At 44.5% G+C, this 72089-nt stretch overlaps 1 long non-coding RNA gene across 2 annotated transcripts; it reads left to right on the forward strand.

Annotated features, from left to right (window-relative positions):
• Positions 1 to 2116: 2116 nt before the first annotated feature.
• LOC309396172 lies at positions 2117 to 55828 on the forward strand. Of its 2 annotated transcripts, none has more exons than XR_014176055.1 (4): positions 2117 to 2207; positions 47152 to 47242; positions 53808 to 53937; positions 55595 to 55828. It is a non-coding gene; the product is annotated as an uncharacterized lncRNA (long non-coding RNA). The 2 variants fall into 2 exon arrangements; XR_014176056.1 differs by lacking the exon at positions 2117 to 2207 and adding an exon at positions 19373 to 19424.
• Positions 55829 to 72089: the final 16261 nt, after the last annotated feature.

Raw genomic sequence — 72089 nt, forward strand, 5'->3', positions numbered from 1 at the left:
TCCATTTCCACCCCACTCCAGGGGAAAGTTAGTGCAAAATCCCCATTCCCTCCCCACTCCAGGGGAAGGATACTGTAAAATCTCCATTCCCACCCCACTCCAGAGGAGGTTAGTGCAAAATCCCCATTCGCTCCCCACTCCAGGGGAAGGATATTGCAAAATCCCCATTTCCTCCTAATCAGCTGGGACTCAGGAGGCAGAGAATAGATTGGGCCAGGTGCAGCCAGAGGTGGTATTTATTGGTTCTCCGAACTACTCAAAATTTCCATAACCCATTCTCCAGAACTGGTCAGAACCTGTTGAATACCACCTCTGGAGTAGAGAAACGGAGGCTGACAGAGAGTAGAATTTCTCCCAGCTTTTATTGCTTTCTCCTGGCCTCTCAGGACTGGGGGACAGCTGGCCTCTCCTTTCATCCATCCTGCTGGCCCTGGTTGCAGGTCTCCAACAAGCTCCTTATACTTCTTCATGAAAACACAAGGGCATCCATAATCAATTCTTACATGTCTCAACCCTGAGATTTCTCCGTGCAAAGGAGGATCTCCAAGAATTGGGATTATAGAACCAAATAAAGCCATGGCTGCATCAACGTTCTCTTAGGAAGTTTCTATCATTCTGTGCAAGGTCTAAGGTGGCAGATTATCCTAGATGACCATGTCAATTAAGGTCAAGTTTGATCGATCATAATTCCTTCTTCTTCCCCCCCCCCCCTCTTCAAAGGTATGGTGGCATTGCCGTAATGGAAGGATGCAAAACAGTGGTAAATCCCGTGACATGTAAACTTGAATTCTATAGACTTGATGACCCATCAAAGCGCTGTGATGTCTGATCTCTTCACATGGAGGAGCTGGAATAAATCTCTCCTGTATAAATGAAACTCAATAAATCTCTCACATAAGCATCTTAAACTTTTTGCTTGTCTCTTCTTTTTATTAAATAATAAACTTGGGACTTGTGATGTAAGGCATGCATAGCTGGGAGGTATTGCCTGCATCAGTTTGGCATTGTGTAGCAAGCAAACACTGCTTCAGCATTAATGTGGCTTGCCAAAAAGCCCATCGAGAGCAGGAAAGAATGGGAAGCATTAGAAGTGAGAATTCATTGTCAACTTTTCACCTCGACATTCTTTGAAGTCTGTTCTCTGGTGATGAGGAGGCTAAGTTTAAAGAAGTTTTTAATTTGAATCTTAGGCAGGTGTTTCATGTTCCCTGGCCTATTGTGGCCTTCACTCTTTCCGTTCTGGCCTCATAGAATTGCTTTGCATTGGTGATGCAATGCTGAACTCAGAAGATTACGAATTGGGATTAAATAACTCCAGTGATGCAAACAGGAGAATGTCGGACCAGCCACAACTTAAACCTCTAAATACAAACAATCCTTGGCTCCATTCATTGATAAATATTTATTAGAGATCAAGTGTATTGCAGTAGGGCAAAGCCAGAACTGAAAGTCGTAGTTTTGGGTTTGCACTATCCAACCATTTATTTGGTTTTTGAGCTTTTGAAGAATACTGGGTCTAAAACATACTTTGGGGTGCCGCTCCACATACTTCCCTCCACGTAGATGATGTTCCACTGAGGACTATATATGGAGTACGGGTTGGTCAGGCAATTGTGAATCTATCTTGCAGAGGTTGTGGTCTACTTTGTCAAATGCCTTACGGAAAGTTGTAACAGACAGGCAAAATGCATGCATGGAAAGCCATATAAGCAGAAGACTCAGATAACATTTTTGTTGGTCTAATAAGCATGACTCTGAAATCCTTGGGGAATAGTGTAAGTCACACTTATGAGAGCCAATTGCTGGATGGTCTATAATCCTCAAAATGGGCAGGGGGCATCTTGGGGGAGGTGGGAAGTGGCTGCACACCTGGCTGATTGACCTTCTCTCATTCTGTTGGGAGACTTGATTTGGCCATTGTTTCATTTTTCCTTAACATCTTGTTCTGAAGCTGATTAAAACTTCCTCTTAACATCATCCATAAAATAAATAGGAACTATTTGTAAAGGAATAATTTTCCTTCTGGAAATGGCTATTTTGGCACAATTTTCACCCACAGACATTTTTTTTAAACATACGCAAAGGGCGGTCTGATTTTTTTTGCAAAAATTGGAGAAGCAGATTCCTTGCTCGCCTCAGAGAGAAGTGCTACTCCTTGTCCTTCTTCCCTACCAAGAGTTTCCTGGGGCTTCCCCAAAGCCAAGATGGTAAGCAAAATGGTTTATTTGCAAAAAGAACTCTAACTGGGTTAGATGTAAGAAGAAAATGGTTGAAGGAATGAGATGGCCCCTTTGGGACAGTCACTTTCTCACAGCTGAATCACCCCACACAGTCATGGCTGTAGGGAGAATCATAAGAGGATATGTCTGAACATAATTTAGATAACATAAAGGTGACATAGAGTAAGAAGCAGGGGTGAAATACTACTGGTTCAGACTGATTCAAACTGGTAGTAAAAAATGCTACCGATTCAGGTGAACTAATATTCCGGATATTCAGCTGGATGACAATTAGCTGTTTCCTGCTTTCTAGCTAATCTAAATTGTGTGGCACAGCAGATTCCCCCCCTGTTCTACTTACTGTATTTTTCGAAGTATAAGAGGCACCTTCCACCCCTAAAAGAGGGTGAAAATTTGGGTGAGTCTTATACACTGAATGTAGTCCCACCCACCTGCAGGCCCCCACCCTTTGGCCTTGCACCAAACAGGAAATGGTGCATCTTATACTCCCAAAAATACGGTACTTAGGAGAATGAACAAAAGGCTCAGATACTCAGGTATCCTGATTTGGGTGCAGCTGGCCCAGAGAAGGGAGGAAGATATTCCAGGTTGACCCAGCTGGGCAAGAGAGATCTCAACACACATTTTCACAAGATTGCAAACTTAATCTTAGAGGGCTTTTCATGAACATCATCATATTACTGAATTGGATATTATAAAGATTTTTGAAGAGCCCATTTCTGGAAGAACCACCAAGTCCTCTGTTGACTCATTTTTTTCTTTTCTTCCATTCTCAGAGAGTCTTCTTCTGCCTGAGCATCTTCTCTTTCATGTTGGATACATGTCAAGAAACATGTTTTTCGGATTCCCTGAAACCAGAGCTTAAAGATGGTAAGGAAGCCCCTTATTCATCTGAACAAACCCTCATTGTATGGCCTGCAAAGGTCTAGTAGTACCAGCGGAAAAGTTTCTGGTTTATATTCTACAATCCAGGTTTCTATTGTCATAAGAAAATTCGAATAGGAAAGAAAGGCAACAACCCAAGCAATAATTCTTACTTTAAGAGCACAGGTTCATTGTTTCTAATAATTTGGAACATTGGAAATGAACAGATATGAAAGATATAATAGCAGTAATATACTTGCAATAATAAGTCATTGCAATGGGCCAATGGTTCACAGCAGATCCTACATGGACTGCTATAAATCAAAGGTCCCTGAGCTGACCTTGAACCCTATCTTTTATACTGTTCCTCTAACCACCTACATGCTTCACAACTTCACTAAGTGTCACTTTACGTGAACACCTGCGTACATTACTTTCAATTCCTAATTTCTAGCACTTTCATTCTTCTTGTTTTTAATGAATCCATGCAAGTGCATATTTTGCACACACACAAAATTCACTGCTAGCAATGGCTCAGCAGGATTACAAATATTTCTTTTGAAATCATCCTAGCTGAAAACATTGGTTCATATCTCTTTCTTCTGGGGCTGCCTATTATCCATAGGACTTATTAAATCTAATAGACCCATAGGCTATATTTCTTGATTCTCACACTTTCTAAGGTCTCCTAACTGGGACAGAAAAACACCTTCTGTACCAATGTAGAAGTTGTTTGGTCACCAGGAGTCCTTATAAATCTAAGAGGTAAACGATAACAGCCTGCAGGAAAAGCAGAGAATTTATATACTTCTCACATTTGTCCAATAGTAGATTTATGGAAGTAGCCTCCAGCTCTGGAACGATTCTTGGTACAGCTTGATCTTTTGAGTATGACTGCAGACTCAACTGGATTCTTTCTTTTTAGGTAAAATGGTGAAACCAAAAACCTGCCTTAATCGATATGATGGAAAAAACCATCCCATTTGGTCCACCTGGAATACAGCTCATTGCTTCCATTGCAAGTGCAGTAGAAATAGAATGAGATGCCGTGAAAGGTAGGAAAAAATTATGGGCAAGCATTGTATGTGTTTATTTGTGCATGTTTTCTCCTAAATTAAGCCAGTAGGGTTTACTAATATAATACATATTCCTAGATACATACAGCTAGGTAAATAAACCTTCACGTAGGTCTACTACATTAGAGATGCCTAGAATCAGAGGTTTCCTACCGGTTTGGACTGGTTCAGCCGAATAGGTAGCAACTTGGTCAGCCACGTGCCCGAACTGGTTCTATCAGCGGTGCCAAAGGATCCACCATCTTGTTTTTTGCTTCTCCACATGTACCTGAAGCATGTCCCTGAGCAAACCGGCAGTAAAAGAAGCTGGAACCCACCCCTGCCTAGAATGTATTTGCAAGCAGAGAACTTGTAAGGTTGACTGAGGGCAGACAACGCCCTATATGTTGGGAAACCCCTAACCTGCAGGGAGGAAGGCTCATGCATGGAGCTAGTCTGGAATCACTACACAACCGTAAAAGGGCCAGAAGCATCCCTCTCTGAATTTCTAATTCTCCCCAGGGAAGAGCTCCCAGACTGGGGTGATTCCTGCAATCTAGGCAGAACATAATGCAGTAGCTCAGAATTGGGCTGTTTGCACCTGACACTGTCTGGACTTACTTAGTGGCTTTAAGTTGGCAAATTTTCAGCTAGCCAACTGTGCCCCTATTTTGGATGACCGGTCCCTTCTGGGTGAGGAGGAAGCATCACAATGAGAAATATTCCAGCTGTCAGATAAAATCACTCAGCTTTTTTCAGTGGGAGCCTTGTTGAGCTGAGCCTTGTCATCTGGGAGGAGTTTGAGCCCATTGCTAATGAGGAAGTGGACACGTTCTCTGTGGCTGTTATCTCGGCTAACAGGTTTCTTCACCCTGGTTAACCAACCATCAGGTTGGTTAAGGTCGTGATCCTTATTGCAATCAACAGGAGGCATCCCAAATGAATTCAGGGTGCCTGAAACCCGAGATTTCTCCTTTTAAAGGAGCATTTCCAAGAACTGGTTTTTTAGAATCAAGCAGAGCCTTGGTTGAATCAACCTTTCTCCAGGAAGTTCAATAGTTCTCCACAAGTTCTAATGTGGTTGATGATTTAAAAAGCCTTTGCCAATTGAAATCAACTTTGCCTGGCCCTAATCTTTCTTCTTCCTCTTCTTCACCCTCCCTTCTTTTTTCCCTTCAAAGAGAACGTTGTATCGTACTAGTTCCAAGATGCAAGGAAGAGGAAAATCCAGAATCATGTAAAGATGGACCCCCTTGGCTTGATGACAAATGTCAGCTTATTGTCCCCGTAGATAAAGATAATGGGATATATATATATATATATATATATATATATATATATATATATATATATATATATATATATATATATATATATATATATATATATATATATATATATATATATATATATATATATATATATATATATATATATATATATATATATATCATAAATAGAAAGAAGCTTGGACAAATCACTCACATTCCATTCAAAGACCCAACTCTACTGAAAATGGTGAAGAATGCAAAGTAGTGTTAAATCCAGAAATATGCAAACTTAAAAATGTAGACTAGATCATAATGTTGATTCTCATCCCCTCCCATGCAGTACTGGAATAAATGTCTTACCTGAGCATCTCCACCTTTTCTCTTGTCTTTTCGTTTTATTAAATAAGGACCATGTTAAGGATGTGATATCAGCCAGGCAGGGCTGGAAGATGCAAAGATGCCCCTTTGGTATTCCGGCATCAAATAAACGCTGCTTGAGCATTAATATTGCTTGGTGAAAATCCCATCGAGATCAAGAAGGAACTGAAAAGCATTGGAAGTGAGAATTCACTCTCCGTTTGTCATTTCAACTTTGAAGGTCATCCTTTGGTGCTCAGCAGGCTGAATGTGAAGAAGGAATTTCAGTCTCAGCCAGGAATGTAATGTTCCCTCATATTTTCTAGCCTTCATTCTCTCCATTCTGGTCTATGTCACTTGGCTTGCATTGGAGATGCAGTAGGGAATTTAGAAGGTTAAGAATTGGGATTAAATTCTTTGTTTCCCTTCTGCACGCCCTCTATCCCCCCCCTCCTCTCAGCCGCCCCACCCTCCAAAAGATCCAGTCTCTGTGACACCCAACAAATGAAAATAGAGTTTGCGAGAATGTCTTTTTATCTTAGGTTTCAAAATGTGATGGAGACAGATAATGAAAACATAAGGGACATCATGACAACCATTTTGGCTGAGTATATTCAGAAGGAAAAACAACAGATGGGGTGGGAAATAGACCTGGTCTACAGAGTGAACTCAGCGTATGCTAGAACACACAATGTCCCCAGGGAGGTACACATCAAATTTCTTAGGAAAAGCACAAGAGATGAAATCCTGAATGCACAAAGGGGGCAAGCTTTGACATACAAAGATAAGGAGATAACCATTCTGAAACAGATCCCCAAGAAAGTGAGGGAGAAAAGAAAACTTTATTCGCAATTGGCGAATAAACTATACCAGAAGGGGGTGTGGTTTCGATGATTACTGCCTGAAGGTATGTTAATATTCTGGGAGGAGACAAGAGTTAGAATTAATACACCCATAGAGGCGCAGGCCTTTATGGAAAAAAATAAATTACTCCTAGAAAAACCAGAAGACACTCCAGCAGATATACAAGACACGGGAGGGGCCGGAGCACTGCCAATGGGGGGAGATGGGGCGACAACAAGAAAGCTCAGATCGCACAAATGAGTAAGAAAATCCACGTGACATAAACTGACCGAAATTACCAATTGAATTTACCACACTGACTATATGTTATTATGTAATATTTGTACTTTATGCAAATCTATACTATGAGTCTGGAGGGGGGGGTGCATCTACCGCTTTTCGCGGCTGCCAAGATTTGTAACTTTTCCCATACCTTTTCTCTTTGTAAAATATCAAAAAACCAATAAAACTTTGTTTAAAAAAAAAAGAATTGGGATTAAAGAACTCCAGTGGAGCAGCATTAGGAGAAGGTCCCAGTTGCCATGTAATAATTGCAGGGAGTTGGTCACAAATAGCTTGATAGCTGTTGATTGGCCCACATGGACCTCAAAACTGTTATATCTAAGGAATAAGAAAATCTTAAAGCAACCAGAGTATCAGGGTTCCAACTGATACCCTAATTAAATCATGAACCTCAAGCCTCAAAAGAAATCCAGTTATTTAGTAGGAACTTCATGTCAGCATGGACCAAGTGAAGCCAACTCTGATCTCTCTTAATTCTCACCTTGGCTCTGACTCTCTTTCCCCCTCCCCAAAGGTGTGTCATCAGTCACACTCCACAATGAAGCAATTTCGTGGGTTGTAGAAGTCCCTCCCTCCGGCCGCTGTGGGTTTCCCTGGAGATGACCTTGACGTTTGCTGGCTGGAATATGCTTTGTTTTGACGGAAATGCAAGTTCTTTGATGCAGCTGCGAGGCTCAATTCCCTATCCCCCTGCCTATGACAACTTGAGAGCAGGTTAGGAATGCTTCACAAGTTGACACATAGCACTTTTATGCACCTTCCTGATGTTATAGTTACTAAAAGCCCCTTTGTCACTTGGTAACTGGCATTCCTTTTTATTATAAAAGTGAAATATTGAAAGTAGATATAGAGACCACTTTAGGGCACTGTTGTCTTGTCCACCTTGGGGAGGAATCTTCAATTATTCCATGACTTTGTAGGTTTCTCAGTTCAGATGAAAAAAATATCCCAGTGCAGATTTTGATGGGATGATATTTGGGATTCTGTTCCCAGTTAAATCCATGCTGACCAAAATAATAATCAAATCTCCAGATGACACCAAGCTGGTAGGAATAGCCAAAACTCCAGTAGACAGGCTTAAGAGACAGAAAGATCTTGATGAACATTTGGTGCTATCTAACAAAATGAAATTCAATGGTGAAAAATGAAAGGTTCTACATTTAGGCAAGAAAAAAAATGCACAGGTACAGGATAGATGGTACCTTGCTCAATAGTAGTAACTGTGAGAGGGATCTTGGAGTCCTAGTGGACAATCATTTAAATAGGAGCCAGCCGTGTGCAGCAGCAGCCAAAAAAGGCAACACAGTTCTAGGCTGCATCAACAGAGGGATAGAATCAAGATCACGTGAAGTGTTAATACCACTTTATAATGCCTTGGTAAGGCCACACTTGGAATACTGCATTCAGTTTTGGTCACCACAATGTAAAAAAAATGTGGAGACTCTAGAAAGAGTGCAGAGAAGAGCAACAAAGAGGATTAGGGAACTGGAGGCTAAAACATATGAAGAACAGTTGTAGGAATTGGGTATGTCTAGTTTAATGAAAAGAAGGACTAGGAGAGACATGATAGCAGTCTTCCAATATCTCAGGGGATGCCCCAAAGAAGAAGGAGTCAAACTATTCTCCAAAGCACCTGAGGGTAGAACAAGAAGCAATGGGTGGAAATTAATCAAGGAGAGAAGCAACTTAGAACTGAGGAGAAATTTCCTGACAGTGAGAACAATTAATCAGTGGAACAGCTTGCCTCCAGAAGTTGTGAATGCCCCAACACTGGAAGTTTTTAAGAAGATGTTGGATAGCCATTTGTCTATAGTGGTGTAGGGTTTCCTGCCTAAGCAGGGGGTTGAACTAGAAGACCTCCAAGGTCCCTTCCAACACTGCTATTCTACTCTAGTCTATCCTTCATTCCAATATTCTGTTCTATTCTATTCTATTCCATTCCATTCTATGTTCTATTCTATTCTATTCTATTCTATTCTATTCTTCTTTTTCTATTTGTTTGCTTTAAGAACCAGTACTGGTCCAGCACTCCTAAAATGCCCGCTTAGGGGACCTACACTCTGCTTAAACCTGAATCCTGATCTGCTCACACAGAAGAACGTGAGTTGTACAATAATACAATAGCAGAGTTCTAACTGTCAGAAAATTCCTCCTCAGTTCTAAATTGCTTCTCTCCTTGATTAGTTTCCACCCATTGCTTCTTGTTCTACCCTCAGGTGCTTTGGAGAATAGTTTGACTCCCCCTTCTTTGTGGCAAGCCCTGAGATACTGGAACACTGCTATCATGTCTCCCCTGGTCCTTCTTTTCATTCAACTAGACATACCCAGTTCCTGCAACCATTCTTCATATGTTTTAGCCTCCAGTCCCCTAACCCATTGCATGTAAATCCTCTTTTAATGACCCCATAATTCGTTGTGGGGTGGAGTGTGGGCAACTGAATGGAGTTGAGTATTTACTGGCTGGATGCCCTTCCTGTCACCAATGTGTTTCTTTGCAGCAGATATATTTTCATTGGGCGCAGAGAGAAAAATATCTGCCTTTAGAGCTCCGCCTCTAGGCCACTGCGCCATTCAAATCTCTTACTTGTAAATGCTGCTGAATAAGTCTTCCACATAAGCATCTTAGTCTCTTTCTTGCCTTTTATTAGCCTTCAACAATAACTTTTTCAATGTCATGGAAATGTTGGAAGATGACACAACAACATTCTTCAACACATATTTATGCATATGGAAAAATTCATCTGGGGACTGGAACAATGGATAAACTAAAGGACTAGTTAATTTATTTGTTCAAATTACAGAAGAAGTCTTTGCATGAAAAATGTCATAAGAAACCTTCATTTCCTGTACAATTCAATGGTGCTGATATAGCCACTGGAAAGTCTGATCACAAGTCTAAAAGTCACCCAACGTCCCTCTCTTGGGCCCAGGTGGATGGAAGGCCATCTAGTAAAGCTTTGAAAATTGCCAACATCCAAAGATCTACAGCACATAGGGATGGGCCTTTGAAACTAAACATTTTCCTTATTTTTGGTCTATTTTCTCTAGCCATTTGTACCACAAATTCCATACTAAGTAATACTCAGATTCTTCTTTGTCTTTTATTTCAGCACGTTCTAATATTTTTTTTTAAAATCACATTTTCTTCTGTTGGTGTATTTTTGTTTTTCCAGTCTTGTGCCTATATGATTCTTACTGCAGTTATTACATGTAATATGAAGTATTTAACTTTTTTTCCTCATAATTCCCTGTAGTTATCCCTAATAGAAATAGTTCTGGTTTTAGTTCTATTGATTGTGTGGTTATCTCTACCAGCCAGTTTTTTATTCTTATCCATTTTTTTTTTGCTGCTGCTGCTGCTGTATTAAGGGGAAAAAAAGATTAAGAAATTAGAAAGCAATCATAAAACCGCATCATTAACAAGATGGGGGGATGTAAGATAGATTGTAAATAAAATAGTACAGAATAAGAATTATAAGAAATATAGGTACATAGAATGATATAAGGTGTATTGTATAGAAATAGGTACATTGAAAGAGTAATATGTACAGAAGAGATATAAGTATAAATTACCATATGAGTAGATGAAAAATGTGTAGATAGATCGATAGATCAATAGTGTGTAGATAGATAAAAAAATGTGTAGATAGATCGATAGATCAATAGATCGATAGAAAGATGATAGACAGATAGATATAGATATAGATATAGATGTAGATGTAGAAGTAGAAGTAGATGTAGATGTAGAAGTAGAAGTAGATATAGATGTATGGATAAAAAGAGTATAATGGTAGCTTAACGATGAGGAAATATTGCAAAGTTGATATTTGTGTTCTTAAAAAATGAAAAAAAAATTAATAAAAACATTTTTTAAAAGAAACTAAACATTTACCAACCCATGTTTTCTTGGTCCTGAAATGCAGGGTAGCATTACAATCACCAAACCATCAAGGGGTTTGGGTCTGAGGATTCAACCCCTTAAGCCCCTCAGGATAGCTTAAGGCATCAAGAAGTCATCTACTGCCCAAATGAAAGCTATTGTCCACATCTCTGAAAGTAACAATTGGCTACCAGGGAAGGTGAGTGGTCAGGAGAAGGAGTGGACTTTTTCTTTCCTCCCAGGTTTAGCTCTTGAGAGCCATTGCTGATTGGCTCCTTGCCTTCCGCAGTGACATCACATTTCATCATCAGCTTCTACTCTGAAAGTTCTCTTGGCATCTCAGAATGTCCAGGGTTACCGTAGGGACAGGAGTAAACACTTTTAAATGATTCCACTTTTACTGACCACTCTTTACCGGATGCTGGCAGGTTAGAGGCAGCATCCACCTCTACCCTCGTTCAACATATACTCTTTTTCCCATGATGGCAGGTAGGAATTGGGCCATTTCACTTTTGGAAGGGATCCCTTCTTCCTCCAGAAATCTCACTGAGAGGCAAATATGGCATTACACACACAGTGCAGTTGGGGAAAGGAGAAGGATTGGGGATGGGCGATCCAAGGGAAGGAAATGGAAACCACGATAGGAAGCAAGTCAAAGAAAACCAATGGGGTGAGCCATCTCTCAACCCAATTTTGGGAAGTTCTTGACTTCTTTTCCTTGGATTGTGGCCATAAATTTGACCTTATATTCAGTGGAGTTTCACATCCACTTCCAATAAATATTTCCCAATGTAGCTTTTGATAGAAACAGGTTTTTAATCCCATTTCCTCATCACATCAAAAGTTTATCAGGGGGACTCATGGACCAGAGGGAGGAAAAGAAAGAGGAATCACAAAACAGAAAACCAAACATCTGGTTGAACTGCCTTGCGTTTTTTCTCTGGGGCCAAGAAGACAGTTTGGGATCCTTTTAAAGGTTCACAGGACATCTACTCATTGGGGGGTGGACCCATTTTTGAGTCCCCAAGTATGTTTCTTTGGAAGGACCCTAAGGTCAGCAGGGTGTAGGCAGGGCTACATCTCTAACACCTCTCAGGATGGGAATGAGGGTGAAACTACATGATGTCCTCAGCCACTGTATCTACTTCCAAGGATGATGTAAAAGGAAAGAAAATGCTGCTTTCTTACCCACCAATTCTTCTTTCCCTTTCATCCTGGGTCAGGTGGGGGGGGGGTGGCTCTTTGTGCCTGGGGGAGGAACAGGTGTTTAGCCCCTCCCTGGACATTATGAGGACCTAGATCAAGATCAAGATATACTACTTTATAATGCCTTGGTAAGGCCCCACTTGGAATACAGCATCCAGTTTTGGTTGCCACGATGTAGAAAAAGATTTTGAGATTCTAGAAAGAGTGTAGAGAAAATAACAAAGATGATTAGGGTGCTGGAGGCTAAAACATATGATAAACAGTTGCAGGAACTGGGCATGGCTAGTTTGCTGAAAAGAAGGACTAGGAGAGACATGATAGCAGTCTTCCAATATCTCAGGGGTTGCCACAAAGAAGAGGGAGTCAAACTATAATCCAAGGCACCTGAGCGTAGAACAAGAAGCAATGGGTGGAAACTAATCAAGGAGAGAAGCAACCTGGAACTAAGGAGGAATTTCCTGACAGTGAGAACAATCAATCAGTGGAACAACTTGCCTCCAGAAGTTGTGAATGCTCTAACACTGGAAATTTTTAAGATGTTGGATACCATTTGTCTCAAGTGGTGTAGGGTTTCCTGCTTAAGCAGGGGGTGGACTAGAAGACCTCCAAGGACCTTTCCAACTCTGTAATTCTATTCTAGTCTATTCTTCATTCCAATATTCTATTCTATTTCATTCCATTCCATTTCCTATTCTATTCCATTCCATTCCATATACTATTCTATTCTATTCTATTCTATTCTATTCTATTTCCTATTCTATTCTATTCTATTCTATTCTATTCTATTCTATTCTATTCTATTCTATATCCAATATGGGACCCCGGATGTTCTCTGATCAAAACAGAAAATGCAGTTTCTGACTTCTGTCCTTCTTTTGATGTGTGTTTTACAGATCAGGTGCATAATGCAGAGACCCCAGAAAACCTGGCCCTTCCGACTCCAGGTTGCCCAATACTCATAGCCATACCTGCTCTAGGAAACAACCTTCCAAATATCTCTGGAATGGCAGCCCCAGTTCTGAGCAACCTTTGGATCCAGCCTCCTTTCCCCCACCTGCCTGCTCACTTGATCCCAGGCAATGCCAGCCTGCAGAGTTTTGTCCCTCCAGGAGTGTCGCACCTCCAAACCATCCATGGGGAGCAACTGCAGTTGGCCAACCTGACAGTCCGCAACCCTCACATCTCTACCTTTCCTCAGCCTTTCTACCCACCTCTGCCACCTCCATATCAAGCTCTTCCTGGCACTGGCCCCATGCAGAAGATCCCCAGGCCCTCCGTCCCCCAACATCGGCTCTCAGGTCATTCAGAGGCAACGCCTTGGGCACAGACCACCTCTGATGTGGGCCTTCAGCTTGGACAGAGGCGGCCATTCGAGCATCCTAGCAGCCAACCAGGCTCTTTGCAAGGTGAGAGCTACTTGTGCAACCCTGGAACTTTGGCTCTTGTCCCCAGAGTGCTGCCAATTAGACCTAGCCACAGATGTCCAAAGGCTGGGCCACCAATCCTGGAGGTCTTCAAGAAAGGTTAGAGCTAGAGTAAGAGATGTTTCTTGAAGACCTAGATGTTTTTATATATGTATGATTCTTCATAATTTATGAAACAGGAGCAGCTGCTTGGGAGGCCCAGGCCTCAGACAAGAGCTGTCTCCATCCTCTTCTGCCTCTTCATCCATTTCTGTAGAGCTGCAAAGGAAAACCTGGTAGGAGTCACAGGGAGATTGAACCACCAAGTCAGGATCAGCTGTGATAGTACAGAATCCACATCTCTTGCTCTGTTTCTCCTCTTGACTCTTTCAGAGGTCAGAGCCCCTGAAGAGGAACCACAGAAGGCCCAGACTTACCATCTTCCGGGATCTTTTGATAAGCCAAGAAGGAGCCTCCATCAGTTTGTGGGCTCCCCTTTGGCTCCTTCTTCATCGTTACACTATGATTTGGAGGACATGCCTCACCTCTTTCCAGTGTTGGAAGGTGAGTGCTAAATACCAGGTATTCCCTGCAGGTATTGATCCCTGTTAGCCTTTGTATGACATCCTGGACTTTCAGGCTCGTGAACACTTCAGAAGGGAATCCATATCTGGGAGATAATATGATAGAACATCCTTGTTTGAAGAATCACCTCTTGACATCTTTCTTTCAGTGGGCCAAGCTCCAGGAGGACACCCATCAGGTGCCAGTCTGAAGACTGAGGTCCCACAGGCCTCTCAAGACCAAGAAGCTTCAGAGCCAGATCCTAGCAAAAAGCTTGGGCTGAATGGTGAGTGCCAAAGCATTGCAGTTGGGAAGACTAAAAGTAGCTCACATTTTGTCTGAGCAACATAATTGGTATCCTTCAAAAACAGATTCTTTTTGAAGGTTCCTTCCTTCCTTCCCTTTTCTTTCTTTCTTTCTTTCTTTCTTTCTTTCTTTCTTTCTTTCTTCTTTTCTACTTTCTTCTACTTTCTTCTTTTCTACTTTCTTCTTTTCTACTTTCTTCTTTTCTACTTTCTTCTTTTCTACTTTCAGAGAGCTGGATTCAGATTGGGCAGGAGTAGGGCCATGCCTCTCCTACTTCCCGGAGGAACATAAAGGACCTCACTGGACAGGCTAAAAGGATGAGTTCCATGTATGCAGGAGCTCCTTAACAGGTTTCCAGACAATGATCAGTATTTTTTCTTCTCTCCCTTCCAGATGGTCAGTTCCATACCTCATCAAAGGGAAAGGGGAAAAGGAAAATCCCTTGGATTGAAGAAGAGCCACCGGCGAAAAAACCCAAGGAGGAGGAGAGAATTCACCATCAAATGCCATCTAAGACCAGGGCAAAAGGGCAGCAGAGAAACAAACCTTGCAAAAACGTCTCTGCAAAGGGGGCAGCAGATGCTCCGAAATCCAAAACCGTCCCTTGTGGTTTGGAAGCTCCAGATCTCACCCAGACCGAGGTGCCTTCTGAACTTCAGACCATCCATGAAGACCCAAAGATCGTGCTTCCTGAATTCCTTCCAGAGCAGACAGCTGAACAATGTCACTCTTCTTCTTCCAAAGACTCTAAGACGGGCCATGCCTCTTCAGCCTTGGAGAAGAGTCAGCCTAAAAGCCAAGATAAACAGGAAGCAAGGAAAAAGGTCAGCCTGTGTGGCACAAAGAGCAGAAAGTGCTACCCCAAAAGTGAAGCGGAGGGTGCACCAAAGACAATCCCAAAGACCAACCTGGCTTTCAAACTGATGGAGTCTCTACAAGTGTTTCACCCACTAGGCAAGCAGACCAGTTCAACTCTGCCAAGCAAGAAAGTCCATTCCGTTTCGCCTTACAAGCCTATTCCGGACAGTCTTATCCCAGAGGCCAAGCTTTTGCCTCAACCATCATCTCACCTATCTTCCCAACTTCTGACTACTGCACCCAAGCCGTCCCTTCACCTCCTACCTGCCCCTCAGCTGCATCCCCAATGCCAGCCACCAGCAGCCTCTCTGTCAAAATTACCTTCCCATCAGCTCTCCAAACCTTCATCCCATCCTCTGCCTCAGCCACCATCGCAGCCTTGGCAAAAACGGTCACTAATTCCTGTGCCTACTCAGCCCCCAAAGCTCCCGGGGAAGCAGGTGCCCCCTGCCACGATCCCACCTGCCCCAAAGTCCTGGGATTCTGGACTTCCACGCAGCAGGGAGTGGAGAAGCCAGGCTGCAGCTGGCGGGAAAACCACCAGTCTGGGGTCGAAGCCTGCTGGCTTAGGTCTGAAAGTTGGGCGCCCCAGCCACATTGCAGCACCAGCCAAAGTCCCACTGCCTAAAGGTCCATCTTCATCACCACCATATAAAGGGGATACGTTCAGACCCTGGAGAATGCCTCCCCCCGACCTGGAGGTCTCGCGACCCATCACGGACGAGCAGCGGCCCATTCGGGAGAGGATGAAGCGAGAAGCTCAGAAGGAGAGGGAGGAGGCAGCCTGCTGGACTTCGCTGGGGAGGATCAAGATCTTTGAGGAGCGGGAGAAAGAAATGGACATCTCCCTCTATTACGGCTATCCCAGCTTTGGCTGTCCTTGGAGAACGTCCACTTGGGCTTGTCCATCTGGAAGATTACAGGCTGGGAACGTACGACCGCATTTGGGATCAGACTTTCGGTCATCAAGAGACTGATGGAGTCGTAAGCCAACATGTCACATGGCTGCATCACTTAGCAATCACAATCCCAGCAGTCACCGAGAATAAAGTATTGTGAAGCAAGTACCCAACCCAATGCAAGGATCCTGGGCTTGGTCCCCCCAGCCCTGACCCTCAAAAGGCTCAACTCCCCCCACCCACCTGTCTGCCCCCAATCTGCCCTATGGCTACCCTGCACACTGTTGGCCAAAGCCCAGAGAGCACAGCCCCCTTCAAACCATTAAACATTTCTGATCATTGTTATATTCTTATGAATTCAATTAATAATCTTGAAAGTTTTAATTTTATTTCCTGATTTGATTCTAACATTTAAAGTTAAATTTTTCAGTGTATTCCTTGCATTACGATATTGTATTATAAAAATACAAGATTGTATTACAAAATTGCATTAAATTCTGCCTTACAATAAATGTTATTTATTTAAAATGCAGTTAAATATTCCTATTCGTCAGCAAAAGCCATTGGTTTCTGCTAAAGAGTTTTTTCTAAATGTATGTATTTGGATTTTTAAATAAATTATATTTTTAATATATGAAATATCTGAATTTAGAGTTCCTTTATCATAAAATTTGAAAACACTAGATTGTAATTTACCATAAATATACTGTACTATATTATTTAAACATTTTGTAAATTCTCAATATACTTTTTTTTTCTTTCTTACAAAAAAAACTTTAAGCAATAACAATGTAAAAAGTACTTAAATATTCTTGTAGGGAAAAATATCCTAATGATCACAATAAGCAAACCACAAATTACATCCAGTGGTGCAAATGGGTTTGGACCCTTCACTGTCTCTTTTTCTTAATGTCTTAACTTTTGTTTTTTCTATACTTTATCCCATAATGAAACTTATTAAAAGAAAGAAAGAAAGAAAGGGAATAGGACAGCCACATGTGGAAAGTTGGAGAGGAGGCTGCACACCTGGCTATTTCCACTTCTCACATTCTGCTCAACATCTCTCAATAGCTTGATTTTTTTTCTTTCAGTTGAACATTTTCCATTTTATTTCCATGTGGAAACAAAAGTACTTACAGTAGAACCACTGATCATGACCATAATTCGTTCCATAACTTTGGTTGCAACCAGATTTGGTCGTGACCCAAACTTAATGCAGTGGCCACTGCATTTTGTCACATATTTAAAATTCTTTTGTAAACAGAGTGCTGTCCAGTCTCTCTTTAACATTTTCACCTATGCATAATTCATTTTACATTATATTTCCATTTCTCATTTTAGCGTATTGTTTTCTTCCCATATTTTCCCAACTTTAATTTTAAAAAATTAATATACAAAAAAAGGGTTTCATTTTTATCCCTTTAGAAATAAACCAAACTAACCATTTCATCTCCATCTATTTTTTTATAAGTAACATGTATCTTCAAATTCGGTATTGCACATAATCAACATTTTACTTACAGTAATAATTTGCACAGTTAATATTAGTATAGTTCAATCACATCTTAATTAGCTACATACCACTACCATGATTAACATATTTCATTTTAATTTACTAATCCCCTGTTCCTAGTTTCTTTTTCCTTTTTCCTCTTTTTCTTCTTTTTAATGTGTATTATATATTTTCTTGTGAATCTTTTCTCTCACTTTTCAATAGATTTTTGGGATAACCCCAGGATTTTTTTCTTTTTCAATTCCCACTATTTCTCTCTTTATTTTTGGCTAATTTCATTTTTGGATTCCATTCTCCTTTTCTCCTCTCTACTCTTTTTATGCCTCTGTAAATCTCAATCGTATTGTCTAACTGGTTTTTATTTTTTGTTTCTTTCTCTACACCGTTAACTTCTTGTTTCTCGTTTGTGTTCCTTGCCAGTTCCTTTCCTAACTCCTGCTCTTTGTGCTTCAGCAATTTTTCCTAACTCCTGCTCTTTGTGCTTCAGCAATTTTTCTGGTTCTTTATTACCTTTTAATGTTACTCTCACACCTTTTAGTATTTCAAGTAATTCCTCAAACATCCCATCCGCCATATTCAAATTTAACACACTTTTAATATATTTATAATTTTTCCACTGTTAATTAAGTCCTCCTTGATGTTTCCACAGTTCAATACCAGGTTCAAGAATAGTCCAACCCACTTCAAAAAGTTTTTTTGTTTTCTTCTATATCTCTTCTGTGGTCAGGGTAATGTTTTAACTACTAGGCTTTGTTTGAAAATGTTACTGTAATTCTTTTCTCCAGCCAGTGGCTTTTAAAATCCCTCTATTATTGACAATCACGACAATAATTTGTCAAAACCAAAAGCTTTAAGTCCATACAAAAATTTTCCAAGTTTCTTCCTTTTTTTTTTCAGTTCCTCCAAATCCGATTTTACTAATCAAAATCCTCTTGGGCTTGATATTTAATAACTGATGGTTTCCCCCCCTCCCCCCTCCCTCCGCATTCCTGGTGACATTCAGAGGCTGTTTGATCACCACCCAAGTATGTGGATTTGGAGTGATTGAGGTTCTACTGTATATTCTTTCCTTTAATCAAAATAGTCATTTTTTTGTCCTTTCAACAAACTCCATCAACTTCTGCAATCATTCATCCAGGGTAGGAATTGAAGTTTCCTTCCATTTTTGTGCATACAGTATAGTGGTGGGTTGCAGGCGGTATGCCCTGGTACAGATATACCGGAGCCTGCCCGGAGCACCGGGTGCCTTTCTGGTATGGTGCTCCAGAGGGCCCACCTGCCCGTCTGAGCTCCTTACCTGTCCTTTGGCACTTCTGCGCACGTCCATGTCACGTATGGCGCTTGCGTGGCACTCCACCAAGCAGCGGGAGCGTCGCAGAGGCTTGCAGAAGCGTCGCAGGAAAGTACAACACATGCACGCGTCCATGTGGGTGACGCCGGGCCCATTCCAACCATACCGTACTGGTTGGAATTGGATCCAGAACCCACCACTGATACAGTAGCAATTCTGCTGTTCCATATATAGTAACAAAATTCCAATTTTTTTTCTCCAGGTATTTTTCCATTAGACCCCAAAGGGAAAAGGTCTTTTTCTAATCAGGTTGCTCTGAAGTTGATGAAATACTTTCCTTTAATCACGTCGACAAAACAAACACCAACTATTTATGAAGCAAATATTTTCCTTCTGGCAGTGGGTATGTTGGCACAACTTACACCCAAATTTTTTTTAATGTGCACAAGGGGCGGTCTTGGTTTTTGTATAAATTGGAGGAGCAGATTCCTTGCCTACCTCAGAGAGAAGTTCTGCTCCTTGTCCTTCCTTCCTAAGAAGACTTTCCTAGATCTTCCCCAAAGCCAAGATGGTAAGTGAAATGATTTATTCTTTATTCACAAACCAGAGCTCGATTTAACTTGGATGTGAGAAGAGAAGGGCTGGAAGAATGAGGTGGCCACTTTGGGACAGTCAATCTCTTGCAACCAAACCCAGAGTTGTAGCTGTAGTTAAAATAATAAGATAATGATTCCCTACATTATTAAGATTAGATTAGATAGAGTAGAGTAAGTAGAGTAGATGAGAACAGAACAGAACAGAACAATAGAATAGAGTAGAATAGAATAACAAAGTTGGAAGGGACCTTGGAGGTCTTCTAGTCCAACCCCCTGCCTAGACAGGAAACCCTATACCACTACAGACAAATGGTTATCCAACATCTTCTTAAAAATTTCCAGTGTTAGAGCATTCACAACTTCTGGAGGCAAGCTGTTCCACTGGTTAATTGTTCTCACTGTCAGGAAATTCCTCCTTAGTTCTAAGTTGCTTCTCTCCTTGATTAGTTTCCACCCATTGCTTCTTGTTCTACCCTCAGGGCCCTTGGAGAATAGTTTGACTCCCTCTTCTTTGTGGCAAGCCCTGAGATACTGGAACACTGCTATCATGTCTCCCCTGGTCCTTCTTTTCATTCAATTAGACCTACCCAGTTCCTGCAACCATTCTTTATATGATTTAGCCTCCAGTCCCCTAACCCATTGCATGTAAATCCTCTTTTAATGACCCCATAATTCAATGTGGGGTGGAGTGTGGGCAACTGAATGGAGTTGAGTATTTACTGGCTGGATGCCCTTCCTGTCACCAATGTGTTTCTTTGCAGCAGATATATTTTCATTGGGCCCAGAGAGAAAAATATCTGCCTTTAGAGCTCCACCTCTAGGCCACTGCGCCATTCAAATCTCTTACTTGTAAATGCTGCTGAATAAGTCTTCCACATAAGCATCTTAGTCTCTTTCTTGCCTTTTATTAGCCTTCAACAATAACTTTTTCAATGTCATGGAAATGTTGGAAGATGACACAACAACATTCTTCAATACATATTTATGCATATGGAACAATGTTAGTTTCCACCCATTGCTTCTTCTTCTGCTCTCAGGTGCTTTGGAGAATAGTTTGACTCCCTCTTCTTTGGGGCAGCCCCTGAGATATTGTAAGACTGCTATCCTGTCTCCCCTAGTCCTTCTTTTCAGTAAACTAGACATACCCAGTTCCTGCAACCGTTCCTCATATGTTTTAGCCTCCAGTTCCCTAATCCTCTTTGTTGCTAAATAAGTAAAGACAAAAATATATGAAAATCAAATCAGATGCCTATGGAGATTCTCCATCCTCCAGGTCCTGGTTGTCCCAAAGGGGCTTTTTCAAGAGGCAACTGGACTTTCTGGTTTTTCTTTGAAGACATTTTGCTTCTCATCCAAGAAGTTTCTTGAGCTGGAGGGTGGGAAATGGAAGGATTTGTACTTTTTGCAGGCAGCTGGTCATTAAATCCTTCCATTCCCCACCATCCAGTCAGAGCTGAAGAAGTTTCTTGGATGAGAAGCGAAACGTCTTCAAAGAAAAACCAGAAAGTCCAGTTGCCTCTTGAAAAAAAGCACCTTTGGGACAATGCTATCAGAAGTTTCTTTAGAACTCCTAAAGAGAGAAGCGACAAAAGAAACAATTCCGCAAACCAATTAATTGCATTTTCTAATGTGTGGGATGGAAGTAACATCCAAAAATGTCCTGGTGTATTACGTGGGCAAGACTCTAGCATTTTATTGGTTTTTTTAGCTATTCAGTGCAATTAACTGTAGATTAAACAAATGCACAGGATAATTATTGTGTGGGCCACATATAAATTCTGGAATAAAAGAGTTAGGATTGTCACAGCATGGGTAGAAAAAGGTATGAAAAGGGGCACAAACTGCTGTGGTGGTAAGGCACATCTTCCTCCATCTGTAGTCAATCCCAACGACATCAATGGAGGGGAGAAGGATGGGAAGACATTCTAGGGTGGGGACTACTAGGGAGGCAGACAAACGGGCTGAGATATTCGGGTATCCAGGCTTGTCTGCAGCTGGCACAAAGAGGGGAGGGAGATGTTCCAGGTTGATCCTCTTGTGCAACAGAGATTGAACTGCACACTTGCACAAGATTGTCAATTTAATCCAGAGGGCTGTTCCTGAAGTTCACGGACAACATCACATTATCAAACCTTTGTAAAACTTTGAACAGTCATTTGCTCCAACAATTATTAAGTTCTCTGGTGACTTACTTTTTCTTGTTTTTTCTTACTTTCCAGAAAGCTTTCTTCATTCTGATCTTCTTCTCTTTCATGCTGGCTACGTGTCAAAAAGAATGTATTGGGGGTCTTTTTCTCCCAGAGAATATAGATGGTAACCCAACTCCTTATTCACCTGAACAAATTGCAAAGGTCTAATCATGCCAGGGGAAATGCAGATTATATGTTGACCCAGGTTTTCTGTCAAAAGTCTCCTAACTGGGCCCAGAAACACCTTAAGTATTAATGCAGAAGTCATTTAATCATATGTGGTACTTTCAAAGTTCATAAATGAAATGAAATGAAATGATGAAATGAAATGAAACGAAATGAAATGAAGCAAATGAGAGCACACACACACAGAGTATTTGTGCTGATAAATAAATATAAAAAGGCAACATTAAAAATATGGTTTTCTGCCTGGATGGTCTCCTGCAGTGAGCCGATAGACGGGGGAGTAGTGAGTTCCCTCCCATATTTGGGCATACCAGGGGTTGTAACACAAATACATATATATACACACACATATATACAGGTAGTCCTCAGCTTACAGCCACAATTAAGTCCAAAATTTCTGTTGCTAAGTGAAACAGTTGTTAAGTGAATTTTGTCCCCCCTTATCTTTCTTGCCACAGTTGTGAATAACATGGTTGTTAAGTGAATCTGGCTTCCCCATTGAATCTGCTTGTTAGAAGGTTGAAAAAAGTGACCCCATGACCCCTGGTCCCTCCAACCTATGAATCAGTTGCCAACATTCTGAATTTTTGATCACGTGACTATGGGGATGCTATAATGATTGGAAGTGTGAAAAACAGTTCATAAATCATTTCATTCAGTGCCATTGTAACTTTGAATTCTCACCAGTGGTGGGTTGCAGGTGGTACGCCCCAGTACCAGAGCCTGCCCAGAGCACAGGGTACCGTTCTAGTATGGTGCTCCAGAGAGTCCGCCCGCCCACCCGAGCTCCTTACCTGTCCTTTAAAGTCTTTGGCTCTTCCGCGCACATGCACGGTGCATACAGAGCCTGTACGATGCTCCGCTGAACAGCTGGAGCGTCGCGGAGGCTTGTGGAGGCATCGCTGGACAGTACGACACATGTGCATGCTGCACACATCCTTGTGGACAACGCTGGGCACATTCCAACCGTACCAGTTGGAACGGGATACGGAACCCACCACGGATTCTCACTAAGCAAATTGTTGTAAGTTGTGGACTACCTGTATTTGTCCCTTAGTAGATTGATATTGTACTTCGTCTATTAGTTGTTTTCTGAAAGGAGCCTTCAACTCTAAGTAGATGGTTTCTCACTGTGGTTTGACAATTTGTGTGCAGTTGCAAGTTCAACTTGACTTTCCCCCCCCTTAGGGAAAGAGGTGTGGCCTAGCACATGTGCTGATTTCCATGACAGGAGAAAGCATCTCATTGGGTCCACCTGGGAGTCACATGATGGCTCCAGTTGTGAGTGCCGCAGAGATGGATTGCATTGTTGCAGGTGGGTTAAAGCTTACAAGCAACTGTCAGATATTTCAATTTTCTCATGTGTTCTCCTAAGATTCATGGATACATATAAAACTTTGTATCTAGGTCTCCAGAGGTACCTATAGCATTGCCTGCCAACATTTAGGGCACCAGGGACAGGAGAGAAATTTTCCGTGAACCAGAGGGTGAGTAGATTCACACGTTTCCTCCGTCCCATGGATGGGGCTTTGCTTATTTCTGCGGTCCAGTTTCTGGCATGCCACGGACCAGTGCTGGTCCGTGGACAGGGGTTTAACAGATGAACAGAGTTGGAAGGGACCTTATAGGTCATCTAGTCCAACCCCCTGCCCAAGCAGGAGACCCTACACCATTCTGATAGCTGGCAGTCCAGTCTCTTCTTGAAAGCTTCCAGTGATAAAGCTCCCACAACTTCCGAAGGCAACTTCTGTTCCACGGGTTGATTGTTCTCACTGTGAGGAAATTCCTGGTTGAATCTCTCCTTGCTCAGTTTCCATCCATTATTCCTTGTCTGGTCTTCAGGGGCATTAGAAAATAGCTTGACCCCCTCCTCTCTGTGGCAGCTCCTCAAATATTGAAAGACTGCTATCCTGTCTCCCCTGGTCCTTCTCTTCACTAGAGTAGCCATGACCTGCATCCATATTGGATATTTTAGCCTCCAGTCCCCTAATTCTCTTGGTCGCTCTTCTCTGCACTTTTTCTAGAGTCTCGACATCTTTTTAATAGTGTGGTGATCAAAACTGGATTCAGGATTCTAGGTGAGATCTTACTAGGGCTTTATAGAGTGGTATTAGTACCTCACTTGCTCTTTGTATCCCTCTATTAATGCAACTTAGGATTGCATTGGGTTTTTATGGCTGCCGATGCACACTGCTGGCTCAACTTTAGCTGATTATCCATTAAGACTCCCAGATCCCTCTCACAGTCACTGCTATTAAGCCTGGTGACAGGCTTGCAGTTATATCCCTTTTAGGATCTTTGGCTTGCCACACTCTCTATTATTTCATTATGCTGTTTCATTAGTGTAGTAGTTGGGAGGGGGGAATAGAAAGGAGTAGAATTGTGGAAAGTGTTGTTGTCATTCTTTTCTAGAAGCGCAAGGTCATCTTTTGTCTCCGCACCTCTACACCTGACTGGAAGCAGGTGTAGAAAGGAGTTGAATTGTGGAAAGTGTTGTTGTCATTCTTTTCTAGAAGCCCAAGGTCATCTTTTGTCTCCGCACCTCTACACCTGACTGGAAGCAGCTGGGTGGAGATGCCAGCGTGGAAGAAGAAGATTGGACCATGTGATGGATTTATGGGTGTGGGGATAAGATCTGGGTGGAATCCCAGGAAGTTTTTCAAATTTGGGATTCCACAGATGTGCCAACATGTCTGTCTTATTAAATTGGAACTTTAAGGATAGCTCTGCCTTGGACTCTGATTTAATTCTGCATGATATTTGGAATGCTAACATTATCCCAAATTTCCCTTTAAAATAAATCACCAGTACCCTGGCACGGGTAAAATATCAGCGTAAAATATCAGTGAACAATTATGAGAGAGCCTTTTGAGATAAGAAGCTGAAATGAGAGTGTTAAGTAATTAAGCTCCCCATTAGGAGAGGGAGTATGCAGAGAAGTGCAATGAGAGTGGTATGGAAGAACATGCACAAAACAGCATACAGAGACACTGAATAGTGTAAAAATATAGTAATTTACTATGTAGAAATATAGAGGTATTCAGAGTCCGGTTAACAGTCCAAGTCATACATGGTTCAGTCATTCAGTTATCAAAATAGTTAGTCTAGCACACAGAACACAGCTAACAGTTGCAAACCACAGTACCTCACAATACACCGATCAGCGTCTAACAAACAGAGAGCTAACAGCCATTCTGGCTCCCTCTTATGGCTGCTTGAGGTAACAAACCAATTGCATCTCTTTAGCATTTAAAGTAACAGATATATTTGTTACAATCATAGCTTATATACATTGCCAAGCCAAGCGTAGGGTTACATCCCTAACATTCTCCCCTCTTGGGTTGTCAATGTATTTGCACATAACTTCACATTCTCAATCCATAAACATCAAAACATTGTTTACATTTGACCATACCTTGAGCTTTGGTAAAATGATCAGCAACATTTTCTTCAGACATACAATACTCTAGTGTAATCATTTTACTACTAACACTTTGCTATGCATTCATATATCTTAAGTCAGTATGCTTTGTCCTTGTCTTTACAGCAATATTTGTTGCCATTTGGATCACTGCTTGGTTATCCTCGTATACAACAATAGGCTCACAAACATTAATTCCCATATCTATCAGGAGTTGCTTGTAACAAATTAAACTGGTACATAACAATGATAACCATGAAAATTCAGCCTCCTTTGTTGATAAACTTATATGCTTATGATGAATAGACTGCCATCCAATCAATGCCTTTCCTAAGAATATCGCAATACCTGATGTAGATTTATGTGTGGAAACTTCAGTTGCAAAACTTGCATCAGCATATGCGGTTAATATCAGTTCATCCTTAGGCTCTAAGTATAATGTATAGTGTATTGTCTGTTTCAGATATCTTAATACAGGTTTTGCAGCTTGCCAATGCCGTTTAGTGGGTTTGGCATTAAACCTAGCCAATTGATTAACACTCTATAAAATATCTGGTCTAGACCAATTGCTAACATAAGATAAACTACCAATTAGGGATTGATAAATATTCTTAGCAAACACTGGGCTTTTGATATCACCATTGCTAAATTCTTGACTCATAGGAGTTTTAGCAGGTTTACACAGTTCCATTTTGTAATTCCTAAGTAACTGATTGATCTTATCAGCCTGTGATATTTTATATCCTCCCCTAGTCTTATCTATCTTCAATCCAAGATATTTCTTTATTTCACCAAGATGTTTTATTTTAAACCACTTTTTTAATCTCAATAGCCTTCTGCTCTGTTTTAGTAATCAACTCTATATTGTCTGTAAACAATAACAATAATGAAATCATACCATCATTTTCTTGCTTAAATAAACAAGGAACAGCTAATCCAGCTTTAAACCCTATCCTTGCTAATTCCTTCACTATGCATTGATTCCACTCGTAGCCTGACTGTTTTAAACCATACAGGCTCTTTTTAAACTTCCAACAATCAGTATTGCTATCAGTGTTTAACCCTTCAGGTTTCTTTAAATAAATAGTGTGTTGCAACGATGCATGAAGATATGCTGTTTCAACATCTAAATGATTTATTATATATCCATGCTTAGCTGCCCAAACTAATGATGCACGTAATGTTATGGTTTTTAAACTTGGCGCAAATACTTCATCATAATCAGTTGCCGACTGGTTGAAACCTTGTGCTACCAATCTAGCTTTATGTGTAACTGTCCCATCACACTTGTTTTAATCTTATAAATCCATTTACATCCTATCACTTTTTCACCTGGTGGTAATCTCACATTCTCATATACCTCCAGATCTTGTAAAGATTTTAGTTCCCTGTTCATTGCTGCTTTCCAAACTATTTGCTCCTCTTTAGGATATGTTGATAATTCATTATACGTTGCAGGAACTTTATCTACTTGACATGCTATACTAGCTTGATATCTATCAGGTGGTCTTGTTATACGGGTAGAATGCCTAGGCAACTCAGGGCTCACTATTGGACTCTCTTGTTGCATCTGATCCCGTTCTTCTAACTCCTCCTGACTTTTCACTTCATCCTGACTTTGCGCTTTCTCTTTAATTTTTATAACTGGTTTCTCTATATTACCACTAGGAAATACCTGGGTTTCAATAACTATGTCATTGTTAAATTCCAGTTTATCCCAACCAACATGCTCTAAAAACTTCACATTAGCACTGTGATAGATCTTATTGTCCCTAGTTCCCAGAACCTATAAGATCTATGGTTTGAGTTATAACCTACAAAAAATAATTTCCTAGTTCTATTTTGTCCCTTTAATCTGATCTGTGCTGGAATATGCACCCATGCAGGAACTCCAAACATGTGCAAGTAGCTCAAATCAGGTTTCCTACCATGGCAACGAGTAAACGGTACTTCTCCAGTATAAGCATTTACAATGTTGTTCAGTAGATGATTAGCGCACATCATGGCTTCATCCCATAATGTTTCAGGCAATCCTGAATCAGATAACATGGTTCTAGTCATGGCTTGTAACGTTTGCCCCCTTCATTCTACAAATGAGTTATGTTGTGGTCTATAAGGAGCAGAACATTTATTGGATTGGATTGGATTGGATTTATTGGATTTATATGCCACCCTTCTCCCAAAAGGACTCAGGGCAGCGTACAACATTAAAAAACACACATCCCGAAAGTTAGAAAGAAATTAAATACATATCCAAAAAACAAGCCCTATTTATAGGACAATACATTTAAAAAATGAGATAAAATTAACAGGCCAGGCCGGCTTGCTGGAAAAGCCAACTTTTTAGGGTGCGTTGGAAGGACCGGAGGTCAGGGATTATGCGAAGCTCCGGGGGCAGCTCATTCCAGAGGGAAGGCACTCCCACAGAGAAGGCTCTCCCCCTGGGGGTCACCAGCCGACACTGTCTGGCAGACGGCACCCTGAGGAGGCCAACTCTGTGGGATCGTACTGGACGGTGGGAGGCTACTGGTGGCAGTAGGTGGTCTCGCAGGTACCCTGGGCCTAAGCCATGGAACGCTTTAAAGGTCATAATTAATACCTTGAATCGCACCCGGAAAACATCTGGCAACCAGTGCAGGCCGCCTAAAAGGGGTGTAACATGGGAGTACCTAGGTACCCCCATGATAACCCGCACGGCCACATTCTGGACCAGCTGAAGCCTCCGGGTGCTCTTCAAGGGCAGCCCCATGTAGAGAGTGTTGCAGTAGTCCAGGCGAGAAAGGACGAGGGCATGAGTGATTGTGCACAGAGCATCCCGATCCAGGAAAGGGCGCAACTGGTGTACCAGACGAACCTGGTAAAAGGCCCCCCTGGTCACGGCCATCAGGTGTTCTTCTAAACTAAGCCGCATATCCAGGAGAACTCCCAGATTGCGAGCCTTCTCTGAGGGGGCTAAAATTTCTCCCCCTATCATCAAAGATGGAACAAGATGCACAAATCGGGATGATGGAAACCACAGGCACTCAGTCTGGGAGGGATTGAGCTTGAGTCTGTTCCTCCCCATCCAGATCCGCACAGCCTCCAGGCATTGGGACATCACGTCGAGGGCATCATTTGGGTGGTTTGGGGTAGAGATGAAAAGTTGGGTAACATCTATAAATTTGTTGTACAATGTTACATAAGTGAGTATCGTACTGGGATCTCTACCAGCAGTATGAAAGCTGCCAAAAAAATTTGTACCCTCCCCTATATATTTGAAAACCAATAAAATGTTGTTTAAAAAAAGAAAAAAAGAAAAGTTGGGTAACATCAGCATATTGATGACACTGTACCCCAAAACCACGGATGATCTCACCCAGCGGTTTCATATATATGTTGAACAGGAGAGAACCGACCCCTGGGGCACCCCACAAGTGACGCACCCAAGGATTGATATCTGCCCTCCAGTCCACACAAACTGCGACTGATCCGACAGGTAGGAGGAGAACCACCGTAAAACGGTGCCCCCCCACTCCCAACCCCCCGAGTCGTCGCAGTAGGATACCATGGTCGATGGTATTCAAAGCCGTCGAGAGATCTAATCGGACCAGGACAGAGGAGCAGCCCTTGTCCCGGGTCCGCCAGAGATCATCGACCAGCTGCTTCTGGTCAGATGTCGAGGTACAGAGACAAAAGATGATCTTGGGCTTCTAGAAAAGAATGACAACAACACATTCCACAATTCTACTCCTTTCTATTCCCCCCTCCCAATTACTACACTAATGAAACAGCATAGGAAAATAATAGAAAGTGTTGCAGGCCAAAGATCCTAAAAAAACATAACTACAGGCCTGACAGGCGGCCTCTCCTCAGAAGAAAAATGTTTCCTAAAAAGAGAATAACATAAAAGTTAACATAACAAAATTAACCACCTCTTCCTTCCCCAGGCCTATCGGGAAACTTCTCATGGAATTGTTTTACTAACTTCTCCACTTTTAGGTTCCAACTTTTCACCCACCTATCTTCAGACAAAGGGTAACCCTTCCAGTGCACTAAGTACTGTAAGCGACCACTATTCAGCCTGGAGTCTACAATTTTTTCCACCTCAGATTGTGTTTCCCCTTCTATCACTACAGGAGGAGAGTGAACTTGGGTGGATGCTCTTATGTTAGACCCAATTACTGGTTTCAACAAGCTACAATGAAATTCTGGGTCAATTTTCCCTAGACTCAATGCCTGTCCAGATTACTCTGTTCCCACTGCTGTCTGGGAATTCCACGATGAAGTCCATTGTGACCGCTTCCCATGGTCGGTTAGGGCTGGCCACTCGTAGCAGTCCGGGGGACTTCTCTGGCAGTGGTTTCATCATTGCACAAGTAGCACAGCTTTTTATGTAATCTTTCACCTCTGATTCCATCTTTGGCCACCAAAATTGATGCCTGGTGAGGTGGAGCATTTTTAGGAATCCAAAATGGCCTCCTACTTCCGCCTCATGGCTTTGCTATAAAACTTCCAGCCTCAACCCCGCGGGGATGTACAGTTTGGACACCTTCCAGGCTAATCCATCTTCCATCGTTAGGATATCCTGGTTATTGTTGAGCCACTGGTCTGTTGGGAGTGTCAATTTCATAGCTGTCATCAGCTTATCCTCGCTTCGGTTACTGTTGTACTGCAGTTTTCTCAACAAAACATCCCCCAACAAGTTTTTTGGTACTTGTTGGACTCCTGGGGTTTTGGTCTCTGCTGCAGGTGCTGCAGGTTCTGGGCTCTTGGGTTCAATCATCCCTGACTGGCCCTTTTCCTCCACTGGTGGTAGCAGCCCAAACACAATCATCAATTTCCTACCACCGTCTTCCCACTTTATCGTAGGTTTCCACTTGTCAAGCCATGCAAGCCCCAAGATTATTTTTTCCGGCATCTCTGGCGCCACAATGAATCTGAGAAGCTCATAGTGGCGTCCCACTTGTAATTTCACCAGTTCAGTTATTAGCATGGCTGGGGCCCCTCCAATTAGCATTCCATCTACCTGCTCAACCTGAATGGGACAGGCTAGAGGTCTTGTGCATATGCCTAGTTGCTTGATAATCGACATGTTGATTAAGCCTCGAGTGCAACTGGTGTCCACAACTGCTTCAACTTCCTCTTCCACCCCTGTCTCAGGTACTTGGAGGTTGACTTGGAAGGCGAAGGGGCAGATGGGTGCACTCACCATTGGGTCATCTTCGGCATTTTCCTTCTCCAAGGCCTCCCCATTGTTGTTGGGCCAGATGACTTTTTTCTGGTGGCATCTGGGGCCTTCTCTTTACCGCCATGGTGATTGGTACAAATGTTTATGGCATTGGGGCTTGAGCCAAGCACTCTGATGCTTTGTGGCCAAGTTGACAGCAACGGTGGCATTTTATTGGCCCCCCATGAAGGAAGGAACCTAGTTACATCTCTAAACTTAGGAACTGCCTCATCACATTGAACTGCTATCCATCTTACAGCTTCCCCCTAGGTAAATCCTTCTTCCATTGTTGAGAACCTTTCTCTGTAGGAAGGTGGGGTAAGAACCTGTTGGGGCATTGCAGGTGCACATGGTCCTGCCATTCATCCTGCAGCCTTCCCCTCATTCATCCCTTCTTCCATTGTGGAGATTGCTTCTCTGTAGGAAGGTGGGGTAAGAACCTGTTGGGGCATTGCAGGGGAGACTGCAACTGGTGGGGAGGTCAATCCCTCGGTTGGCCACTGCCCAGTTATCTGCCATGGTGCCATCTGCTGAGGGAGGGCAGGTGCCCACTGGCATCCCTTCCATCCATGACCTGGGGTTAAGACCCATCCCGGGGTTGCCTGCTTTACAGGTTGCAGTTCAACCAACGATGGCTAGCTAGGGGGGTTTATGTGCCAAGGACCCCTCTGCTGGCTTGGAGGTGTTATGGGCCAAGTAGGTGCCCTCTGCTGGCTTGGAGGATTTTCCCATGCTGATGGCCACAGATTTGCCCACTGGAATCTTTTCCATCCATGCCCTGGGAACAGTGTTTCTCAAACTTGGCGACTTTAAGTCCTGTGGACTTCAACTCCCAGAATGCTGGCTGGGGAATTCTGGGAGTTGAAGTCCACAGGACTTAAAGTCACCAAGTTTGAGAAACACTGCCTGGGAAGAAAGCCCAATTTGGTGGTGCTTCATTCACAAGCTGCAGCCTGCTTTGCGGTGGCTGGCAAGTGAAAGATGCTGGCCAAATCCCTTCTTGCTGGCTGGGTTGAATTTCCCATTTTGATAGGGAATCTCTCTTCAACTCAGTTGCAGGGTAATAAGTCATTTCGTTTATCGCTGTTTGGAAGGAGTAATTATCTCCACTCTAGTCCTCCAGTCCATTGCATCATTTGTTAGTGAAGGGGGGGGGGAGATTGACTCACGTTTGGCTGAAGAAGTTGGTCTGGATTCCAAACATCTTGTCATTTCCGGTTGTGTGCAGAATCTTTTCCCCCTTGCATTCCTCCAAATGCTATAAATCTTAAACAGGAATTCCTTCTCCTTTGAAGATTTGCAGAGAAGAGTCTCATCTCAGCTTCTTATCTCAAAAAGCTTACTCATAATTGTTCGCTGATATTTTACGCTGTCCTGGTCAGCATTGGGAATTCAGCAGCCCCTCACCAGCCCCCTCCCATGCGAGGGGGGTGCTAGTAATTTGTTTTAAAGAGAGAGTTGGAATAATGTCAGCGTTTCAGATATCATGCAGAATTAAATCAGAGTTCAAGGCAGAGCTATCCTTAAAGTTCCAATTTAATAAGACAGACATGTTGGCATCGGACTGTGTAAAATTCCAACTCTGATTTACTTCCTGGAATTCCACCCATTTGAAAGTTCATAATCTTATGCCCACTCCCATAAATCCATCACATGGCCCAATCTTCTTCTTCCACGCTGGCATCTCCACCCAGCTGCTTCCGGTCAGATGTCAAGGTGCAGAGACAAAAGATGACCTTGGGCTTCTAGAAAAGAATGACAACAACGTTCCACAATTCTACTCCTTTCTATTCCCCCCTCCCAATTACTACACTAATGAAACAGCATAGGAAAATAATAGAAAGTGTGGCAGGGCAAAGATCCTTAAAAAAACATAACTACAGGCCTGACAGTGCACCTGCAATGCCCCAACAGGTTCTTACCCTACCTTCCTACAGAGAAAGGTTCTCAATAATGGAAGAAGGGATTACCAAGGGGAAGCTACAGGATGGATAGCAAAACAATGTGATGAGGTGGTTCCTAAGTTAAGAGATGTAAGTAAGTTACTTTCCTCGTGGGGGCCAAATAAATGCTACTGTTGCTGTCAACTTGGCCACAGAGCATCAGAGTGCTTGGCTCCAGCCCCAATGCCACAAATGTGTACACCAACCACCACGGTGGTAAAGAGAAGGCCCCAGCTGCCAGCAGAAAAGAGTCATCTGGGCCAACAACCTCTGGAAGAGGATCCCCAACCTAAGGTGACAAAAAGTCCTACCAAGGGGGAAGCCTCAGAGGAGGAAAAGGGCCAACAACCTCTGGAAGAGGATTCCCAACCTAAGGTGATGAAAAGTCCTACCAAGAGGGAGGCCTTGGTGGAGGAAAAGAGCAAACAAGCTCTGGAAGAGGATCCCCAACCTAAGGTGACGAAGAGTCCTATCAAGGGGGAGGCCTCAGAGGAGGAAAAGCCCAAACAACCTCTGGAAGAGGATCCCCAACTTAAGGTGATGAAGAGTCCTACCAAGGGGGAGGCCTCGGAGGAGGAAAAGCCCAAAGAACTGCCGGAGAAGATCCCTGGACTGCTACACTAACTAGTGGTCAGCCCTAACCGACCATGGGAAGAGGTCGCAATGGACTTCATCGTGGAACTCCCAGAGAGCAGTGGGAATAGAGTAATCTGGACAGTTATTGACTTGGTTTCCAAGCAGGCGCACTTCATTGCTTGCTCAGGCCTGCCATCCACAAAGAAATGGATGGGAGACAACAGACTTAAACTTAACCCCTCCAAGATGGAGTGGCTGTGGCTACCGGCCTCTCGGTTCAACCAGCTGACTCCATCGCTGGCCATTGGGGGCGAGCAACTGGCCCCCGTGGAGCGGGTGCGCAATTTGGGCGTCCTCCTAGATGCCCGGCTGTCTATGGATGATCATGTGACAGACGTGGCAAGGGGGGCGTTCCACCAGGTTAGCCTGGTGCGCCAATTGCGCCCCCTATTGGACCGGGATGCCCTCCGCACAGTCACTCATGCGCTGGTGACGTCTCGTCTGGATTACTGTAATGCTCTTTACATGGGGCTTCCCTTGAGATGCACCCGAGGACTGCAGTTGGTCCAGAACGCGGCCGCACGGGCAGTGATGGGGAGTACGAGGTACTCCCATGTGACACCTCTCCTGCGCGAGCTGCACTGGCTCCCTGTAGTCTTTCGGGTGCGTTTCAAGGTGTTGACCACTATCTTTAAAGCGCTCTATGGCACAGGACCTAGCTATTTGCGGGATCGTATCCTGCCCCATACATCCCTGTGACCAATTCGCTCTCACAGAGAGGGACTTCTCCGGGTGCCGTCCACTAAGCAATGCCAGAGGGCGGTGCCGAGGGGTAGGGCCTTCTCTGTGATGGGCCCAGCCCTCTGGAATGACCTCCCCCTCCGACATTAGGACAGCTACCGATCTCCGCTCCTTCCGCACGAAACTCAAGACCCACCTGTTCCAACTAGCCGGCCTAGCCTGAATTACAACTATATTTTCTAATCCCCCTGGATAATTTTTAAATTTTAAACTAAGTTTGACTTTGGGTATTTTAATTGTTTTTAATTGCATTATATTGTTCTTAATTAATTGATTATTTATTTATTATGTATTGTACAATGTTTTGTATATCTCCTCCTCGTTATTTATTTGTTGTGTAATGAATTGTACGCCGCCCCAAGTCCCTTGGTGGAGAGGGAGCGGCCTATAAATTGGATTAATAAATAAATAAAATAAATAAATAAATTAGTGAAAATGTTTGTGGAACACATTTATCGCCTGCATGGGGTGCCAAAAAGGGTCATTTCAGATCACAGAGTTCAGTTCACTGCCAAGTTCTGGAGAGAGTTCCTTAAGTCAATCGGGTCCACCCAGGGACTCAGCTCAGCATTTCATCCCAGCACAAATGGGGCAGCAGAGAGGGCCAATGTGATGGTGGAACAATACATCCGGTGTTATGTGGACTATCAGCAGGACAACTGGTTGGACTTGCTTGTCACTGGGTTTATTTTTATTTGTCAACTGTGCCTATATTTCTGTGCAGACTGAACTGCTTTTTAGTTGTGTTGAGATTTATTGCGCAGGTCACAGTTTTTATCTGACAATGGTTTACTGCGCATGCACTTTCACATTCCTTTTTAACTTTCTCTTCTGATTTTCTGTTCGCCTGCCCAGGAGGCAGGCACATAGCTCTGCCAAGATGTAATTAATTCAGTTAGCAAGTTTGTATTTTTACTTTCTTTTATATTAAAATGTTTTCAATAGATCTTGACTCGGGTTTATTTTCACTTATTCAGAAGTATACTGCCAGGAAAAGCCACGATCCATCATCATTAATTACAAAGGTTTAAATTATATTCCTTGACAATGCTACCCTTCGCCGAAGTGGCATATAATAATGCAGTCCACAGCAGTACTGGATTAACTCCTTTCCAGATTACCAGTGGCATGGAATTCGTTCCCATGCCTGAGCTGCCTAGAGAACCTTCCTCCTCTATGTCTTTGAATGAATGGATGGACACGCTAAAGAACGGATGTGAGAATACGAAGAAGTCTGTAGCAGATGCGGCAGAAGCCTACAAGAAGCAAGCTGATAAACATTGCTCTCTACAAACCCCTTTCGTGTGGGGGACAAAGTTTTTGTGTCTACCAAATACATAAGATTAAGAATGCCTAGCAAGGAATTTGGTCCAAAATTTTTAGGTCCATTCCCAATAGTGAAGATAGTTAACCCAGTTATAGTTCGACTCAGTCTACCCAGAAGTCTAGCGAAAATTGGCCCAGAATTTCATTGTAGCTTGTTGAAACCAGTAATTGGGTCCAGCATAAGAGCATCCACCAAAGCTTTCTCTCCTCCTTTAGTGATAGAAGGGGAAATACAATCTGAAGTGGAAAAAATCATAGACTCCAGGCTGAATAGGGGTTGCTTACAGTATTTAGTACAATGGAAGGGTTACCCTTTGTCTGAAGCCACTTGGGTGAAAAGCTGGAAGTTAAAAGTGGAGAAGTTAGTAGAACAATTCCATGAGAAGCTCCTGATAAGCCAAAGGGTCCCCCTGAGGGGGGAAGAGGTGGTTAATTGTGTTATGTTAACTTTTATGTTATTCTCTTTTCAGGAAACATTTTCTTCTGAGGAGAGGCCGCCTGTCAGGCCTGCAGTTATATCCCTTTTAGGATCTTTGGCCTGCCACACTTTCTATTATTTCATTATGCTGTTTCATTAGTGTAGTAGTTGGGAGGGGGGAATAGAAAGGAGTAGAATTGTGGAATGTGTTGTTGTCATTCTTTTCTAGAAGCCCAAGGTAATCTTTTTTCTCCGCACCTCTGCACCTGACCGGAACCAGCTGGGTGGAGATGCCAGTGTGGCCGATGAAGATTGGACCATGTGATGTATTTATGAGTGTGGAGATAAGATCATGAACTTTCAACTGGGTGGAATCCCAGGAAGTTTTTCAGATTTGGGATTCCACACATGTGCCAACATATCTGTCTTATTAAATTGGAACTTTAAGGATAGCTCTGCCTTGGATTCTGATTTAATTCTGCATGATATGTGTAGGACTTTACTTTTCTCTTCATTGAATTTCATTTCATTCAATGTTCCAGCTTTCAAGTATGTCAAGATCCATCGGGTTGGGGACCCACAACCTAGAGCACTGCTCAAAGAAGAGGATGAGTGAGGCCAATTTAGCAGAAATAAGTGGCAATATTAGGACATACCTTGTAGTGATAGGAATTGGAAATTGTAATTGCCCTTCTGACTGTATTGGATTTGTAGCGAATCAACCAGCAGCCCTATAGGTCTCTATAAGGGGGAGGTGGTGAGGTAAACACCCTTCCACTAGATGTTTGCCCGGACTCTTTATGATTTCGGAATAACAGAGGGATTGGGTGAGATTGATGAGCATGCTTGTGATGGGTTGTTAGTGTTGACTATGGTGCCAGGTTTTTACAATTTGTGGTTTTAATGCACACATTTACATTAATTGTGCTATGATGCAGCCCTAACTGCTGGCTGGTATCCATTCTTTTTCATTATTAGATGGGTTGCTAAAAATGGTTTCAATAAATATTTCATGATAGCCCCCCCATAGCTAATCTAGGTTAAAAGGTGACCTATTCCTTTCCGGCTAATTATAATAATTTTGGAGAAGTTGAGCTAGATGATTGTCTTTCTTAAATATTTACTTATTTACTTACTTACTTACTTACAAAACGCATAAGCTTCCCAACTTACTTAAAGGTAATTATCTTTCCAATGCTGAACAAGCAATATTATGTGGAGACCCAGGATTGGTGCGTGTAGAGAAAGTGAGGCTGGCAAGGAGCAGGATTTCTCCTTGCTTCCCTTTCTTTTCCTGGCCATCAGGACTGGGGAATACCTGGGCTGTCATTATGTACATCCTGCTGGCCATGTTTACAGATTTCCAAGAAGCTCCTTATCCATATCACAATCAATTTGAGATTTCTCTATGCCAATGAAAATGTCCAAGAACTGGGCGTTTAGAAACAAATCAGATCTTGGTTGAATCAATCATTCTCCCAGGAAGACTCAAAAGTTCTCTATAGGCTCTAAGGTGACAAATGATCTTAGAGGTCCTTACCAATGAAGGCCAACTTTGACTGACCATACCCTCTTCTTCTTCCTCCTCACCCCATTTTTTCCAAAGACATGTTGGTGCCTACCATTGTCTAGGATGCAAAACAGTGGTAAATCCAGAGACATGTGAATATGAGTTCTATCTGATTGATGCCCCATCATGGTGCTCTTAAACTTGTTGTATTCTCCTCTCTTCATACAAGTGTGCTTGAATCAACCTTTTCTGTTTAAATGAACCTGAATAAATCCCTCATCTCAATATTTTTCTTCTCTTTTTGTTTTATTATAACAACCATGCTAGAGACAGAAACATTGGAACATGAATTCTATAGGACTGATGACCACCTTTGGTATCTCATCTCTTCATATAGAGCAGAGGTGGAGAGCTGTGGCCTCTTTATGGCTTGTGGACTTCAACTCCTAGAATTCCTCAGCCAGCCATGAAGGTCCATAGGTCATAAAAGGACCACCTCTGACATTGAAGAATCATAACAGAGAATTCACATGGAAATCCTCTTCCAGAGGTCGTTTGGGCTTCCCCCCCTCTGAGGCTTCCCCCTTAGTTGGACTCTTTGTCACCTTAAGTTGGGGATCCTCTTCCAGAGGTTGGTGGCCCAGATGACTCTTCTGTGGTGGCATCTGGGACCCTCTCTTTACAGCCGTGGTGGTTGGTGCGCACCAGTGGTGTGTTTCAAATTTGTTGGGAACCTACTCTGTGGGTGTGGCCTCCTTTGCAGGAGTGGCTTGCCGACCATGTGACCTGGTGGGAGTGGCTTGCCGGCCATGTGACCGGGTGGGAGTGGCTTGGCAGTCATGTGACCAGGTGGGCATGGCTAACTTGGAAAATGTGGTGAAACTCACTTAACGACACTCTTGCTTAGCAACCAAAATTTTGGGCTCAATTGTGGTCATAAGTTCTCTTTCTTTTTCTTTCTTTCTTTCATCTCTCTTTCCCACTTTCTTTCTTTTTTTCTTTTTCTTTCTCTCTCTCTCTCTCTCTCTCTCTGGCTCTTTGTCTCTCTCTCCCTCCCTCCCTCTCTCCCTCCCTCTGTCATTTTCTCTGTGTGTCTGTCTGTCTGTCTGTCTGTCTCTCTCTCTCTCTGTATCTCTGTCTCTCTCTCCTCCCTCCCCCATCTCTGTCACTCTGTGTGTGTGTGTGTGTGTCTGTCTGTCTGTCTCTCACTCACTCTGTGTGTGTGTGTCTGTCTCTGTCTCTCCCTCTCTCTCCCCTCCCTTCCTCTCTCTCTGTCACTCTGTATGTGTATGTGTGTGTGTGTCTCTCACTCATTCACTTAATCACTCACTCTGTGTGCCTCTCTCTGTGTCTCTCTCTGTGTCTTTATCTCCCTCCCTCCCTCTCTCTGTCATTCTGTGCGTTTATGTGGGTGTGTCTGTCTCTCACTTATTCACTTAATCACTCACTCTGTGTGTGTCTCTCTCTCTCTGTCTGTCTATCTTTCTCTCCCTCCCTCCCTCTCCCTCTCTGTCTCTCTCTGTCTCTCTGTGTGTGCGTCTGTGTGTGTCTGTCAGTCTCTCTCTGATTCCCTCCCTCACTCCCTCTCTCTGTCTCTCTTTGTTCCTCTCTCTCTCTGTCGGTCTGTCTGTCTGTCTCACTCACACACACACACACACACTGTGGTCAACTTGTTGAGTGTTCCAATCAAATTTGAAACACTCAACAACTGGCCTGCATTTATGGTATTTTGCAGCATTCTGCAGTCATAGGACCAAAATATATGGTTAAAAGTACCTGGCAGCGGCATTTTTCCTTGGGGGGCTCCTCAGAACACCCCATGACTTCGGAGGGAAGCTTACAGCCCGGAGCAGGACCAAAGCCCCTTTTCCAACTGGCCATTCCTTGCTCGGAGGGCTTCGGAGGGAAGCTTCTGCAGAAGCCCGGGCAAGTGACAACAAGTTCCCGCCATTACGAAGTCTCTGAGGCTGTAATTTTCTGAGATGTGTGCGCGCGGCTGTTTTCCACGGCGTGGAGCAGTGGCGAGGTTCTGCGTGGCCGGCAATGACTCCGAAGGTCATCCAGGAAGACGAGGAACGCGAGGGGGGACCTTGCCCCCCACTGATGGCCTCCGGAATCATCGCTGGCCACGTAGAGTTTCGCTGCTGCTCCATACCGTGGAAAGCATAGGCGCGCGCGCACAGCTCAGAAAATTACAGCCTCAGAGACTTCGTAACAGCGGGAACTTGTCACTCGTCCGGGCTTCTGCAGAAGCTTCCCTCTGAAGCCTACCGAGGGAGGAAGAGCCAGTTGGGAAAGGGGCTTTGGTCCTCTCCGGGCTGTAATTGCGCCTATGTTTTCCACGGAGTGGGGCTGTGGCAAGGAACATGAGGTAGCGCAGCGGTGGCAGCGGGGAGTCAGGGCGCTGCCCGCTGAGCAGTGCGACCCACAGCTAGCCAAGGAGCAGTAGCCGCCCTGCACCATTGCTCACTACCACTCAGGCTGGAGCCCGGGCGGGCACGCAGAGACGACATGGCGGCAGCAACAGCAGCCAAGCAGGGGGAACGCTTTGGGGGGCACTGAGGAAAGGAAGGAATAAAGGAGGCTGCAGGATCCTTTGCCCTCGGCTAGGCTATATACTTTCGTTCTCTGCTGCCCTAACAAACTACCGCCCATTGTCCGGTGCTCGACCAGACTGCGCCCGTGTGATCTGAGCAACACACGATTCCCCTCACTCACTGTCTCCCTGGCGACGGGACAGCGTTTGCCTGCGCTCCACCAGCTCGGGCGCGACCGGAGAAGTTTCCTCCTGAAAGGGACGCAGGCTGCCACCGCTCCACTGAAGACATTTCTTTGAAGAGAAACTTCTCCGGTCATGCCCAAGCCGGTGGAGCGCAGGCAAGTGCCGTCCCGTCGCCAGGGAGACAGTGAGTGAGGTGAATCACGTGTTGCTCAGATCGCCGTTGCGAGGAGCCGAGGAGCGCGGAGAAGAACGTGAAGGTTCTTGGCGCTCCAGGAAGCTACGAAAGTGGCTGGGAGAGGGCCGCGGCTTGGACATCGCAGCAGCAGCCCCAAGTGCGCCGATCTCACCATTTTTTGTATCGGGGGCATGCTGCAAGGGGGGGGAGTGAAGACCTTTTCCAGCTGGCGCAAAGGACTTCCCCGGACTTGCTTCAGTGAGCACGGGCCCGCACCTTCACCACCAACAATCCAGAAAAGGTCTTTACTCCCTCTCTCTTGCAGCAAGCCCCGATGCAAAAAACACCAAGGGGGCAGGGCAGGAAATTACTTCCGGGTTCATTGACCAACCGGATTGCACGATCGGGTGCGATCCGGCAGAAACCCACCACTGGTGCGCACGGTTGTGGCATTGGAGCTGGAGCCAAGCACACTGATGCTCTGTGGCCAAGTTGACAGCAATGGTAGCATCTTATTGGCCCCCACGAGGAATGGAACCTAGTTATATCTCTAAACATCGGAACCTCCACATTATTCTTCACATAAATTCTGGGCTCCGTTGTGCTCGTAAGTTGAGGACTACCCGTAGTGATTTGCTTAACAACGACCCCACACACAAAATGTAGACTATAAAATCTGGTCGGTTCATATGATGACGTGCTTTATGACCATCATGACTTCAAACCATGTGGGCAGATTCCATTACAGTCATAAATCAAGGACTCCTTTTTCCCCTGTCCCAGTTCTAGTCTGGGCCATTTATAATAGCGGGGAAGCTCAATCTATATATGGCACCCAAAAAGCTTTGCCCAATTTTTTTTTAAAATGTTCTTTTTGAGGCTGAATGAAAATCAGTCCACCAATCTATAGTTGGCACAAAACTGCATTGATGCACCATTTCCTAGGCTCACTTGTGCAAGCTGCACCTTGGCAGAATGATAATGCCAGCAAAAGAATGCCAAAATGAAAAATCAACACTGAATTCTCACTTCTAGTGCTTTCAATTCTTTCTTGCCCTTTATGAGCTTTTCAACGAGCAAGAGAAATGCACAAGCATTGATACACTGACCCAGCAATGAGCAAATGAATGTTCTCCTGGCTCGCCTTAATGAAAAATGTGCAATCCGCCTGGATTGTAAAAATTAAGCTCACAATATTTCTACTAAATGCAAACAGTACAGCGATGATTTGTTCAAACGTATAAAGAGTTTGATTACCCTTTCTATACATATCCTCAAAGTCAACCAGATAGCACGCATGACATGCAGCCAGCACAAGAGAGAGGAGGATCAGGCTGAAGAAGACTTTCTGAGAAAGGGAAAGAAAAAAGAAAGAATAAGCCATGAGAGATCTTACTCACTGTTTCAGAAACTGGCTGTTCAAAGTCTTTCTAATTCCCCCTCTGATGATGCGATGAAGTTCATGAACTTTGGAACAAGCCCTCTAGGTTAAGTTTACAATCTTGTGCAAGTGTGCAGTTTGATCTCTGTTGCACAAGAGGGTCAACCTGGAACATCTCCCTCCCCTCTTTGTGCCTGCTGCACACAATCCAGGATACCTGAATATTTCGGCCCTTTAACAGAGGTTATCAGATTAACAGATTTGGAAGGGAACTTGGAGGTCTTCTAGTCTAACCCCCCACCCAAGCAGGAGGCCCTACACCATTTCTGACAGATGGCAGTCCAATCCCTTCTTGAAAACTTCCAGGGATGAAGCTCCCACAACTTCTGTTCCATGGATTGATTGTTCTCACTATCAGAAAATTTATCCTTATTTTTAGGTTGAAACTCTTTTTTATCAGTTTCTATCCATTATACCTTGTCTGGCCTTCAGGTGCTTTGGAGAATAGCTTGACTCCCCCTCCTCTCTATGGCAGCCCCTCAAATATTGGAAGACTGCTATTATGTCTCCCCTGGTCCTTTTCTTCATTAGACTAGCCATGCCCAGTTCCTGCAACCGTTCATCGTATGCTTCAGCCTCTAGTCCCCTCATCATCCTGGTTGCTCTTCCTCACTCTTTTTAGAGTCTCAACCACTTTTTTATAGTGTGGCGACCAAAACTGGACGCAGGATGCTAGGTATGGTCTTACTAAGGCTTTATAGAGTGGTATTAGTACCTCTCTTGATCTTGATTGTATCTCTCTGTTAATGCAATTTAGAATTGCATTGGCTTTTTTGGCAGAATTTGTTCATCTAACCCTTTGTTTGTCTGCCAGTAGTAACTCAAGGTAAACCCAGTAACTCAAGGTAAACAGCTCCAAACTCGACTGCAAAAAATACGACTTTAGTAACAGATTGGCCAACGCCTGGAATAGTTACATCTCTAAACTTCGGAACCTCCTCATCACAAGGGGGAGGCCTCAGAGGAGGGAATTGCCGAAGAACAAACATGTGTACCAATCGCCACGGCGGTAAAGAGAGGGCCCCAGATGCCACCATTTCATTAGTGTAGTAGTTGGGAGGGGGGAATAGAAAGGGGTAGATTTGTGGAATGTATTGTTGTCATTCTTTTATAGAAGCTCAAGGTCATCTTTTGTCTCCGCACCTCGACACCTGATCGGAAGCAGAAGGGTGTAGATGCCAGCGTGGAAGATGATGACTGGAACCTGTGATGGATTTGTGGGTGTGGGGATAGATCATGAACTTTCAACTGGGTGGAATTCCAGGAAGAACATTAGAGTTGGAATTCCATAGACGTGCTAACTTGCCTGTATGATTAAATTGGAACTTTAAGGATGAGTCTGCCTTGGTCTCTGATTGATTTCATACATGGTATTTAGAACGCTGAAATCAACATTAAAAATAAAAATATGGTTTTCTGCCTGGATGGCCTCTGTGATGAGCCGAAGGACAGAAAGGGGGAGTAGTGAGCTTCCTCCCATATTTGGGCATACCAGGGGGTTGTAACACACACACACACACAAACACACACACACACACAAACACACACTGTATATATATTAAGCATCTTAATCTTTGATATTCTTTGAAGTCTATTCTCTGGTGCTAAGCAGGAAATCTGAGGAAGGAATTTCAGTCTCAGTCAGGAATTTTATGTGCCCTGGCATATTCTGGTCTTCACTCCCATCATTCTAGCCTCCATGAATTCACTTGCATTGGAGATGCAACGGGAAATTTGCAAGATTAGAAATCGGGATTAAATAACTGCAGTGCTACAAAGCTAAGAGAAGGTCCCAGGTGTATGCCATCTAATAGTTGTGCTAGGGATTTGCACTCAAACAGCTTAATAGTTGCAAGTGGCCCAGATGGACTCCCCCCCCCCCCAGCCCACTTCCCAGAGAATGACCAAATCTGCAAATAACCAAAGTAGTTTTATGCACCTTCATGCACAAATGCAGAAACACATTTTTGTGGTGGTGGTAGGGACATATCATCTAAGGATTACAAAGTCAGGATAGTCCCTTGGATTCCCCCCCAAAGCATCACAAGTGGGAGAAGGCATGAAAAAGTGGCAGATGCCACCAAGGTGAGGGTAAAGTACATCTCTGCACATCTATGGTGGGCTCAATCACAACAACACAAATGAAGAGAGAGAGAGATTCAAGTATCAAAGATATTCAACTATCTCCTACAAGAGATCTATCAGGGGGGCTGCGTATTTTCCCAAATGGATCTCGTGTAGGATTTCTTTCTGTTAAATGTTCTAATGTCCTCTTTCATAATACGATGTTGTTCATGAACTTTGGGAAAAGCCCTCTAGGTTAAGTTTACAATCTTGTGCAAGTGTACATTTGAACTCTGTTACCCAGCAGGGGCAACTTAGAACATCTTTCTCCAGAATACTTGAATCTCTCTCTCTCCACTGCTGTTTTTGGGATTGAGCCCACCATAGATGGGCAGAGATGAGCCTTATTTATTTATTATTTATTTGATTTGATTTCTAGACCGCCCCCTCCCCCTGAAGGGACTCGGGGCGGTGTACAGGTACCAAATTAAAAACCATACAAATAATCATAAATATAGTTAAAATCGAATTAAACTTTAAACCCCTGTACAAATTTATAAAAATTAAAAACTCAGCCTAAGACCACCCACGAAATTCAAAAATACAGACTGAGGTGGGAGAGCTGGAATTAGGCCAAGCCAAGTAGATTAAACAGGTGGGTTTTTAGCTTCTTACGGAAGGAGTGGAGGTCCGTGGTTGTTCTAATATCAGGGGGAAGGTCATTCCAGAGGGTTGGGCCCATCACAGAGAAGGCCCTTCCCCTGGGCGCCGCCCGCTGGCACAGCCTAGTGGACGGCACCCGGAGGAGTCCCTCTCTGTGTGAGCGAATCGGCCGAAGGGATGTGTGGGGCAGGATACGATCCCGTAAATAGCTAGGCCCTGTGCCATGGAGCGCTTTGAAGATGATAATCAGCACCTTGAAACGCACCCGAAAAGCTACAGGTAGCCAGTGCAGCCCGCGCAGGAGAGGTGTTACGTGGGAGTAGCTAGAGACTCCCGAGACTGCCCGCGCAGCCACATTCTGAACCAACTGCAGTCTTCGGGTGCATCTCAAGGGGAGCCCCATTTAGAGAGCGTTACAGTGGTCTAGCTGGGACGTCACAAGCGCATGGGTGACTGTGCGAAGGGCGTTCCGGTCCAATAGGGGACGCAATTGGCGCAACAGGCAAACCTGGTGAAACGCCCCCCTTGCCACGGCTGTCACATGGTTGTCCATTGACAGCCGGGCATCTAGGAGGACGCCCAGATTGCGTACCCGATCCACGGGGGCCAGATGTTCGCCCCCAATGGCCAGTGATGGAATCAGCTGGTTGAACCGGGGTGCCGGTAGCCACAGCCACTCTGTCTTGGACGGGTTGAGCTTGAGTCTGTTACTTCCCATCCAGATCCGTACGGCTTCCAGACACCGGGACATCACTTTGATGGCATCGTTGGGGTGGTTCGGGGTAGAGATGTACAGCTGGGTATCATCCGCGTACAGATGGTAATCTACCCCGAACCCACGAATGATCTCGCCCAGCGGCTTCATATATGCATTGAACAGGAGAGGCGAGAGGACCGACCCCTGTGGCACCACACAAGTGAGCGGCCTCGAGGTCGACCTCTGCCCCCCTTCCAATACAAATTGCACTTGGCCAGAGAGGTAGGAGGAGAACCACCACAGAACGGTGCCCCTCACCCCTAGCCCCTCCAGTCGACGCAATAGGATACCATGGTCGATGGTATCGAAAGCCGCCGAGAGGTCTAGTAGGACCAGGATGGAGGAGCAACCCCCATCTCTGGCCCTCCAGAGATCATCCACCAACGCGACCAATGTCGTCTCCGTGCTGTGGCTGGGACGGAAACCGGACTGGCGCGGGTCCAGATAATCAGTTTCCTCCAGGTGGCGTGGAAACTGTTGTGCCACCACACTCTCTACAACCTTCGCCAGGAAGCAAAGGTTGGAGACGGGACAGTAGTTGGCTAACACAGCTGGGTCCAGGGAAGGCTTCTTGAGTAGGGGCCTCACCACCGCCTCTTTCAGGACGGCCGGCAAGAACCCCTCACTCAAAGAAGCGTTAACTAACTCCTGGAGCCAGCCTCGTGTGACCTCCCAGGATGCCAGTACAAGCCAGGAGGGACACGGGTCCAGTAAACATGTGGTGGCTCGCAGTCGCCTATGCAGCCTGTCCATATCGTTGGAAGTAACAGAGTCAAACTCCTCCCAGAGTGGAGCCTCAAGACCCACCTCCGACATCCCCTCTAGACCATTAGTAGAGACAAACTCACTTCGAATCTGAGCGATTTTGTCCTGCAGATACTCCCCAAATTCCTCTGCTCTACCCTGCAAAGGGGCTTCCCACGGCCTCTGTTGAAGGAGGGAGCGGGTTACCCCAAACAGGGCGGCAGGGCGGTTATCTGCAGACGCAATAAGGGTGGCACAATAGTGACGCTAGGCCACTCTTAACGCCACAAGGTAAGTCCGTAAATGGGCTCTCACCTGTGATCGGTCAGATTCAGAGCATGATGATCTCCATCTGCTCTCTAGGTGTCTCTTGCGGTGCTTCATCACCCTCAGCTCCTCGGTAAACTAAGGGGCTTGGGTGGTTCACTGCCGCAAGAGAGGCCGCAAAGGCGCAACCCGGTCCAGGGCCCCGGTGGCCGCACTGTTCCATGCAGCCACTAGGTCCTACATCCCGGTGCGGGTCAGGGCTACAGGAAATGGCCCAAGCTCCATCTGGAACCTATCAGGTTCCATCAGGCGTCTGGGGCGGAACCATCTTGGACATTCCGATTCCGCCTTCCCGCGATGGGGAGTAGCGTCTGGGAAGTCGAGCCGGAGAAGTGAGTGGTCTGACCATGACAGGGGTGTAATAACTACTCCCAGATCACTCCTCCACTGGCCAGAGACAAAGATAAGATCCAGTGTGTGACCTCCCTTGTGTGTGGGGCCCTGAATTACCTGGGTCAGGTCCATGGCTGTCATGGAAGCCATGAACTCCCGAGATACCTCGGATGTCTCCCCTACCGATGGCAAGTTAAAGTTCCCCATGACCAACAGCCTGGGGGTCTCAACTGCCATCTCGGCGATCACCTCGAGGAGCTTGGGCAGGGCTGCTGATGCATAACGAGGAGCCAGGTATACAATCAGCAAGCCCTCACCTTGGTGGTATCTGCCACTTTTTCATGCCTTCTCCCACTCATGATGCTTTGGTGGGAAGGGACAATCCTGACTCTGTAATTCTGAGATGATATGTTCCCACAAAAAATGTATTTTTGCATTTGTTTGTCTACTGTTAACCCTACTAAATAGCTAGAGAGTAAACAAAATGCAAGAATTCTTGCCCACATAGTACCCCAGGGATGTTTGGGTGTTACATTCACCCCACATATCACAAAATGTAATTAATTTGTTTTGTGTACATATATTTTTCTCCTTTGTCCCTTCCAAATCTGTTAATCTGATAACCTCTGTTAAAGGGCCGAAATATTCGGGTATCCTGGATTGTGTGCAGCAGGCACAAAGAGGGGAGGGAGATGTTCCAGGTTGACCCTCTTGTGCAACAGAGATCGAACTGCACACTTGCACAAGATTGTAAACTTAACCTAGAGGGCTTGTTCCAAAGTTCATGAACTTCATCGCATCATCAGAGGGGGAATTAGAAAGACTTTGAACAGCCAGTTTCTGAAACAATGAGTAAGATCTCTCATGGCTTATTCTTTCTTTTTTCTTTCCCTTTCTCAGAAAGTCTTCTTTAGCCTGATCCTCTTCTCTCTCGTGCTGGCTGCATGTCATGCATGCTATCTGGTTCCCTTTGAGCTAATGTCTACAAAAGGTAATCAAACTCTTTATACATTTGAGCAAATCATCACTGTACTGCTTGCAAATGTTTAGTAAAAATGTTGTGGGCTTAAAAACTAGGGAAATTATATACAGCACTGACAGATTAAAAAAAAGAGGCATAGCAACCTATATAAAGGAAAAAATAAACTCCAAAGCAGTCTACTCTGATGAAGAAGGTAGGATGCTAATGATTGAATTAGAGACAACAGAAAAAATGATATTATTAATAGTGATATATGCACCAAATCAGAAACAAGAGGAATTCTATAGGAAATTACACAACAAAATAAACGAATTAGAATTTGAAAATATTTGCTTAATTGGGGATTATAATGCGATAGTGGGTAAAAAAAATTGACTATGAAAGCAAAAAGAAAAAGAAAAAAAGATGTTACCTCAATCCTTTTTTGAGATGGCAATAGAACTACATGATATTTGGAGAGAAAGGCACAAAACAAGAAAGCAATATACCTTTTATTCGAACCCCCACCAGTCCCTATCAAGAATTGACATGGCTTGGGATTTCATCTGGTCTATGTAATCAATTAGATGAAATTGAAATAGAAGGAAATGAGTGGGCAGATCATAATCCAATAAAATTTAGATGGAAAGGTCAAAGAAGAAGAAAAAGATGGATGATGAATTCAAATATTGTAAATGAAATAGAATACACTCAAATGCTGGAGAAAGAATTAAAACTATTTTTTAGAATAAATAAAAAAGAAGACACCTCAATTCAAAATCTCTGGGACACTAGAAAAGCATACACAAGAGACCTTACGATTGGCTACATGGCGAGAAAAACTAGAAAACAAAAAGAACAACAAGAATGTATGCAAAAAGAATGTATGGAAGCCGAAGCTGAACTACAGAAAGACCCAAAGAAGAAAAGTAAAAAAGAAAAAAGAGATATGATAAAACATAAGATCAACTTAATAACTCAAAAGGAATTAGCACAGAAAATGAAAGCGGCCAGACAAAATTACTTTGAACAAGCCAACAAACCTGGACGATGGCTGGCATACAGACTGAAGAATGAAAGAGAAAAAAGGATGATATATCAATTAAAAGATGATGAGGGAAGAATTCAATACAAAGCGGAAGAAAAGAAGCGAATTATTTATAAATATGTCACAAAACTATACGCACAAGCTAGTATGGAGGAAAACAAAATAAAACATTGTTTAAACACAAAAAGATAACACCAATCTCAAAAGAACAAAGGGAGGTGATAAACAGGCCAATAACGTTAGCCGAAGTGGAATTAGTCCTGAAAAACCAGAAAAATAATAAAACCCCAGGACCAGACGGAATACCGGTGGAGCTATACAAATATATTAAAATAATATTACAAAAACTAGGAGTGGAAATGTTTAAATGTTTAGGAAAAGCCAAGATGCCTGAATCATGGACGGAAGCAATAATATCACTAATCCTGAAAGAAGAAACCAATCTACAAGAAATCCAAAACTACAGACCAATTTCATTACTGAACTCTGATTGTAAAATATTTGCACCAATTATGGCAGGAAGAATTAAACAGGTTTTAAATGAACGAATACACCCTGTCCAAAACGGATTTTTACCTCACAGACACATTAAAAATAATACAAGAGTCATCCTAGACATAATAGAATATTATGAGGCATATCCAGAAAAACAAATGGTACTAGTTTTCCTTGGTGAACAAAAAGCATTTTACAACGTAATTTGGAAATTTATAATAACACTATTAGACAGGATGAAATTTGGAGGAAAATTTACAAAAAATGATAGAAAAACCTTATAACAGTCAGACAGCCAAAGTTCTGATGAACGGAGAACTAACAGAGAAGATTGAAATAAAAAGGGAGTCAGACAGGGATGCCCTCGCTCTCCTTTGCTGTTTATATTAACCCTGGAAATTTTATTAAATGAAATTAGGAAAGACCAGGGAATAAAAGGTTTGAGACTCAAAAACGAAGAATATAAGACCCAAGCTTATGCCAATGACTTAGTTGTTCTAGAAGATCCATTAGAATCCAGTCTTAATTAATTAAAAAATTAGAAGACTATGGCGAAGTGGCAGGATTGAAAATCAATAAAGGCAAAACAAAAATGATAACCAAGAATATGACAAAAAAGCAAGAAGAGGAACTGAAATTAGCAACTAGAATGCAAATAACTAAGAAAGTGAAATACTTGGGGCTCTGGGCGTCTGCAAAATGTTCCACAATTAAGGACGGTAATAATAATAAACTAGTGACACAAATAAAGAAAGATTTAGAAAGCTGGAAAAATATTCAGCTATCACTAATGGGACGTATAGCCACAGTCAAAATGAATATTTTACCAAGAATCCCATTCTTGTTGCAAGCCGCACCTATTAACCCGGGTAAAACCAAATTAAACAAAATAACTGCTATGTTCATTTGGCAAGGACGAAAAGCGAGGATTAAACTAAAGTCAATGCAAGATAGCAAGGAGAGGGGAGGTTTAGCATTACCAAATTGGGAATTATACACATTAGCAGTAACAATAACATGGGTGAAAGACTGGATAAAAATTAAAGAATAAAAGAATTTTAACCTTAGAAGGCCATGATTTGCAAGCAGGTTGGCATACATTCCTATGGGATGATAAAAATAAAACGCACAAATACTTTCAAAAACATTTAATTAGAAGAGTGTTATTGCAAAACTAGCTCAAAATAAAAAAAATCCACTATGTGAAAATCCCGAATTGGCTATCACTGACAGAAAGGACGATCCATCCATTCTACTTCCTGTTTCTGGGGACGACGGACATGCTGTCCGCTGCTCGCTGTCCCAGTGGGGGCCCCCTGATCAAGGGGGGGGCACAAGATGCTTTGTAGGGGCATCTTGCCGAGGGGGCGGCTTGCTGGAGCCCCCTGGAGCAGCGGCTGCCAGCTTTGCCCTTGGCACTGGGAGGGTTTTGGGGGGGGGGGTGCTTGCCAAGCGCGCTTTCATCCGGAGGAAATCGGAAGAAAATGCTTCACTTGAAGGCAACAGCAGAAATGCGGTGAGGAGGGAACCCCCCCCCCAGGGTCTTTTTTTTACTCTCTTTGAACAACTAAGTAAATGAGGATTAGCAGTATCCTTAAGACTCTTTGATCTTTACGAAGTGTTAAGATTGGAGAGGGGGGCTTTTTCTCCCCCCCCTCTCAGAAAAGCGGCTTTACACGATCTCTCTCACAGAGAGAGAATTGGGAAAAAAGCACTTTGATATTCACTTCTTTCAAGCAATGTGCTAACGACCTTCTTTAACAATTGCGGAAGAAAGAAAGTGAGCTGACCTTAAAAGCTACGAATGGAAACTTTCTAAATGATTGTTCTCCGATCCCTGGGGAAGGCTGAGCCAAAATGGCGTTTCATCCCACGTTTATGTTGTTGTTACAAATGAACTGCCATCTCTGAAAAACTTTTTGGGCTGGAATTATAAAACCTGGGCGAACCCTAGAGGAATCTCTTTATACAACCCCTTGGATTGGGAAAAATTGAATATAACCAGAGGGGAGCTGTATTGAAGATCGATATCCCACACTGGACTTTGTCTGTCCTGGTCCCGCCCGGTGGCGCACACCTACAGATGCCATTTTTTTTGCTTTGAACTATAACTTTTCCTGAACTTTGAAATGCCTCCAAAAAAGCCTCCACCCAAACCAGCTTTGGCTCCATCTTCTGCTGTTTCAAGCCCGGTTCCCATGCAAACGCAATTAACTTCCTTTTTGCAACCAAAAGGCTCTGAGGGGGAACAACCGTCTCAAGACACGTTCCACCAAATGTTTCAGACACTCTTAAAGGGACAGGACAAAATGAAAAAGCAGCTGGCGGACTTAAAGGAAGAACTCAGACAGTATCAACAACAGACTACAAAATAGTCAAAAAATAAATGCTTTGGAGGAGAATGCTGTGGGGGTGGGAGAAGAGATGAAGGCTTTACCAAAAAAAAATGGGTTTGAGAGCTACATGGAAAAAATGGAATTTGAAAGGATGTTTTTTTTTCTTAGGTTTCAAAATATACCTGAAACAGAGGGTGAAGACTTAAGAGAGACTATGATAACAATGTTAGCAGATTATATTAAAAGAGATAGGCAACAGCTAGGGTGGGATATTGACCTGATATATAGAATTAATTCAGCATATGCCAGAATACACAAAGTCCCAAGGGAGGTTCATGTTAAATTCTTCAGAAAAACCACAAGAGATGAGATTCTAGGAGTTCAAAGGGGGAACCTTTAAGATATAAGGACAAAGAAATAACCATTTTGAAACAGATACCAAAAAGAATAAGAGATAAGAGGAAGAAATTCTTCTTTATAATTAAAAAGTTATATGAAAAAAATATCTGGTTCTGGTGGTTAATTCCAGAAGGCCTGTTGATTTTTTGGGAGGGGGCCAGAGTGAGAATTAACACAGTGGTGGAGGCAGAAGCCTTCATGGAAAAACATAAGGACCTCCTAGGTGAAACAAGAGACGGCGCACAAGACACGAAGGGAGGAGGAGCCTTGGCTCAGCCAACAGACAGGGGAGAGGAGACAGTAATGAAACTTAGGTCACAGAAATGAATTAAAAACATATTGCAATTGCTAATATAATAAAATGTAGAAGTGATATAAAATATGGTTGAAGATGCTAAAGAATTGAGTAAAATAACTGCTAATATAAATGTAACAATGATATTTTGATATATATATAAAACATGAAAGAGATGTAAGATTCCGGGGAAGTACCACCTTCCGTATGATGTAGCTGTCAAAAAATTTTTTCCCACATTTATGTACCCTTTTCCCCAAAATACTTGAAAAAAAACCAATAAAACTTTTGTTTAAAAAAAAAAAGAAAGGACGATCCATCCAGATTTTATAGACATGAATAAAATGCTAAGATACAGAGACATAATTGACGGACAGGGAAATTTAAAAACAATTGAAGAATTGGCAGAACAAAACATGAAAGTTGACTTGCTAACCTACTTATAGAAGTATAAAATGGAAGAGGAAATCATGAAAGAACAAATGATAAAATGAGCACAGAACTTTGACTATAATATTGAATTGGATAAATGGGAAAAATTTGGGGGAACAAACTTAAAAATGACACTATCAGTTGCATACAAGGAATATCAGTACAAAATGTTTTACAGATGGCACCTGGCACCAACAAGGTTAGCTAAAATCTCAACAAATACTTCCCCAAAATGCTGGAAATGTGAATCAATACATGGAACATACTACCACTTATGGTGGACCTGTGAGGAGGCTAAAAAATTTTGGAAAAGGATCAAAAAGTGGCTAGAGGTAATAACAGGTGTTAAAATAGAATGGAAACCTGAAGTGTTTTTATTAGGAATAATGACTGTGAAATATAAACAAGAAATTCAGTATTTAATATTACATATAATTACGGCGGCAAGGATTGCCTTTGCCCAGAAATTTAAAAACAAATTAATTCCAAGCGAAGATGAAATAATAAGAAAGGTTATGGACTATGCTGAAATGGACAAATTAACAAAAGAAATCCGGAAAAAAGAAGAAACAGAATACTACCAGATATGGGATAAATGGTATAGGTGGATGGAGGAAAGAAACAAGGATCAATTAAGGAAGACAACAAAACCCAAAAATAGTAGTTAAGAAGAATTAACACATATATATGTATCCAAGTGGTTTAAAGTTACTAGAGGTAATCAGCCAATATAGCAGACAGAGGAGTAAGATAAGAGGGTTAAGAATGGTGAAATACAAATGAAATATAATAGAAGGGGAAACAATATAAGGAGAGCGATATCGATTGGCAATTGTTGTATTGTGTAAATGTGGTGTACATCTACATTTTGTGTGTGTGTATTTTACATGTTCGTAAATAAAAAATAAAAAAAAAATGTTGTGGGCTTAATTTTTACAATCCAGGTTTTCATTAAGGTGGGCCAGGAAACACCGACCGTGTTAATGCAGAAGTTGTTTGATCATCAGGAATCCTTACAAATCTAATCAATCATTTAAATATAATGGTAGTCAGTCAATGCAGAGAATTTTTATTTCACTTTTATGCGAAAGGTGTTTTTTTTTTTTCAGGAGGCAACTGGACTTTGTTTTTTCTTTGAAGACATTTTTCTCCTCATTCAGAAGCTTCTTCAGCTCTGGCAGAATAGTGGGGAATGGAAGGGTTGAGACTCCTTGCAGGCACCTGGTCGTTTGCATCCTTAGAGGGTGGTGAAACTCTTGGAAGTTTATCTGTGTCCTCAGGGTCACCTGAGTAGAGAAAATGGTTCCTGTAGTGTAGTCCAATTTCTCTGCAAATCCGTTCCTACTCCCACACCATTCCAAGGGTCTTCATCCCAAATTGTATAGCTAAAAGTCTGCAGATATTCTCAGTCATCCAGGTTATGGTTGTCTCACCTGGATGTCTGAGAATCCCTACAGATTTGGTCACATTTATCCAATAGTAGATTTCTGGTTATAGTCTCCAACTCTAGTAGCAGCTTTCTTGCAACAGTTTGGCAGTTTTGATTCTGCGGCTGGTTCAACTTTCAACTCTTCAATTCTTTCTTCTCAGGTCAAGTCGTGCCGCCAAACACATGTGTTGATGTCTACGATGGGACATATCATCTCATTGGGTCCTCTTGGATTGCAGAGGATTGTTATAGGTGTGAGTGCAACAGGAAGGGATTGGACTGCTGTCACAGGTAGGAAGAAGTTCCAGGCCACCATCAGATATATCTGATATATATCAGATTTCCAGGGTGGCTGTGCAAGGAATATTCCATCTCTCTGATAGAGCTCAGCTTTCCTCAGAGTTGGCTCCTTGCTGGGCAGATCCTGGCTGATCCTTGTTGTCTAGGAAAAGTTGGCCAGTTGCTCTTGAGGAACTAGACATGGTCTTAGTAGGTGTGAGATTGATGACCTAGACCCATCTCCTTCCTGGGAGAGAGCAAGTGGTTGATCAGAAGATATTTAATGCCTCTCTGTAGAAGAGGGTGAAACCACCTGCCATCTTAAGGGACTTAGACCCAACAGACAACTGTCATCCAGTCCCCAATCTTCCCTTCTTGAGGAAGATTGTTGAGTGAGTGCACGAAGGGACCAAGTTGAAGGAAATATCCCAGATCTCTTCAGTCTGGTTTCAGATCAGACTTAACATTGAAATGTCATCAGTGACACTTGTTGATGTTCTTTGAAGAGCTTGAGACAGGAATGCAACCATTCTGGCTTTTCTGGAGGTCTCAGTGACTTTCAATGCCATCAACCATGGTTCCGTCCTGGACCAACTTTCTGGGAGACATTGTCTTCGGTAGTTCTCTTCTTTCCACCATGGCCAGTTCCAGTTGGTGTTGGTGGAGAAGGAGAAATCAAGTCCTCTGCAACATGGACACCTCAGGGGTCAAGACTCCCACCTCCCCTTTTCAACCTTTTCATGGAGTTTTGGGGGAAGTCCTCAATCACTATTGGGTTCAAGACCAAGATGCTGATGATACCCAGATATAGACCTTCCCCTACTCAGATAGATGACATTGTGGTGATTCTGGCCAAGTACCTGTTGACCTTAAACAGTGCTTCTCAATTATTTTCTGTCATGCCCCCCCTAGGAAGAAGAAAACATTTCACGCCCCCCATGCGACTGTAAATAGTATCATTTGTCTATAAAATTGTTATAAGTACACCTCTGCATAACACTGTATCCTTATTAACGTGTAAGAGAATAAAAAAAGAAAGAAATGTGGATCAATTTACAACAAAGAATAGCTTTATTAACTGTAGCAGAAAAGATTTAAAGGAGCACAGGATTTAAAGGAACACAATATTAAAAAAAACTTTAACCTGCAAAACAAAAATATATAAAATAATTTGAGCTGAGCCCCCCTTTACGGAGCCTCGCACCCCCCCTGGGGGGCCCGCCCCACTATTTGAGAAGCACTGACCTTAAAGGATGGGGATGAAGCAATTTTGACTCAACCGTGGCAACATAGAATGGGTGGGGTTTTTTTGCCCCCCTTCCCAAAGGACCAGGTCATATATCACATTTGACTCTATACTGGAGGGACTCCCAAATATTGAACTGGTACACAAATTGGGGAAGGAGCTTCTTAATCTCATGGCTCCTACTGAAGGAGCTGGTGGCAGCCATGGCTATGGGGTGTTTTGCTCAATTTTGACTAGAATGGCTGGAGGAATATGGTGGCCCCTTTGGGACAGTTACGCTCTCATGGAGTCTTAGCTGTGGCTACAATAATGGGAGAAATACTCTGTACAATATTTAGATACAGTAAAGACAGAAATGCCATCTGAAACTTTGACCATTTCCTCTCCTTTTCCCCCCTCCTCCCTTTTCTTCCTCCTCCAAAGAAATTTTAGAGAAATTCCAGAGTGCAAAATAGTGGTAAATCGCCTGACATGTGAACCTGAATACTATAGACTCGTTGACCCATCTCAGCGCTGTGATGTCTGATCTCTTCGCGTGGACCAACTGGAATAAGCCTCTCATGTGTAAATGAACCAGAATAAATCTCTCAAATCAGCATCTAAAATCTTTTCTCTTCCCTTTTCTTTTGATTAAAGAACAGTTATGTAAAACATGAAGCCCATGTCATATTTTTATTTTTATTTTATTTATTTATTTGATTTGTCAATCGTTTTCAAGAAAATAGGTATAAGATTAAAAATGAGTATGAATTGGGACAAATAAATGGGGACAGTGGGACAGGAACGGTAGGCCCGATGATGAGTTTCTGCACGCCCATTGCAGACCTCTAAGGAATGGGGTAAGGTCCATGGCAGACACTTTAAGTGACAATGTCAGCCATGCAGTATGGGAGATTTCGGCCTGCATCAGTTTTGTGTGTCATTGCTTGCGCATTAGTGTGTCAGTATCAATGCTTGCACATTGGGGTATCAGTATATCAATGCTTGCACATTGGTGTGTCAATGTGTCAATGCTTGCACTTTGGTGTGTCAGCGTGTCAATGCTTGCACATTGGTGTGTCAGTATCAATGCTTGCGCATTGGTGTGTCAGTGTGTCAATGCTTGCGCATTAGGGTGTCAGTGTGTCAATACTTGCACATTGGTGTGTCAGTATCAATGCTTGCGCATTGGTGTGTCAGTATCAATGCTTGCGCATTGGTGTGTCAGTGTGTCAATACTTGCACATTGGTGTGGCAGTGTGTCAATGCTTGCGCATTGGTGTGGCAGTGTGTCAATGCTTGCACATTGGTGTGTCAGTGTGTCAATACTTGCACATTGGTGTGTCAGTGTGTCAATACTTGCACATTGGTGTGGCAGTGTGTCAATGCTTGCGCATTGGTATGGCAGTGTGGCAATGCTTGGACATTAGGGTGTCAGTGTGTCAATACTTGCACATTGGTGTGTCAGTGTATCAATGCTTCCACATTGTTGTGTCAGTATGTCAATGCTTGCACATTTCTCTTGCTCATTGAAAAGCTCTTAGAAAGCAGAAAGAATTAAAAGCACTAGAAGTGAGAATTCACTGTCAAATTTTCATTTTGGTATACTTCAGGAGGTTCCTCTTATGCTACCATTATCATTCTGCCAAGGTGAAAAAGTGAAAATGATGTATCAGTGTGGTTTTGTGCCAACTCATCAATTGGTGGACCAATTTTAATTCAGCCACGAAAATAAAATAAAAAATTAATTTTGGGGCAAAGCTTTTTTGGAGCTGTTTCAAGATTGAGCTTTCCCCCTATTACAAATGCCCCAAACTGGAACTGGGAGAGGGGAAAAAATAGTCCTTGATTTATGACTGTAATGGAATCTGCCCGCATCGTTTGAAGTCATGATGGCCATAAAATACATCATCATGTGAACTGACCAGATTTTATAGTCTACGTTTTGTTTGTGTGTGTGGTAGTTAAGCAAATCACTACAGGTAGTCCTCAATTTACAACCACAACAGAGCCCAGAATTGGTGTGTCAGTATGAATGCTTGTGCATTGGTGTGTCAGTGTGTCAATGCTTGCACATTAGGGTGTCAGTGTGTCAATACTTGCACATTGGTGTGTCAGTGTATCAATGCTTGCATCTTTGTGTGGCAGTGTGTCAATGCTTGCGCATTTGTGTGGCAGTGTGTCAATGCTTGCGCATTGGTGTGGCAGTGTGTCAATGCTTGTGCATTGGGGTGTCAGTGTATCAATGCTTCCACATTTGTTTGTCAATGTGTCAATACTTGCACATTGGTGTGGCAGTGTATCAATGCTTGCGCATTGGTATGGCAGTGTGGCAATGCTTGCGCATTAGGGTGTCAGTGTGTCAATACTTGCACATTGGTGTGTCAGTGTGTCAATACTTGCACATTGGTGTGGCAGTGTGTCAATGCTTGCGCATTGGTATGGCAGTGTATCAATGCTTCCACATTGGTGTGTCAGTATGAATGCCTGTGCATTGGTGTGTCAGTGTGTCAATACTTGTGCATTGGTATGGCAGTGTGTCAATGCTTGTGCATTGGTATGGCAGTGTGGCAATGCTTGCGCATTAGGGTGTCAGTGTGTGGCAATGCTTGCGCATTAGGGTGGCAGTGTGTCAATACTTGCACATTGGTGTGTCAGTGTGTCAATACTTGCGCATTGGTGTGGCAGTGTGTCAATTCTTCCGCATTGGTGTGTCTGTGTGACAATGCTTCCACATTGGTGTGGCAGTGTGTCAATGCTTGTGCATTATGGTGTCAGTGTATCAATACTTGCACATTGGTGCGTCAGTGTATCAATGCTTGCGCATTGGTGTGTCCGTGTGTCAATACTTGCACATTGGTGTGGCAGTGTGTCAATGCTTGCACATTTGTATGGCAGTGTGGCAATGCTTGCGTATTAGAGTGTCAGTGTGTCAATACTTGCACATTGGTGTGGCAGTGTGTCAATTCTTCCGCATTGGTGTGTCTGTGTGACAATGCTTCCACATTGGTGTGGCAGTGTGTCAATGCTTGTGCATTATGGTGTCAGTGTATCAATACTTGCACATTGGTGCGTCAGTGTATCAATGCTTGCGCATTGCTGTGGCAGTGTGTCAATGCTTGCACATTTGTATGGCAGTGTGGCAATGCTTGTGTATTAGAGTGTCAGTGTGTCAATACTTGCACATTGGTGTGTGTGTATCAATGCTTGCGCATTGGTATGGCAGTATGTCAATGCTTGCGCATTGGTATGGCAGTGTGTCAATGCTTGCGCATTGGTATGGCAGTGTGGCAATGCTTGCGCATTAGGGTGTCAGTGTGTCAATACTTGCACATTGGTGTGGCAGTGTGTCAGTGTATTGGTGTATTGTCAATACTTGCACATTGGTGTGTCAGTGTGTCAATACTTGTGCATTGGTGTGGCAGTGTGTCAGTGTATCAATGCTTGCGCATTGGTATGGCAGTGTGTCAATACTTGCGCATTGGTGTTTCAGTGTATCAATGCTTCCACATTGGTGTGGCAGTATGAATGCTTGTGCATTGGTGTGGCAGTGTGTCAATGCTTGCGCATTGGTGTGGCAGTGTGTCAATGCTTGCGCATTGGTGTGGCAGTGTATCAATGCTTCCACATTGGTGTGTCAGTATCAATGCTTGCGCATTGGTGTGGCAGTGAGTCAATGCTTGCGCATTGGTGTGTCAGTGTGTCAATACCTGCGCATTGGTGTGTCCGTGTGTCAATACTTGCACATTGGTGTGGCAGTGTGTCAATGCTTGCACATTTGTATGGCAGTGTGGCAATGCTTGCGTATTAGAGTGTCAGTGTGTCAATACTTGCACATTGGTGTGGCAGTGTGTCAATTCTTCCGCATTGGTGTGTCTGTGTGACAATGCTTCCACATTGGTGTGGCAGTGTGTCAATGCTTGTGCATTATGGTGTCAGTGTATCAATACTTGCACATTGGTGCGTCAGTGTATCAATGCTTGCGCATTGCTGTGGCAGTGTGTCAATGCTTGCACATTTGTATGGCAGTGTGGCAATGCTTGTGTATTAGAGTGTCAGTGTGTCAATACTTGCACATTGGTGTGTGTGTATCAATGCTTGCGCATTGGTATGGCAGTGTGTCAATGCTTGCGCATTGGTATGGCAGTGTGGCAATGCTTGCGCATTAGGGTGTCAGTGTGTCAATACTTGCACATTGGTGTGGCAGTGTGTCAGTGTATTGGTGTATTGTCAATACTTGCACATTGGTGTGTCAGTGTGTCAATACTTGTGCATTGGTGTGTCAGTGTGTCAGTGTATCAATGCTTGCGCATTGGTATGGCAGTGTGTCAATACTTGCGCATTGGTGTTTCAGTGTATCAATGCTTCCACATTGGTGTGGCAGTATGAATGCTTGTGCATTGGTGTGGCAGTGTGTCAATGCTTGCGCATTGGTGTGGCAGTGTGTCAATGCTTGCGCATTGGTGTGGCAGTGTATCAATGCTTCCACATTGGTGTGTCAGTATCAATGCTTGCGCATTGGTGTGGCAGTGAGTCAATGCTTGCGCATTGGTGTGTCAGTGTGTCAATACCTGCACATTGGTGTGTCAGTGTGTCAATAGTTGTACATTGGTGTGTCAGTGTGTCAATGCTTGCGCATTGGTATGGCAGTGTGTCAATGCTTGCACATTGGTGTGGCAGTGTGTCAATGCTTGCACATTGGTGTGTCAGTGTATCAATGCTTGCGCATTGGTATGGCAGTGTGTCAATGCTTGTGCATTGGTGTGTCAGTGTGTCAATACTTGCACATTGGTGTGTCAGTGTATCAATACCTGCGCATTGGTGTGGCAGTGTGTCAATGCTTGCGCATTGGTATGGCAGTGTGGCAATGCTTGCGCATTGGTATGGCAGTGTGGCAATGCTTGCGCATTAGGGTGTCAGTGTATCAATGCTTGCACATTTGTGTGGCAGAAACACATTTGTGTTCTCTTGCTCATTGAAAAGCTCTTAGAAAGCAGAAAGAATTAAAAGCACTAGAAATGAGAATTCACTGTCAAATTTTCATTTTGGTATTCTTCAGGCGGTTCCTCTTATGCTACCATTATCATTCTGCCAAGGTGCAAAAGTGAAAATGATGTATCAGTGTGGTTTTGTGCCAACTCATCGATTGGTGGACCAATTTTAATTCAGCCATGAAAATAAAATGAAAAATTAATTTTGGGGCAAAGCTTTTTTGGAGCTGTTTCAAGATTGAGCTTTCCCACTATTATAAATGCCCCAAACTGGAACTGGGAGAGGGGAAAAAATAGTCCTTGATTTATGACTGTAATGGAATCTGCCCACATCGTTTGCAAATCACTACAGGTAGTCCTCAATTTACAACCACAACAGAGCCCAGAATTTACTTTACTTTACTTTACTTTTATTTGCGCTTATAAACCGCCCCCTCTCCCAAAAGGGACTCGGGGCAGTGTACAGTCCATACAAGAAATACATCATATAAATAATTAAATAGTTGAACAGTTAAAATTATTAAATAGGTAGATAGATATGAAGGAGGTTAAAAAGAAGGTTAAAAAGAACTGTACAGCTGAGTAAAGTATATAAATATAGTTTTAAAAACCCCTAAAAAATAAGCCATAAATTAAATTTAAAAGCAATTCCCCTAAAATACCAGTGAGATTTATGTGAGAAATTTGTTAAGTGAGTTTTACAACTTTTCTTACATCAGTTGCTAAGTGAATCACCGCAGTTGTTAATTATTAACCCACTTGTTAAGTGAATCTGACTTCCCCGCTTGTTTGTCAGAAGGTCGCAAAAAGAGCCTCAGATGACCCCAGGGCACAGCAAAGGTCATACATATGAACCAATTGTCCATGTAAATTGTGCTTTAAAGTTTATAACCAACACCTTGAACTGCACTCAGAAGCAGACCAGGAGCCAATGAGGTCCACGGAGCAGAAGTGCAGTGAGAGCTTTCCCAGGAGTCCCAAAGAATGCTTTCACTGATGCACTTTGAATCACTGTGTTAAGCAAAAGATTGCTTTAATTTAAAAAAAAAAAACACCATTGTTAGTTCTGGGGCATTTTTGATGAAAATTCAAAGTAAGCAGCAGTTTTGGGGAAAATGTCATAAACTATGACCAAGGGATGCTGCAAATGTCCATGAATGTTGCTAAGTGTGGAAAACTTTGCTCCATACAATATATACTGTGTTTCCCCAAAAATAAGACAGGGTCTTATTTTCTTTTGACCCCAAAATAAACTCTTGGCCTTATTTTTGGGGAGGTCTTTTTATTTTTGAGGTGCAGGAAGCCGTGAGCGAGGTCACCTCATGGCTGCTGCTGTGTTGTAATATTTTTGGGGAGGGCTTATTTTGGGGGGAGGGCTTATTTTAGCATATGCACTCAAAAGCCCAATTGGGTAGCAATGTAATATATGTCTCCAGCCATGAATTAGGTATTTTGCTTTCAGTCATTACTTCATTCATAACTTCTAGAAGGAGAATGGCCAAGGATTTCTCTAGTGTTCTATAGAATTCCACAGGAAGGCCATCCGGTCCCGGGGCCTTCCCATTATTTTGTCTTTTAAGGGCTTCGGTTAGTTCCATCATTGTTATTTTATCTTCCAATATAGTTCTAGTGTCATTTGGTATTTGGGGGTGTTGCGGCAGACTGCGGCAGGAAACCTCAGTCAGCCAGAAATAGGACGTGAGACCACAAGGTAAAAGAGAAGACAGGTTTAATGATGCATCAGAGTTCAGAGCATTTAACACAGCAAAGTCTGAACTGCCCTGGCTAGGCCAGGACAGAACTTTAATACCCCTTTGGAATTTTGGGGGTTACACAGGCGTGTTCTTCCAAGGGAAAAAGGAGGGTCAAGGGGAGGTACATTTTGGATTCATCGTCATCACAACTTTTACAGTAAAATGTTACAAATATTCTCTTTGGCATTTTACAGAAACAGAAGTGAATTTGTTGATTACAAAGAAAGAGAAGTAGAAAATGCTAACATTGTACAAAAAAAAGAGAAATGATTTGTTAGCCTAGGCAATCTCTACATAAAGTTGATTAAAATGCTAAATGCCACTTCCTCATTCCTTATCTTACAACATCTGTTTTTCTGTACCCTACCATGAAGCGTTTCGTAATCTATGAGTCACTAAGATGTGTAATATTTCCTATGCCAGCTACAGAAGTCCTTTTAATATGCAGACTTAATCAATGCTTTTATCAAGGCGTTTTATCAAGGAGTCTGGGGGCTCCTATACCCTTCAAATGAGGGGGTTATTTACCTGCTGCCTTATTCCCCCCTGTTGAAACTTCACCTGTATGTGATAGCTTACTGGGGAGTTTCATAAGCACCGTTGGGATCATCCCAAGGACGCCAGAGGGGGGGTTCCTCCTTTTCTTGCTGTGAGGGGTTTTGGGACCCTCTGGTGTGTCGGCCCCGGTGCCGCCGCCCGGCTGCTCCTAGGGACTTTCCCGGGCGCCAACGGACCTTTGTTCCGAGGGACTTTCCAGAGGACGGAGGGCTACGGCACCTGCGGCTGACAACTCCAAGAACCACGTGACAAGGACCAGAGACCAGGAGCTCATAGACGCCGGCCGGCTGGGACAAGGGGATTCAGACAGGCAAGTATTGCGGGACCCCTCTCCCCTGAAGTTGAGCCGGACTCGTTAGAGAGCCGGACCAGAACGCCCGGATTCCTTAGTGAACCGGAGGCGCGTGCTGATCCCCCGACGCTAACTGAACAGGTACCTCTGGGTGGATTGTTTAAGCATAAGTGCTTTCTGAGGCTATTGCGGTTCCCTACGGTGACCCTGCTGATCGGGCACCCTGGGCCAGTAGCAAGTGCGTGAACGTCCGCAGTTCCCTACGGTGACCCTGGTGATCGGGCTCCCTGGGTCGGACGATTGTTTGTGTGTGTGTAAAGGTGTTACGTTCGCAGTTCCCATTGGTGGCCGTGGTGAACCGGGACCGTGGGTCGGACGTGTGAGTGAAAGCTATTTGTTTTGTCTGGGAGGACCATGGGTGGTAGTGAAAGTACACCCCAGACCCTAGACCATTTTAAGGCTGAATTTATGTCTCAGGACTATGGCATCAGGTGGAGTAGGCACAAACTCAGGGTATTTTGCACTTCTGAATGGCCCACTTTTGGCTTTGATTGGCCAGCCACAGGCACATTTGATCTCCAAATTACTCTAAAAGTCCATCATTTGGTGTTCCACCCCGAATTAGGCCACCCTGACCAGGCTCCTTATATAGATGTGTGGTATTTCTTGGTGCGAAGACCCCCTCCCTGGATGAAAAAATGCCAAGCCAAAGCAGTCAATGTCATGCTGTCTCGTACACTGACGCTGAAACGCCCGAAAATAAAAGTGGTTCCTCCTATAGTGGCCAGTGCTCCAGAGGAGGTGCCCCACCCCCCACCTTATGAAGTCTCTCAGGTGGAGGCACCTCGATTGGCTGTGGCCAGGCCACCGCCTGTGCCTGCGTTAGTGCCCCAGGTGCACCATTCAGGTGCCCGTCCACGCAGTGTAAGCTCAAGCGGAACCTCGGGGGTTACCTGGATGGAAGGAAGGCTGGATGACCTAACCCCCCTACTCTCAGCCACCAGCTCTTTCAAAGGCTCCCAGGATCTGGCTCCCTCTGAAAGACCAGTATCCCCAGAAGCAAAAGAAGAAACAGGAGAGGGGGAAGGGATGGAAGCAAGTGGAGGCATACCTATAGGGGAAAGTCAGGACCCCCCCATCTCCACCCGTACCAGGGCAAGGCAAACCGAAACAGCCCTTACGGCCCCCTTGAGGAGGGTGGATCAACTCCTAGTGGATCGAGATGACCCCACCAAGGTGCTGACCAGTCCCCTGTTTCAGCACGTTCCTTTTTCTACATCAGACCTCCTTAATTGGAAGCTCCACTATGGTCCCTTTAGTGAAAAGCCAAACGATGTGGCTGATCTGTTTAAAACCATCATGGACACCCACAACCCAAACTGGAGGGATCTCCAACAGCTGCTTGCCACTTTGTTCAACCCAGAAGAAAGGGAAAAGATTCAAATAGCAATTGGCCAGATTTTGAAGCCTGATGTCCCTGCTCATACCACTTTGGCCCAGTTTATTGAGAGACGTTTTCCATCTCAGGATCCCCATTGGGACCCTTATGAGCCCCGCCAGATGGCAGAATTGCGTCAACTCCAGCAGCTAATTGTCAGGGCCATCCGGATGGCTGGCAAACCAACTACCAACATGTCAAAGCCCTCCCTTGTTCACCAGGAACCGAATGAAAGCCCCGAGGCATTTTACACCAGGCTCATTGAAGCCTACCAAATGTATACTCCCATAGACCCCACTTCGCCTGAAAATGCTCGCATGTTGGCTATGGCTTACATTTCCCAAAGCGCCCCAGACATCCGCCGGAAGCTTCAAAAGCTAGAAGGTGCCTTGGGCAAGCCCATGAGTGAGCTAGTGGAAGTGGCACGCAAGGTGTTTGTCAACAGGGAAGCTATGGAGGAGAAGAAGAAGGAGTCCAAAATGCAGCACAAGGCTGAACTTCTGGCAGCTGCCTTCATGACACTGCCACCAGGAGAAGGCAGAATGAGAGAAAGGGAGAGTGGAGGGCCCTTGGGACGCAATCAATGTGCTTACTGTCATCAACATGAACACTGGAGGGAGGAGTGCCCCCAAAAGGCTAGGGATGGTGCAGGGGGACCAGCAAGAGGATCTGGACGACCCAGACCACCCAGAGACCCTCGTCTCCACCCCACTAACCGGGGGCGCGGAGGCAGAAGAGGCTTCCTTCCCCCTGCCCTCCTTATGCAGTTGGGCCACTTAGAAGAGGAGGACTGAAACCGACCGGGTTCCAGCGGCCTCCCTGAACCTATGGTCCGTATTAAAGTTGGAGGCACAGAAATCCCCTTCCTCGTTGACACGGGGGCTACACGCTCCGTGCTCACCAAACCCCTGGGCCCCCTCTCTAATCAATCTATCAACATCCAAGGGGCCACGGGAGGCCCTCAGAAGCGTTCACTCCTACAGCCCCTGCTTTGCAAAACGGGAGGACAGTCCATTCTTCATCAATTTGTGTATTTGCCCGAATGCCCACTCCCCTTGTTAGGCCAAGACTTACTTTGCAAGCTACGTGCTCAGATCTTCTTTACTGAAGATGGGGAGATGGATCTCAAATATGGGCGGGTGAATTTGGAAGTGCCCCGGGAGGAGGCTTGGAGAATTATGACCATCATGCAAGTACCAGGAGAAAAGTGGCGTGAATTCAAGGTCCCTGAATTATGGGCAGAGGACAACCCCCCTGGCTTTGCAGCTCATCACCCACCTATCATAGTGGAAGAGCTCCCCTTTAAAAACCCTGTCAGGATTCGTCAAAGACCCTACCCCAGACCCATAGTGGCAGCCATCCAAGAAGTCATTGATCTGTATTTGGACAACCATATTCTGGTTCCCACTGACTCCAAATGGAACACCCCGATTTTGCCTATCCCTAAGGGTGAGGGTCGCTTTCGCTTGGCACAAGACCTACGCCCCGTGAACTTGGCTACGGTCACCATACATCCAACTGTTCCAAACCCATATGTACTGTTGGGTCTGATTCCTCCAACTGCTAAGTGGTTCTCCATCATTGACCTGAAATATGCCTTCTTCTCCATCCCCATACATCGCAAGAGTAGACACTTGTTTGCCTTTGAGTGGGAGAGCCCTGTCACGGGTCGCAAGCAACAGTACACCTGGACTCGCCTCCCACAAGGTTTTAAGAACTCCCCCCACTCTGTTTGGAGAAGCCCTGGCCAAAGACCTTGAGTCATTACAAATCCCACAGCCTGATGTATTGCTTCAATATGTAGATGACTTATTAGTTACCGGACACAATCAGGAGCACTGTCACAAAAACACATCAGCTCTGTTGAATTTGCTAATGGAGAGGGGATACAAGGCTTCTAGGAAGAAGGCTCAGTTAGTCCAAACAGAGGTCAGATATTTGGGCTATGATATACAACAAGGCCAAAGGGCATTGGGGCATGAACGGAAAGAGGCCATTTGCCAATTACCAATCCCCAAGAATCGCAAGGAATTGAGAGGTTTCCTGGGGGCAGCAGGTTTCTGTCGCATTTGGATCCCTAATTTTGCCCTATTAGCTAAGTCATTGTATGATGCCACAAGAGGACATGAAAAAGAGCCTATGCAATGGGGAAAAGAGGAACAGGCCAGCTTCTTGCAGCTTAAGCAGGCTCTTACCCAAGCACCCAGCTTGGGCCTTCCGGATTTGGACAAGCCTTTTCATTTGTTTGTGGACACTAAACAGAACATGGCTGTGGGAGTGTTAACTCAGAAATTTGGTACCTGGCACCGTCCTGTGGCCTATCTGTCTAAACAGTTGGACCCTGTAGCAAAAGGATGGCCTGCTTGCCTTAAAGCTGTTGCTGGCACGGCCCTCCTCACCCACGAGGCCAATAAATTGACCTTTGGCCAGGACCTGAACATATACACCCCACATGCCCTTAAGGCTGTCTTGGACCGAAAAGGCCATCAATGGCTCACAAATCCTTGGATGCTCAAATACCAAGGCCTGATCACTCATAATCCTGCTGTCACATTGATTCAATCTCATGCCCTCAACCCGGCTATTCTTTTACCTGAACCGGATGCCCAAACCACACATGATTGTCTACAAACCATTGCTGAGACCTATGCCAGTCGCCCCGACTTGAAGGATGAGCCCCTCCTTCGCCCCGACGCTTCTCTGTACACAGATGGCACCAGTTTTCTCCATGAGGGAACCCACAAGGCTGCCTATGCAATCGTCACTCTTGAGGAGGTATGGGAAGCAGAGCCCCTTCCCCCAGGCACCAGCGCTCAATTGGCTGAGCTACATGCTCTCACACGGGCTCTGGAACTAGCTCAAGGCCTCCGAGTCAACATTTATACAGACTCCAAATATGCTTTCCTTACTGTACAGGTCCATGGGGCTCTCTACAAAGAAAGGGGGCTCATCACGGCAGGAGGAAAAGATATCAAATATGACCTCCAGATTCTGAGGTTATTGGACAGTGTCTGGGCACCTAAGGAAGTGGCCGTTATGCATGTAAGGGGACATCAGAGAGGCACCACGGACACTGAGCGAGGCAACAATAAAGCTGACCGCAAGGCCCGTGCCGCCGCTCTCCGCCCTATGAAATTACAAGCTACATGCCTTACCTTGTGGACCCCAGACCCATCCCATCCACCTTCATATACAAACCAAGAAATCCAACAGGCCATAGCCATGGGAGCCCACCTTCAAGAGGGATGGTGGGTCTTACCTGACAACAGAGTTTTTGTTCCTCAACATTTGGCATGGGAAGCAGTTACCTCCCTTCATAGGAACCTACACCTGGGGAAGACTGCCCTACAAAATGCTTTGGCCAGAGAAGTCTACATTGAGCACCTTCCTAGCATGGCAGCTAGTGTGTGTGCCAGATGTCAAATTTGTGCTGCCAATAATCCTCGACAAGGTCCTTCTCTTCCCCAGGGACACCAACCAAGGGGATCCTATCCTTTTGACTCCCTAATGATTGACTTTACAGACATGCCTAGGTCAGGTCCATACAATGCCATGTTAGTCTTGGTATGCACCTACACTGGTTGGCCTGAATGTGTCCCCACCAGGACGAAGAAGGCCTTCGAGGTGACACACGCTCTTTTGTGTCTCATAGTCCCTCGTTATGGCCTCCCGTCCCTTATTTCTTCTGACAATGGCCCAGAATTTATTCATAAGGCCACGCAAAAGGTGGCTTCTATCTTAGGGATCACCTGGAAGCTGCATTCGTCGTTCCACCCTCAATCTGGCGGTTTCATAGAACGACGGAACCGCACTATTAAGGACAAGGTCGCTAAAATTTGCCAAGAAACCCACCTTAAGTGGCCAGATGCCCTGCCTATGGCTCTCTTGGCTCCGAGCAAGGGTCTTGGTCTCTCGCCCTTCGAGCTGTTGTACGGGCGGGTCCCCAACCTCTTGGCCCCTAACTTGCACCCGACCGCTCAGATAGCTGACTCCATTAAAATTAAACAATTGCAAGCCCTGAATGCCATAGTCCTCCAATTGCAAAAATATGTATTGTCCTGTCGGCCACATGTTGTTGCCACTCTGGTCCATTTCTTCCACCCTGGCCAGGAGGTCTGGGTCAAGGACTGGAAAAAGGAACCATTGGGCCCCAAGTGGAAAGGACCATATACTGTTGTCATATGTTCTCCCCTTGCTGTTAAGGTTGCTGAGATCAAGTCGTGGATCCATTGGTCGCGAGTTAAGTTGGCAGCACCCTCCCAGTGGCACGCGGCCAGCGACCCGCACAATCCCTTGAAGCTCACTCTGCGTCGTCATCGTGACCCCGACCTGAGGACTGTCACCTCTCCTGACGACACTCGGGACGCTGTCTCTCTACGGACAGGTGACCAACGCTCTCTACCCCCTGCAGGTGATCTACCGGGCACGATCACCCATCGCACGGGCAACTTACGACGTCTCCCGTGGACTCTTCCCTCATCCCGTCGCTCCAAATAGCTCAATGGAGGCCACCCAGCGCCTGCGCCAAACAGCCTGGATCAGACGAGGCCTTATGCCCACCGTCTGGGTGGTAGTCATCCTTCTCTTTATCTCTATTGTAATTAACTCTATGTATTTGTACTGACTTTTGCATGCCCAGGACCATCCTCTGGTCCTGCCGGAGGGATTCCCCGAGTCAGTTGATCCCCAACAGGGGGGAATGGGACACGCCCCGTATACGAAACTATGGGACCGGGCCCCTTTCCACCCTGTGGGGAGTGCTTCATGTACGGTCCAGGGGGAAAACAGTTCCTTCATAGTGATTCTTGGTTCCCCGAATGCCATAAGGAGGAAGGGCTCTCCCCTTGTGAGTATGAAAAGACTAACTTTTGGCTATACATCAGCGGCCCTGCCCGAGCTCCTCGAGCTGATCTCGGAGACGGCGGTTGAGATCCCCAGGCTTGTGGTTATGGGGGATTTCAACCTGCCGTCGACGGGAGCAGCGTCTGAGGTGGCTCGGGAGTTCATGGCTTCCATGACAGCCATGGGCCTGACCCAGTTAATTCAGGGCCCCACACACGAAGGTGGCCACACATTGGACCTTGTTTTCGTATCTGAGCAGTGGACGAGTGATCTGGGTATAGGGGACTTTGTTGTTACACCCCTGTCATGGTCGGATCACTCATGTCTCCGGCTGGACTTCCCTGGCGCTACCCCCCACCGCGAGGAGGCGGGACCAGATGGTCCAAGCTGGTACCGCCCCAAGCACCTGATGGAGCCGGAGAGGTTCCAGAGGGAGCTTGGGCCATTACCTGTAGCCCTGACCCGCGCTCGGTCGGAGGACCTAGCGGCCGCCTGGAATAGGGCGGCGGCTGGGGCCTTGGACCGGGTTGCGCCTTTGCGACCTCTCCTGCGGCAGCGACCCATCCGGGCTCCTTGGTATACCGAGGAGCTGAGGGTGATGAAGCTCCATAGGAGACGTCTAGAGAGCAGGTGGAGGTCCTCACGCTCCGAATCTGATCGAACACAGGTAAGAGCCTATTTACGGACCTACCTTGTGGCATTAAGGGCAGCCAAACGTAGATATTGCGCTGCTCTTATTGCGTCCGCGGATAACTGCCCTGCCGCCCTGTTTAGGGTGACCCGCTCCCTCTTGTCACAGAGGACGCAAGGGGCACCCTTGCAGGGCAGAGCAGACGAGTTTGGGGAATATCTGCAGGATAAAGTCGCTCAGATCCGGAGCGGATGGGCCCCCCTCAGTGGACTGGACGGGCCGCCAACAGCGAGTCTTGTGAGACCATCCTGGGAGGAGTTTGATTATGTTGCCCCCGAGGATTTGGATAGGTTGCGTGGACGGCTGCGACCCACCACATGTTTAATGGACCCGTGTCCCTCCTGGTTGGTACTGGCATCTTGGGAGGTGACCCGAGGCTGGCTTCTGGGCCTGGTGAATGCCTCATTGGGTGAGGGATCCTTACCAGCCGCCTTGAAGGAGGCGGTGGTGAGACCCTTACTTAAGAGGCCTGCACTCGACCCAATGGAGCTAGCTAACTATCGTCCAGTCTCCAACCTTCCGTTTTTAGCGAAGGTTGTCGAGAATGTGGTGGCGCAGCAGTTTCCACAACACCTTGACGAATCCGAGTATCTAGACTCACGCCAGTCCGGCTTCCGACCCAGGCACAGCACAGAGACAGCCTTGGTCGCGTTGGTCGATGATCTCTGGAGGGCCAGAGATAGAGGTTGTTCCTCTATCCTGGTCCTATTAGACCTCTCGGCGGCTTTTGATACCATCGACCAGGGTATCCTATTGCGCCGGTTGGAGGGGATAGGAGTCGGAGGTACCGTTTTGCGGTGGTTCGGCTCCTACCTCTCCGACCGGAGGCAATGTGTGTTGACAGGGGGACAGAGGTCGACCCCGAGGCCACTCACTTGTGGAGTGCCACAGGGGTCGGTCCTCTCGCCTCTCCTGTTCAACACATATGTGAAGCCGCTGGGTGAGATCATCCGTGGTATTGGGGTTGAGTATCACCTCTACGCTGATGATACTCAGCTGTATATTTCAACCCCAAACCACCCCAACGAGGCTGTTGAAGTGATGTCCCGGTGCTTGGAAGCCGTCGGGGTCTGGATGGGGGACAACAGACTTAAATTCAACCCCTCCAAGACCGAGTGGCTGTGGCTACCGGCACCTCGGTTCAGCCAGCTGATTCCATCGCTGGCCATAGGGGGCGAACAATTGCCCCCTGTGGAACGGGCGCGCAATTTGGGCGTCCTCCTTGATGCCCGGCTGTCAATGGATGACCATGTGGCAGCCGTGGTGAGGGGGGCGTTCCACTAGGTTCGCCTGGTGCGCCAATTGCGCCCCCTACTGGACCGGGATGCCTTACGCACGGTCACTCATGCGCTGGTGACGTCCCGCCTGGATTACTGCAACGCTCTCTACATGGGGCTGCCCTTGGGACGCGCCCGGAGACTGCAGTTGGTTCAGAACACAGCCGCGCGGGCTGTGATGGGGAGTACGAGGTACTCCCACGTAACACCTCTCCTGCGCGAGCTGCACTGGCTACCTGTGGTTTTTCGGGTGCGTTTCAAGGTGCTGATTACCATCTTTAAAGCGTTCCATGGCACGGGACCTAGTTACTTGCGGGATCGCATCCTCCCACATACATCCCTGCGGCCAATTCGCTCACACAGGGAGGGACTTCTCCTGGTGCCGTCCACTAGGCACTGCCAACGGGCGACACCAAGGAGTAGGGCCTTCTCTGTGATGGGCCCAACCCTCTGGAATGACCTCCCCCCCCGACATTAGAACCACTTCTGACCTCCGCTCCTTCCGGCAAAAATTGAAGACTCACCTGTTCCGATTAGCAGGCCTGGCATAATTACAACTGTCCCTCCTGGCAAATGTATTATTATCTGGTTATCTTAGGGTTTTTTAATCTGTTGTGTCTGTTTTAGGGATTTTAAAAAAATTATATTTATTTAGCTTTGTACAGTTCTTTTAATTGCATTTTAACCTCCTCCAAACTGTACATATTTAATTTTTTATTGTATTTTTGTGATATTCTCTATGGATTGTACACCGCCCCGAGTCCCTTCTGGGAGAGGGGGCGGTCTAGAAGCACAAATAAATTGAAATTGAAATTGAAATTGGCAATGCAGAATAGACCCCAATGGTACAAAATGGGCCCCCAATGATATTTACAACTCATCCATCATGTGCCACTTGCTAAGGCCCACTCAGGTGCCAATTTCTGGTATCAGACATACCAGACACAAACAAGCCAAAGTCACACCTACTAGTAAGGAATCCACTAAAGAGGACCTCCAGACCTTTCAGAAACACATGTCAGCCTGGTTGACCAATTTCATGAATAACCACGTGCAAGAGGCGAAGGAACTTGACAAAAACAAACACACCCGAGTT

The sequence above is a fragment of the Natrix helvetica genome (assembly GCF_964273705.1).
Source record: "Natrix helvetica genome assembly, chromosome: 8".
Classification (NCBI taxonomy): domain Eukaryota; kingdom Metazoa; phylum Chordata; class Lepidosauria; order Squamata; family Natricidae; genus Natrix; species Natrix helvetica.